Source organism: Schistocerca serialis, chromosome 2 (assembly GCF_023864345.2).
Source record: "Schistocerca serialis cubense isolate TAMUIC-IGC-003099 chromosome 2, iqSchSeri2.2, whole genome shotgun sequence".
Lineage (NCBI taxonomy): Eukaryota > Metazoa > Arthropoda > Insecta > Orthoptera > Acrididae > Schistocerca > Schistocerca serialis.
The window spans coordinates 1,080,014,287-1,080,086,375 of NC_064639.1; positions in this window are offsets into that span (position 1 = coordinate 1,080,014,287).

A 72,089-nucleotide genomic window follows, 5' to 3' on the forward strand; every position below is an offset into this window, starting at 1 on the left:
GCTGTTTGAAAAGCAAATAATTTAAGAGATTTATCAACACAGTCATTCATAATTTTTCTAAGGGGACGTTTCAATGCTAGAGAAGTAGTATGAAAATTATTCAATGAACCTTCTGCCAGGCACTTAAGTGTGAACTGCAGAGTAACCATGTAGATGTAGATGTAGATGTATGGGCAGACACACATAAGGACAGCTGACGTTACTGCGTGTAGAATAGCTTACTTACTCATCATCACTCATCAGTCATCATAACAAAGCTCCGGTATGTGAACACAGCCATGGGTAACAAAAATGGCTCTCAGCACTATGGGACTAAACGTCTATGGTCATCAGTCCCCTAGAACTTAGAACTACTTAAACCTAACTAACCTAAGGACATCACACAACACCCAGTCATCACGAGGCAGAGAAAATCCCGCCAGGAATCGAACCCGGGAACCCGGGCGTGGGAAGCAAGAACGCTACCGCACGACCACGAGCTGCGGACCCATTGGTAACAGTTAGTAGTTAATAAGTATATTAGTGTATTATATTTCAAATTGTGCACATTCTGGAACTGTATTCCTACAGCACGAAGCTCACGATGACAGCTGCGACGATATAGGAGTCTTATCATTGAGTGCAAGAAATATACAACGGATGTTGAGATATTATTTTCAATGTAGATCCATAAATACCAGCATCGTCCGTCATGATTCCGTGCTCTCCAGCAACGTGCTGTGTTACAGCAAAATGAGAGATTTTGAAAAAGCCTGCTGCAAAAAAAGTCAGGCTCTCAATTGCAAAATTTATGTAGTATTTGTTTTCCATTAAAATTAAATATTGGTCCAGTTGTAATTTGCCTATCTGCGACAACATTATCGTTGCAACAGCGACATAAGCTCCGTCCACAGGCGCTGATGGGTGATCTCTTCATGTCATTGTCTGCCAGTGGCAACACTGGATTCGGCATGGAGGAGAGTGGGTTCAGCATACCGCTCTTCCTGCCATTTTCAGTTTTCGTGACTGGAACCGCTACTACTTACTCAAATATCTTCTCAACAGGCATTACGAGGCTGACTGCAGCCCGTTCCAGTCAAGCTCTCCAGTAAAAATTCGTGGCAGTACCGGTACTGGAACCCAGATCACTGCAACATTAACACACTTAAATCCAGTGTTTGCTCCTTATCTGTTCCTGTAATTTTTCTAGTATTTGCTAAAATAATAGCCGCACATACTCCCATTCATTCAGCCATCAATCCATTTTTGCAGATTCTGATTTCTCACACAGTAAATAAATATTTTTTTGAAGCGAGCAGATTTGCCATCTGCTACCGTACGGCGTGCGCGAGAAACTCTCATAAATATGTTTTGTTGTGATTGGTTGAGAACCACTTTGCGCGTGGTATTTGAAACTGACAAGTCATGTGCACGTGTTTGGGGTTGGTTTGTTTACAATATTAGACGAGTTGCGTGGGTTTGGAGCGTCACTGTATTTTGAGTAACTGAGTACTTTTCTGGAAGCATGGATACTTATAATTGGGTAACATTATTACTGCACGTTTGAGGAAAATATATTTAATTCCAGAGAATGATGTTTATTCAGTTTTGTTGTCCAAGTTTTTGCACGTTTGAGTGAAGTTAGAGAGTGAGTACAGCTTAATTGTTTTAGAGCTTTAGGTTAATTTAAACCCTTTTTTTCACCTAAGATGCCATACAAGGAATTAATCACTGTTTAATAACATACTGAAGTCCATTCAGTGTAAGATAAAGAGATTAGTTCACCAGTTAATGTCACTATGTTTTACATTATTTGAATTTATGCCGACTATTCCCGTTGTGTTTTAAGTTGGGTTGGGTTGTTTTGGAGGAAGAGACCAAACAGCGAGGTCATCGGTCCCATCGGATTAGGGAAGGATGGGGAAGGAAGTCGGCCGTGCCCTTTCAAAGGAACCATCTCGGCATTTGTCTGGAGCGATTTAGGGAAATCATGGAAAACCTAAATCAGGATGGCTGGACGCGGGATTGAACCGTCGTCCTCCCGAATGCGTGTGTTTTAAGTCTGCATACTTCATATCCTGCACTTCACTTAAATAAATAATTGTGTATTTTTTGTGAACCTATTGGTACAGTTTTATACCAATGCAGTGTGGTATGCATAAAATGAAATATGTACAATACACGCTGTTTTGTGGCTTTACTTATAGATAACAAATTTCAGTATCTGTAGTCTTGGCATGTTAAGTAGTACATAGGTTCGCCACAAGGTGGCATCAGCGTATCCTACGCAATATGAAGGTCTCTACTGCAAAATTTAGTCCGTTAGGGAAGACGAATTTCCACTACAATGTAACTGACCCATACACTACATCTCCGTTACAATATGTTCGCCTTAGAAGCACTTACAACGGAAAGAATGTGTATTCTTTTATGCAAATTAGAGTCCGAAGTTATTGCATACGTTGAGTAATATCACGTAGCATTTTGGTAATTCCCAGAAACGTATGAACCTCCGTATCAAATTGAGCTTCATGTAATTTCTTCGAACTTGTTCCAAAACAAATTCGTACTCCTGAAGACAAAGAACTACACGCGATGCTTTATTGATGCACTTGTCGACGCGCTCGCGAGCACACGTCAGGAGCGGCTTACAAGCCCTGTCGTGTGAATGTCGACCTGCCGTCTGCGGTAAGCAGCTTAAGAGACAACACTGGTTCTCTAGCAGCTCCCGGCACCTGAGCCGTCTCCGGGAATATTCTCCAGACACCTGTAAACGACACAGCTTAATGCGAGGCAGCTCCGCGATGCATGGCACACCGCCGGTATGGCTACCTGTACAATCGGCAGTACAATCGGCAGTGCTAGCGAAGAAGTAGAGACCTAATGTAATATGGCTAAATGGACATCATTTTCATATTGGAAGGATTTACATCTATAGATTTAATATTTGTTTACTTCTGTAGATTTAATTTTTATATATAAGAAAGAAAAATATTACAGGACAGGAAACATTTTATTATTTTTTTCAGCCTAAGGTCTTCATAACCGATTTCGACGTCTTATCATCAGATTATCTGTCCAAAAAGATAAAGAACAATAAAATAGTAGGGAACTAAATTCAAAATCAAACTAACTTCTACACACAATTACGCCATTTGAATTCATTACACAGAAATTTGTGAAAGTAAACTGAACAAGCCATGAGAGGTACTCACACGAAAAGACATCAGGGCTCTGATTGTTGGAATTGAGGGCTATAGTAACTAAATAACAAAGTAAATCTGGTGATACATAAAGCATAAACTTAAGACCAAAATATTCGGCCATGGTGAAAGAACTGTTAAATCAAGATAGTATTAAACTAGAACGAGCTGACAGGAACAACGCGACCCTCGCCCTCACCCCCCTCCAAAAACAAAAAACAAAAATAAAGAAACAATAAAGAAAAAAGCTCAAGTAGAGATTTCGAGAGCGGTTTGAAATTTAGTGACAACGGGTGAATGCATTGGACAAAGTGAATGAAACCTCAGTGCTGGAAGAGTAGCTATCGAACTCGTAACAGTACAGGCATGGTACCGACAGATTCATTAAAGAATTTCAGTCCAATTTTATGGTTTCCAGTAGATAGAGAACTTGCCAGTCAATCTGTGCATACGATATTTTGATAAATAACGTTGGTTGATACTTCGTAACGGCTGTATTCAAGTGCATTAAGAGTTAAACAAAATTTTAACGATTATCGAAAACTGACATTGATGTCTGCTTGCACCAAATATGCACAAAGGCAGTTACTTAGAAAACATAAATTATGAAACACGCAAAGAACATATTATATGTAACAAAATCTCTGAGTGTTAACAACGTGGAACAGACAGAGACAATGAAACACTAACTATTTTGTGTCAAATCTAACGCAAATAGAAAATACAAAAATCTGAAATGTGAAAGGTGTTTCGTAATTATTGAATTCAGAAACTTATTCAATTCACGGAAGTATTCACATAAAAACTTCTTTTCTAATTAATAACACGAAACTGGGAAACGCCTGTTTGACGAACATATTGAAAAACATGTCCTAAGCATACCATTGTCAACACTACACCTACATCTACACCTACATCTACATGGTTACTCTGCAAGTACCTGGCAGAGGGTTCATCGAACCATTTTCATACTACTTCTCTACCATTCCACTCTCGAATGGCGCGTGGGAAAAAGGAACACCTAAATCTTTCCGCTCGAGCTCTGATTTCTCTTATTTTATTATGATGATCATTTCTCCCTACGTAGGTGGGTGCCAACAAAATATTTACCCATTCTAAAGAGAAAGTTGGTGATTGAAATTTCGTAAATAGATCTCGCCGCAAATGAAAACCACCTTTGTTTCAGTGACTGCCGTCCCAACTCGCGTATCATATCACTGACACTCTCACCCCTATTGCCCGATAACACGAAACGAGCTGCCCTTCTTTGCACTTTCTCCATGTCCTCCATCAATCCTACCTGGTAAGGATCCCATACCGCGCAGCAATATTTCAGCAGAGGACGGACAAGTGTATTGTAGGCTGTCTCTTTAATGGATTTGTTGCATCTTCTAATTATTCTGCCAACAAAGCGCAGTCTTCGTTTCGCCTTCTCCACAACATTACTATGTGGTCTTTCCAATTTAAGTTGCTCGTAATTGTAATTCCTAGGTATTTAGTCGGACTGACAGCCCTTAGATTTGTGCGACTTATCGTATAACCAAAATTTATCGGATTTCTTTTAGTACCCGTGTGGATGACCTCGCACTTTTCTTTGTTTAGTGGTAATTGCCACTTTTCGCACCAAACAGAAATTCTCTCTAGATCATTTTGTAATTGGAATTGATCGTCTGAAGGTTTTACTAGACGGTAAATTACAGCGTCATCTGCAAACAATCTAAGGGGGCTGCTCAGATTATCACCTAGATCATTTATATAAATCAGGAACAGCAGAGGTCCTATGACACTACCTTGCAGAACGCCAGATACCACTTCTGTTCTACTCGATGATTTACCGTCTATCACTACGAACTGTGACATCTCTGAGTGGAAATCACGAAACCAGTCATACAACTGAGACGATACTCCATATGCACGCAATTTTATTAATAGTCGCTTGTGAGGGACGGTGTCAAAAGCCTTCTGTAAATCTAGTAATATGGAATCGATCTGAGATCCCTTTTCGACAGCACTCATTACGTCATGGGAATGTGTGTTGCACAAGAACGATATTTTCTGAATTCGTGTTGGTTATGTATCACTAAGTCATTTTCTTCAAGGTGATTCATAATGTTCGAGTGCAGTATATGCTCCAAAACCCTACCGCAAATTGAGGGCAATAATATGGGTCCGTAATTCAGTAGGTTACTTCTATTTCCTTTCTTGAATATTGGTGTGACCTGTGATGCTTTCCAGTCTTTAGGAACAGACCTTTTGTCAAGTGAGCGGTTGTATGTGACTGCTAAGAAAGGCGCTATTGTGTCTCCATACTCTGAAAGGAACCTGATTGGTATACCATCTGGACTGGAAGGTTGTCCTTTGTTAAGTGATTTGTGTTGTTTCGTAACACCTAAGATATCTACTTTTATGTCACTCATGCTAACAGCTGTTCTGGTTTCGAATTCTGAAATATTTACGTCATCTTCTTTCGTGAAAGAATTACGGATAACTGTATTTAGTAACTGCGCTTTAGTGGCACCATCTTCGGTAACATTTCCATTGCTATTGTGCAGTGACAGTAACTGTTTTTTGCCACTGGTGTACTTCACATACGACCAGAATCTCTTTGGGTTTTCTACCATATTTTGAGACAATATTTCATTGTGGAAGTTACTAAAAGCATCTCGTATTGACGTCCGCACTAAATTTCGAGCTTCCGTGAAACTTAGCCAGTCTTGGAGATTTTGCGTTCTTCTGAATTTGGAATGCTTTTTTCGTTGCTTCTGCAACCGTGTTCTGACGCGTTTTGTGTACCATGGTGGATCAGTCCCGTCTCTTATTAACTTACGCGGTATGAATCTATCTATTGTTGTAGATACTGTATCTTTGAAATTGATCCACATAAGAATTCATATTCTCGTAAATGAGTATCAGTGACGACTGGCAATCGCAGTGAGAGCTGAAAGAGGCACGGTGGAACTAGAACGAGGAATGAGTGACTGACCAAACAAGACGGATGCAGGAAAGAGGAACAGTGAACTGGATCAAGGTAAGAATGACCCCCAAAGAAACAAAACTCAGGGGAAGCGAGACAGACAGAGATGCACTGTGAACGACCATTCCACGGTTCTTCAATTCACTTTAGTGGACCGGTCCTTTGAATCAGTTTCATCACGAACAACTCACCTCTAATCAAAACAAAACAAAAATTACTTAAGAAAGACTTTGTTAGAAAATTATTTTTTTTTATTTAACAAACGATTTTTTAACTAGTAAAAAATTCAAGCTTTTCAAATGCATCCTAATGTCATCCTTTAGCAACATAATGATAAATATCAAGATTTTCGTCAATGTTTCTTGTTTTATGAGTGCAGCTTATAAAACGAGAAACAAAACCTGTTTTATTAGTAATATCAAGATGGTCACTATATTCCTCTAAGGCAATAAGTATTACAGCAAAACGTAGTAACACAAATATTAAACCATTAATAGGACTGCGATTATTGTTTGATTGCAACTCTGTGTCTATATGCCAGAGCTACAAAGCATCATGTGTGGGAAGACTAGTGGCATCCTTAGTGGAATCGGGTACATTGTGGGCCGTGATTCAGCATGATTTAGCGGCACACAGCGCAGTTAGCCCTTGTACAATTGCCAATTGGCGCAAGGGCAGAGCGTGCGCGAGTCAGCAAAGTAGCCGACCACAGCGCCACCACGAGTCGAAGGGCGGGGCAGAGCAATGGGGTCTGGGCTTGATTGTGGGAAAGCCACAACCCGAAGACAGCTTTAGGGCCGTAGGCTATAGTCCACAGACGACATTTCAGGACCAGTGACGGACGCCTGAAGGCTCCTGGAGGTATCAGCGAGTAGTGGCATCGCCTGGTTTCAGATGCTCCGCTTTGGGAGACAAGTTGCGGTTGACAAGCTGGCAACACAAGTGAGCGGCCACGTAAGCAAGGAGCACACATCCGGTGGTGCCTTGCTGTCTGCCAATATGTTGAGCACCAACAGAAAGGCGCAGTCTCGGAATGTGAGCGTTGCGAGACGAGTGGTGATTGTCTGCTGGTAACACGTGACAGGGGCTCTGTATTTGTGGTGGACCGGGCACCCACTGTCATCTTGGAGTCTAAAGAGTGTGTTGATTTGGAGAGCACTGGTGGTTGGAGGATGGCAAAACGAGTGTGCAGTCCTGAAGGCTACAAGTATGGGATGTCTGGTGTTGTCTTCGTCTCTGGAAATCTGTCCATTGTTGTTCCTGCTTCCCCAATATCCGGGAACGACTGAAGCTGAAGCATACGGATCCAAGCCGTGGCATGGTTCACTTTTTGGCCAGCTACCGCCTGTACCCAGCACATGTGAACCGCGTTGGCCTAAGTCAGAGGGTCTCCTGAACATGTAGTATTACACTGCAACACCCTTACACATGTAAGACCCATAACACAATATAATGACATTACATAAAGTTATGAGACCCAGAAAAATGGTGTGCTCTAAGCAACATCGCTAATAAGGATGCAAGAAGACTGTATTACGTCTACAGACTGGAAAATCCATACGCATATCTCGAACAGACACACAAAAACACCACAACAGGGTCTTTGGGAGGACACAAACTCAGACACAGACACTGATGTAGATGCAGACACAGAAAATAGACAAACTCAACAACAACATCAGTCTCATACCATAAGGAGTAGAACACCTAAAATAGATGAATAAGATAATTATAAGAGAAATATAGACATGGCACATGATTGACCCATGTACCTAAATTGCACTTTAAATGTAACTAAAAAAATGTAAAGGAAAATGACTAATGTAAACAACGAATTGTTTTTTAATTAACACAACGCTAATTGACCGTATTGTTGTTGATTTAATTACGACCCAGGTTTCGGCCTTACATGCCAATTTCAAGTGACTGAGTTTATATCATTAACATATGTTGCAGGACATCAAGCTCAAAATTGTTCATAAAATTAGGAAAAATTTTCGCTCCCCGCCAAATGCCAGATGTAAAATCATCATCCTGTAAAAAGGATCAGCAAAAAATAGGACAGGCTAGATGTTTCCGCCAAGGCACTCCCACCTGGACTAACAACACTACGAACCACAATTCATATATTTCACTTTAACAATAAAAGAAAATCTGCAGATCGTCCCTTTCCTATCTTTATAGCCGTTTCTTCTAAATTTTCAACATTTATTATTTTAATACTCTGTTTCCCAGAGTTAATTTAATTTTCTTTAACTCATTGTTGTTGCTCTTTCTTTATTGCTCAAAACAAGTTTTGTTTGTAGTTTGTAACAGTGTACTACAACATGTTTTTAAAAAAAAAAATACCAGGCAGCAGGTCTTTAAATACGCAATAAATGAAATTAAAGGTTCCTGAGGAACACGGCCTGGGATGGCATCTTGAGCTGCTTGTGTCTCTTGCATGCTGCGCTTTACAAACTCCAGTAAATGGTGTTGTGAAGTCTGCCCGCAATACAGGAATGATTACGGGCACCTATAGTACGTAGTGAATATTGGTAGCGTGTCTGGGAAAAGTTGACGCTGTTCTTATACTGCCTTAAACGTAATTTGTCCGTGATTGGATATGCCTGGTTGTGACTATGATGCAGCTTTTGCAACAGTATGGATGAAACCAATTTTGCATATGTGCTTTAATGATACATTTGCACCTAGAAGATAAAACTATTTTGGGACAAAATTAGTAGTGATTATTATGTTGTTAATTCTGATGCTCATTTTCGTGTGGCATTTTGTGAGGCTTGTCAGCACGGCAAAGTAGTCGGTGCATTTCGTCACTTGAGTCTAGCGTAATTAAATTTCTGTTGTCGTACCACGAGGATTTATCTTGTACTATAAGGTTTTATTTGGTTACTGTTAGTTGTAATTTTTTGGCATGGGAAAGTGTAAATTAATTCTGTAGTTTTTAGTTTTATTCTTATTGTCAACGTAACTCTGGCTCTTGACTTTTACTTTGAATTTTAATTGTTTAAGGATTGTTGCATGTCATTCTGCATTATTTCGGAAGCCTTTTTCCTGTTATGTGTATCTGAGTAGAAGTTTGCTTTTCTAGTTTGGGTTATGGATTTCTTTTGATGTTCTATATTGATTGTGAACATTATCACTTGTGACAAATTGTTTTTGTTGCACTACTATGAATAAATTATATATTCTGATAAGAAAGAAATGCGGTCCACAACCTCATTCACTTTCACTCTGCAGCCTCTGTGCTGCTAATCCTATCGTACCAAGTGATTACACAATAACTATTAACACCTTTGGCAAAACTGGTAGCATGAATGACTGAAATTAATACCGCTCACATGAGTCGTGTAAATGAACTTCACCATCAGTCATTTCACATCTATTGCTGCGTAAAAGCCCCCTCTAAACTTTTTCATGCATTATGATCTTGAGCTATCTGTGACCATCATGTTTTCAGTTGTCATCTCTCACCTTGCATAGAACGTCGTCTCGGCCTTTTCTCGTCTCTGTGAATCTAACAAATAACTTCTTTCACCTATATACCATCCATTCGCCTGGTTAGATGATCCATGCACCTGCATTTCATTTTCATTAGTCTTCCATTCTAGGCTGCTCCTTTACCCATTTGTTTGGTTTCCAGCCTCTCCTAGAACTTCGCCAACATGCAACTATCCACTGCCCGCTCGACAACCATTACTTTTCAAAGGTTTCAGTTTAAATTTATATCCCATCGGCCATGCATCGGTATAAGTCAAAATAGCTTAGACACACTTATTGTAAACTTCCCGTTTCGACACATCGGAATCTTTGTTTTGACAACCCTACTTAGTTTACGAAAGACATTTTACACCATTATTATTCTTTTACTGGGATCTTTTCATGTATATATAGTCATTTACAGCTGCTCTAAATTAAAAAAAAAAAAACTGATTATCTCATTTCATTGGTGGCTTGTATTATTTTCTTTGCGTTATGTACATTGCGTACACATGAACAGTACTGTATCTTTCGCGAAACGAAAGGATAAATGAAAACGTAGCCATTCTTCTTTTTCACGGTTTAAGGATCTGTAAACTTACCTAAGATTGTTTGACCGGCCGTACGGTTTGTACGAAAGAACGTATACCTTTTTGCAACTACATTAACTGTTTCCTTGAAATAGGCATCTAAAGCAGAGAGAATTTCTTCGTAGGACAGAGTTGCTACGTCGCGTCGGGGAAATAATTTCACTATCACACGGTACGTTTGCACCCCTACACACGACAATAAGTGAGGCTGCCGCTCGTTACCTTGAATTCTGTAGGCGGCGAGATGAAATCCAAATTGGCGTGACCACTCCGTCCATGTTTCCATCGCCGCATCATACGGTCGAAATGGGGGTGCAACTGCATGTTGTGGCTGCGGTAGCGGTGAAGCGGCGGCTGCCGCATCGCTTTGCATTGCACGTTGACCCTGGACGAGCTGTTCAAGGGCATCCAATAACGCCTGCGTCTGCTGATTCTGCAAGCGATAAAATTCGGGCAGTACATCTGGAGATTGTGGCGAAGCCATGACAAGTAAATTAGGGTAATACGAACGCTAATTCCTCTTTTAAGCCTCGTCGCCAATTATGTGTAGTGTCGGCAGACTTGCCAACACTACGTACACTAATAGAAAGAGGCGGCCAAGATGCATGCACTAACTGCCGCAGGCGGGCGTTAGGTCTGAAACAGGATACGTAATGAGTGCTATAAAGAAAAGTACGTAGCTGCTGGAATACTTAACTTTAATCCATCATTTGTATACAGCGTTCTTGATGATACAAGTGAGACTCCCTCTAGATAAATGCAATGTAATGCTAATGGCGCCTTGCTAGGTCGTAGCCATTGACTTAGCTGAAGGCTATGCTAATTAGCTGCTCGGCTAATGAGCGTTGCTTCGTCCGTGTAGTCGCTAGCAAAGTCATCCGTACAACTGGGGCGAGTGCTAGTCCGTATCTCGAGACCTGATTTGTGGTGGCGCTCGGTCTGCGATCACTGACAGTGGCGACACGCGGGTCCGACATGTACTAATGGATCGCGGCCGATTTAAAGCTACCACCTAGCAAGTGTGGTGTCTGGCGGTGACACCACAGTATCAATACGTGATACCACACTTACTTTGAATTGTATCACACAGCACATATCAACCAAGATAAGCATTTTCACAAATGTGATAGAGATCAAAAATTAAATATTAAACATCTTTCTCAAATATTAAATATTTTTCCAAGCCCAGTTATCACAATTTCGCCTAGAATGAGGCTCACTGTACTACGCATGAACTGTGGTGTTGTAACGATTAGGCTGCAGATGCAAGTGGGCGATTAGCTTTAATGAGCCATCCTACATCACAGCAGCCAATTGCGCTCGTAGTCCAGAGCCATTGGGGGTGTGCCTCAGAGGACATGTACCATTGGTTCTGCCGGATCCTGCATGACAGCTATCAGTGTCAGCCATAAACTTGCCATTCTGTTGTCAGCTTTGACAGGCTGTCTCAGTAGTATCAATATGTGATACCACACTTACTTTGAATTGTGTCACACAGCACATATCAACCAAGAAGAGAATTTTCATAACTATGACAAAGATAAAAAATTAAAGAGTAAACATCTTTTTCAAAAAGTAAATATTTTTCCCAAGCCCAGTTATCAGAAAGTTGCCTAGGATGAGGCTCACTGTACTAAGCATAAACTGTGCTGTTATAACGATTAGGCTCCAGATGCAAGCGGGTAATTAGCTGCAACGGGCCATCATACATCACAGCAGCCGATGGTGCTCGTAGTCCAGAGCCAATGGAGGTGTGGCTCAGAGGACATGTACCATTGGTTCTGCCGGATCCTGCATGACAGCTATCAGTGTCAGCCATAAACTTGCCATTCTGTTGTCATCTTTGACAGGCTGTCTCAGTAGTATCAATATGTGATTTCACACTTGCTTTGAATTGTGTCACACAGTACATATCAACCAAGAAAAGCATTTTCTCAACTATGACAAAGATCAAAAATTAAAGAGTAAACATCTTTTTCAAATAGTAAATATTTTTCGCAAGCCCAGTTATCAGAATGTCGCCTAGGATGAGGCTCAATGTACTATGCAAGAACTGTGGTGTTATAAAGATTAGGCTCCAGATGGAAGTGGGTGATTAGCTTCAACGAGCCATCCTACATCACAGCTGCCTAGGGTGCTCATAGTCCAGAGCCAATGGAGGCGTGGCTTAGAGGACATGCACCATTGGTTCCGCCGGAACCCGCATGACAGCTCAATTCTGCTGTCAGCTTTGACAGGCTGTCTCAGTAGTATCAATATGTGATACCACACTTACTTTGAATTGTATCACACAGCACGTATCAACCAAGATAAGCATTTTCACAAATGTGACAAAGATCAAAAATCAAAGAGTAAACATCTTTTTCAAATAGTAAATATTTTTCCCAAGTCCGTTATCACAATGTCGCCTAGGATGAGCCTCTCTGTACTATGTATGAACTGTGGTGTTATAACGATTAGGCTCCAGATGCAAGCGGGTGATTGGCTGCAACGAGCCATCCTACATCACAGCAGCCGAGGGTGCCCGTAGTCCAGAGCCTATGGGGGTGTGGCTCAGAGGACATGAACCATTGGTTCTGCCAGATCCCTCATGACAGCTATCAGTGTCAGCCATAAACTTGCAATTCTGTTGTCAGCTTTGACAGGCTGTCTCTGTAGTATCAATATGTGATACCACACTTACTTTGAATTACGTCACACAGCACATATCAACCAAGAAAATCATTTTCACAACTATGACAAAGATCAAAAGTTAAAGAGTAAACATCTTTTTCAAATAGTAAATATTTTTCCCAAGCCCAGTTATCAGAATGTCACCTAGGATGAGGCTCACTGTACTAAGCATGAACTGTGGTGTTATAATGATTAGGCTCCAGGTGCAAGCGGGTGATTGGCTGCAACGAGCCATCCTGCATCACAGCAGCCGAGGGTGTCCGTACTCCAGAGCCAATGGGGGTGTGACTCAGAGGACATGAACCATTGGTTCTGCCAGATCCCTCATGACAGCTATCAGTGCCAGCCATAAACTTGCAATTTTGTTATTACTTTTGACAGGCTGTCTCAGTAGTATCAATATGTGATACCACAATTACTTTGAATTGTATCACACATCACAAATCAACCAAGATAAGCATTTTCACAAATGTGACAAGGATCAAGGATCAAAGAGTATACATCTTTTTCGAAGGGTGAATATTTTTCCCTAGTTAGTGTAATATTCTTCCAAGAAATAAGTATCCTGTACTGCACACTTTCTAAAGCAGCATATGTTCTTCCTCTCGGTTCAAGCTGTCTCCATAACAACTTTCATCGAAATCGGTTCAGCATAATCATAACTGACAGTAACCATCGCTTTTGTAATATTGCTATGGATAAAAAGGTGCCCCAAGCTATGCTTAAATTACATGTGAAAACCCTATGAAAGAGATGTTCTGGTTCAAATAGACAGATACGGCTGACCGTTTTAGATGAAACATTAAATCACATGTTCACCCTTGGGCGTGGGTCTGTGTGTTTTTCCTTAGGATAATTTAGTTTAAGTAGTGTGTGAACCTAGGGACTGATGACCTTAGCAGATAAGTCCCATAAGATTTCACACACATTTGAATATTTTTTTATACTGAAGTTACCTGCGAAAACCTCATGAAAATTCGCCTAGTAGCTTTTGAGATTAGCTTATTCAAACAAACGGGTTTTAGTAACACTTTACATCACAATACCTTGTTTTCATCCGATTTTAATGAGATAAAGCCTATACAGTACTCCAAGGTATGCTCAAGTGACCTGCGAAAACCCCATGAAAATTCGACTAGTATTGGGCAAGCATGTTCAAACAGTCGAACATTCCGACACAACAGTTTTGTGCGCAAACCTTCCTCATGAATCATTCTATTAGTGAAAACGGTACTATAAACTCTACAGCAGTTCCTGATATTGGTCTGAACATACACTACTGGTCATTAAAATTGCTACACCAAGATGAAATGCAGATGATAAACGGGTATTCATTGGACAGATATATTATACTAGAACTGACATGTGATTACATTTTCACGCAATTTAGATTCATAGATCCTGAGAAATCAGTACCCAGAACAATCACCTCTGGCCGTAATAACGGCCTTGATACGCCTAGGCATTGAGTCAAACAGAGCTTGGATGGTGTGTACAGGTACAGCTGCCCATGCAGCTTCAACACGATACCAGTTGCTCGGCCACCACTGACCAGACGTTTTCAATTGGTGAGAGATCTGGAGAATGTGCTGGCCAGGGCAGCAGTCGAACATTTTCTGTATCCAGAAAGGCTCGTACAGGACGTGCATCATGCGGTCGTGAATTATCCTGCTGAAATGTAGGGTTTCGCAGGGGTCGAATGAAGGGTAGAGCCACGAGTCGTAACACATCTGAAATGTAACATCACTGTTCAAAGTGACCGAGGCGTGTAACCAGTGGCACCCCATACCATCACGCCGGGTGATACGTCAGTATCGCGATGACGAATGCATGCTTCCAATGTGCGTTCACCGCGATGTCGGCAAACACGGATGCGACCATCATAATGCTGTTAAACAGAACCTGGATTCATCCGAAAAAATGACTGCTTGCCACTCGTGCACCCAGCTTCGTCGTTGAGTACACCATCGCAGGCGCTCCTGTCTGTGATGCAGCGTCAACGGTAACCGCAGCCATCGTCTCCAAGCTGATATTACATGCAGCTGCAAACGTCGTCGAACTGTTCGTACAGATGGTTGTTGTCTCGCAAACGTCCCCATCTGTTGACTTAGGGATCGAGACGTGGCTGCACGATCCGTTACATCCATGCAGATAAGATGCCTGTCATCTCGACTACTAGTGATACGAGGCCGTTGCGATCCAGCACGGTGTTCCGTATTACCCTCCTGAACGCACCGATTCCATATTCTGCTAACAGTCATTGGATCTCGACCAACGCGAGCAGCAATGTCGCGATACGATAAACCTCCGTCGCGACAGGCGACAACCCGACCTTTATCAAAGTCGGAAACGTGATGGTACGCATTTCTCCTTCTTACAAGAGGCATCACAACAACGTTTCACCAGGCAACGCCGATCAGCTGCTGTTTGTGTATGAGAAATCGGATGGAAACTTTTCTCATGTCAGCACGTTGTAGGTGTCGCCACCGGCGCCAACCTTGCGTGAATGCTCTGAAAAGCTAATCATGTGCATATCACAGCATCTTCTTCCTGTCGGTTAAATTTCGCGTCTGTAGCACGTCATCTTCGTGGTGTAGCAATTTTAATGGCCAGTAATGTATATATAAGGGTAGACAGATAGATAGGTAGAGACTAGAAGAAGAAGATGGGTAGAATATCAGATAAGGAAACATACATTAAATTTGTAGGTTGGAATAAATTTTTAGTGTACTGTTCTATCAAGCACTTGGATAAGAAGGCAATCCACTGCACCTGCACTGGAGTAGTTAGTAGTGACAGAACGTTACAGGGCAGCAAAATCTGGTTAAGTTTATTAAGGCAAAATTGTCATCAATGGTATTTAATATTTTATTTGCTGAAGTTTCAATGTTAAAATTAAAGGGCTGTTTCGATATGTTAGTTGTTTGTGATGGACAGAAATTCAACATGATATGGTTTGCTGGTAACGCAGTACTAATTTATGAAAGCAAAACGGAATTTTCGGGTACTTGATGAAATGGAACGTGTGATAGCTGATGATCGTAACTAGTAACTGAATAAAAAGAAAGCCCAGGAAAAATTGTGTGATGCAGGTCGTCATGCTGCAGGACTGATTGTGAAACTAGGCGGACGAATCTCGAAAACAGAATAGATGAACAAGAAGATAAAAGTAAGCCATAGTAGCATGCACCGTACAAGGTGAAAGGGATGTCAATAAAAATAAACAGCAACTAACGACCAAAAATATAAAGCTTGAAAGCGGGAAAAGAGCCATGGAAAGCTTCGTTCGGTCGCGATACATGGACAGTCAGGAAGACAGAAATGAAACGATTACAAGCATTTGACATGTGGTACTACAGAAGACTGTTGATTCTCGGATGGGTTGATCGAGTAAGGAATGAGAAACGATCTCTAACGAGTCAATGACAGAAAAATATGTCTAATGAATAATATAAGAAAATCAACAGACACGCACTCCATCTAGCGTTCTTTTACCAAGAAAAAGTTCACTTAAGTTTCTCACTAGCGTATTTCACATTTCAGAGAAAGCATGCACGCATCTATTTCTGGATACACAGTTAGCTTCTTTTCCAGTTTTCTTTGTCTAGATAGAGCGGGTTGTTCAACTAATAATCCATTGCAGATTCAGTGATTTTGCACCACAATACCACAAATACCATGCAAGCTGGTACTAGGGTGTAGGAAATCCAATAGGGGGTATTTGGGAGGGGCCTTCCAATTCCGGTACTTACCTTACAACCTAGAGGAACCTCCTGAAAACTTTGGTCAGAACCGGTGCTTGGGACTTATTTAATTCTAGGACACGAAGTCCCAGACAATAATTAAACTTAGTGCGAGTGAACATGTTTGTCTTATAAATAAAGCCATCTAGATCCCTTAATATATTGTCTTTCTTTACATCAATTCGGCTTCTGTCGTCATCAGAGCAAAACCTATACCTTGTAAAAAAAGATCAGTGTCAGTGACAGCAATATTTTTATTCATATTGACTCTGAACCTCGTTTTACAACATTTAAGTTTTGACCTGATGATGGTAGACGCCTAACTGACGTTATAAATAAAGACAATATATTAAGCGATCTAGACGGTTTTAATCACAATATATTCGCAATGATAACGGACTCATTCAGGGAATTTATTTCGTTTGTTAATAAGATATTTGTTTGTTTGAGTACATAGTGAAATTGATACCTTGCTCGATACGTTCAGCGTTATTTAAAATAAATAGAAAAAGGCTTTCACTCCATCTATGGAGGAGATGGGGAGCTGTGGTAGGGTGGAGCCCTTTATATTTAGTTGTTCGTAATCGCAACTGCGAATACATCTCAAGTCGTTGTTTATCCTGTTGTGGCAATTTTATTTTTAATCTGAGTTTTTCTTTGGTTTGGACATAAATGTCATGCTGGTGTATGGGAGGTAGATGTTCATATACTTGTACAAAAAATTCGGCATTCCCCTTATGGTTGAAGAAAAACATCAGCTCGGATACTTTATCTTTGTCAAGGCATTTTTGTCCTGCTGCTCTGACTGATGTATTAATAACTCCTATAGTCGTGGAGTCTTACCTTTTCTAGGTTACCTGAGGCATTGATGCTAGTTCTTTCCTTCTATGACAGATCATCCCTTGTCCCAGTTAGTGTAGCTTATACATAAAGGATAGCATTTATTTCTTCATTACTTCCACGTGAATGGTGAAACATGTCTGATGTAGCTTCGAGAATGACGTTACGATTGCACATGTATTTGAAGGTTCTGGCTTTCTTTTCTTCAGAAGGAGAGATTTCGTGGATCCAAGGTATTTTAAACTATTGAGCCCACATGTAGCACATCGCTCCTTGAGCGTATCCCATATTTTCTTTATACTGAGAGTTGCATGTCGCGAGGCAGTAGTAAAGTCATACGCTAGGTCTCCAGTTATTCATTACATCCGCCAGTGGGTAGACATGATCTTCTTAATATGACTGGTTCCGTTAGCCATTCCTGTATTCCATATTCAAATGCTGGACGAACGAATACTTTGTATGCAACATATAAGATTAGTGGGCCTGTATCACTTCTTCTGTGTTTCACTAGTCGCACTACCTTTATTCTATTTTGTCTTTTTTACTTTTATTTTTTAGTCAGTTTAAACTTCGTCTAAGTAAATTTCAAAGCATTTTAAGAGTGCTTGTGGGGCGATGTCTTGTGCCAAGAGACTAATATTTAGTTTGTGTAGTTTCTGTCATTACAGAGATATCTGTATTGAAACAATATTAATTGGCTTTTTGTGGGATTAGGTCTTATACCCAATTTACTTAGCCAACAATCTAGACTATTTACGCAGTCGTTGACCTGCTCGTCAATGCTGCCGCATATGCGAATGTGATACCAGTAAGCACTATCAGACAGTCCCTTCAATCCACCATCGAGGCTTGGCAATGTGAGCTTTGCATATCGTGTAGAGCAGTGGAGATGTACTGCTCCCTGTGGTAGCCTTGCGACTGACGTGAAACACGTCGACAGTTGATCATATACTTGAACTTTCCTGTAACAAATAAGGTTTTCTACAAAATGCACTATTTCGCATGGGAAGTCCAAGAAGAATGCTGCTGCTACGTCTGCTGTGTTGCATGCCTCTGTCGCTCTGCTAGTTAATCTAGAACTGGGTCGGTTGTGCTGTGGTTGCCCAAGAATCTGGCTTCTTCTTATGAAATTATATTGTTGTCTTCGGTGAATTTTTTTCGTCTGTGAGTTATGACTGTCTCGAAACTCTTCCCCGTAATTGGAAACAACGGGACAGGTCTGTGTGAGCTGTGATAGTCTTTTGGTCTATCATATTTCAGAATCACCCTGATTTTAGCTTGCTTCCATTGAATGGATACTGTTTTTAGTTTTAAGGCCTCCATGAGTAATAGGTTTATGTTATCTTCCAATGCCGTCATTCCCTGGCACCGTGTTTCTTCCATTTTGTATGGCACAGGCGATCTCAGAGTCCTTTGTTTAATGATGCAGTGAATGTTCAGGTGTTGCGTTCATATTCTGGAGTAGCAGAAGTAATTTCCGTGCAATCATTTCTTCGTGGGATTTGCTGAATTTTGGAGCTTGTGGACGATCGTGAATTTTTTCTAGAATGTTGCGGAACGCATCCGCTTTCTCAAGGTCGTCAGATAGGAAGTTTTCATCTACTATTAAAGCCGATTCTTCTCGAAAGGCGTGCCGCATGATGCAATTGATTTAAAAAAGAAAAAGATAATGTATAGAGAGAGATCGTGAGTCTGTTCCTTGTCATTCTATTGCCCGTCTGTTAACACTAAATTGACAGTCTTTTCTGATTTTGAGCCTGTTCCATTCGGCTTAGTGCGTTCCTTTGTTTATGCTTTGACTGTCTACAGTGTTTTATTTTGTCTTTAATTTTCTTTATGTTGAGTTTTGGGACCCTTCCCCTCTCTTTTATTATTTTCTTCTTAGGTGCGTTTTCGTCAATAGGACATCGTTTGGTTTGAATTGTTTAGTTCATCTGTGGTTTCAGTAGTTGCTGTGATGAGTTTTCTTCTGACGATCAGTGTCGTTGCGGTAAAAGCCTTTATGAAACTTCTTCTACATGTGGTCAACAGAGAGAGAGATGTACTTTATCTATGTATACTAACGGAAGAAATCGCAACACCGACAAATAATTAATGTAGAGTAATGAAGTTTCTGGAATATATTCGTATAGGTAACATATTTAAGAGATTAACGCTGCAAGATCACAGGTTAATGTAAGCAGGAGATAATGAAAGGTGGCTACACTGAGCCACTGCGCCAGAGATTGCGCCAAAGAGTATTATTAAGCCGCCTCCACAGTGCTTGTCGAGAGCTCGTAGAAGTCAGTGCCTGTTAAGAACTCGTAGCAGTCAGTGCCTGTTAAGAACTCGTGGAAGTCAGTGCCTGTCGAGGTCTCGTGGTAGTCTGTGCTGAGATGTTGTAGCAGAGAGTGTTTGTTGAGATGTGCTGTTAGGCAGTGCTTGCTGAGATGTGATATTGGAGAGTTCTGGTTGAGATATAATGTAAGGATTAGAATGACTTTCATCAATATAAATGAGGTAATTAACTCCGTTTGTTTTTAATTTCAGTATCCTAAATAATGCGTCATTACAGGTTCAGTCAACAAAGCATCTGGCGTGTGTTCTTGTATTAGAGTGTAATTCTGCTTTCCTTACGCAATTATCGTATTTCTAATTTTCTTTTATCACGTCAGTATAATTGGTATTTGAAATTTCTTGTCTTGTTGAAGAAGAACCGTGCCAGATGTGTGCGTTGAGTCACACTCCCACACACAGAACAATTACATTTGTGCTTTGGTTTTGTAGGTTTTATAGTTGCTGGGGACTTAATTAATTAATTGTGTTAACGAAAATTTTCATTTCATTCTTTGTTGTTGTTCTTTGCAGTCAGATAGCGTAATAATACTAGTCAGGGCCAACCGTTTACGAAACAGCGTAATCGGACTTACAGCTACTAAAAACTAAAAAAGTATTTTCAATCATATTTAATTAAGCCCCCATGCAATAAGCCATTGCGAATGTGAAATTCTGGTATTTTGATAACCAGTATTGAAGGCAATCTTACAAATGTGCGTGCATTGCGTTGTACAGGTGGCGGATGTCGGTTTGTCGGATAGCGTTCCAAGACTGTTGCAGTTCGTCGCTACAGGGACGGTTAACGCTTGGAGTTGTCGTCCGATGATGTCCCATAGAGCTCGATTGTAGACGGAGCTGGTGATCGAGAAGTCTAAGGCAACATGCCGACACTTTGTGGAGCATGTCGTGTTAGAACAGCTGTACGTGGGCGAGCGTTGGAAACCATCGCATGGAATGCTGTTCATGAAAGGCAGCACAACAGGTCGAATCACGAGATCTGCAGTCGGGGGGCGTATGACAAACATCAGAGTGCTGCTGCTGGGGCGCGAGATGGCACCCCAGACCATAACTCCATGTGTAAGTCCAGTGTGTCCAGCACACATGCAGGTTGGCTGCAGGCCTTCAGTTGGAGTCCTTCTAACCAACACAAAGCCATCACTGGCACTGAGGCAGAACCAGCTTTTATCAGGAAACACACCAAACCTTCCACTCTGCTTTCCAATGACCTCTCGTTTGACACCACTGAAGTCGCAATCGACGGTGGTCTGGGCCAGTTCGTTGTGTCACTGTGGTGCCTATTGCTACTCAAATTGCTGCAGCAGATGCAATACGATGCGCCGAAGCCATACGCCGAATATGACGGTCTTCCCTCTCGGTAGTGCCACGTGTCTGTCCAGAGCCCGGTCTTTTTGCGACCACACGTTCTCGTGAGCACCACTGCCAGCAGTCACATATACTGGCTACGTTCCTGCGAAGTCTTTCTGCAGTGTGACAGAAGGAACATGCAACTTCTCGTAGCCCTATCACGTGACCTCGTTCAAACTCATTGTGGTGTTGATAATGGCGACTTTGTGAACCCAAAGTCATTTCTCACTAACATCATCTCACCACGTCCAATCTCAAAGGTAACTAAGGCTGCTGTCGTAGTGGAGCGGCATGGCACGATCAGAGCAGCGTGGCATGTCGAGCAGATCAGTCCTGACGGAACAAATCAGTATTGTATTGTATTGTATATTAACCGGGGGCCTAGAAACGACAGAGAGGATCCGTCCCCGTCGCAACCGCAGTGGTCCACAACCCCACGACGACTACCGCAGTCCACTTCACCCCTCTGCCGCCCCACACTGAACCACTCTTGGAGGGTTATTGTGGACCTTCCCCCCCCCCCCCCCCCCCCCGCCCCCGGAGAACGCCTCACACCAGACGAGTGTAACCCCTATCTTTGCGTGGTAGAGTAATGGTGGTGTACGCGCAGCAATCGCCGACATAGTGTAGCTGAGGCAGAATAAGGGGAACCATCCCGCATTCGCCGAGGCAGATGGAAAACCGCCTAAAAACCGTCCACAGACCGGCCGGCTCACCGGAACTCGACACAAGTGCCGGGGACCAAGCATTCCTTCCCAATCCGAAAGCCGTGCGTTAGACCGAACGGCTAACCGGGCGGGAAAACAAATCAGTACTGCTCAATGTGTGTGATTATAGTGAAGCAGAAACCAGAGTGCCGCGGAGCAGAGCGGCGCTGAGCAAAATATTTATTTTATTTTATTTTTTCAAAGAGCCACGACCAGAATGGCTTGGTTCAAATGGCTCTGAGCACTATGGGACTCAACTGCTGAGATCATTAGTCCCCTAGAACTTAGAACTAGTTAAACCTAACTAACCTAAGGACATCACACACATCCATGCCCGAGGCAGGATTCGAACCTGCGACCGGAGCGGTCTCGCGGTTCCAGACTGCAGCGCCAGAACCGCGCGGCCACGACCAGAATGTTGCAGCGACTGCGGCAGCGTTCGGCCAACGCCGGCAGCACTCACCTGTTGCTGTGGATAGCAGAGTCGGAACTGTTGCTGGCGTTTACGTATCTGTTGTTGTGCTGTTGAGAAAATGGCTTCAGCAGAAACCTTGATGGCAGTTGTTTGTATCCTACTTCTTTTATGGAACAAGCGAAATAAGTATCGTTACAACTGATTCATTTTGGGCAAGTTATTTTATGAGTTGGCAGCAGTATTACAGACTACAAATACAGAATACAGTTCCTTAATCTTCCAGTTTTTTCATTGTCTAAAAACGATAGACGATAATATAGTTGAAGTAGCATTTCTGATAAACACTTGAGAGTCATGTTTCAAAACCGTGTCGTTTGGACAGCTTCATTTGAAGCACAGTTAAAGTTTCGTCCTGTCTGATAAGTGCCATGTATAGCACACTCGATTCCACGTGTATGTTGCTCATCGGCACTCAGGGATCCATCTAGGTTGATGACAGTACTCTGGACAACATATACATTTCATAAAATCTGATGAAGTTTGCGTTGAATTCCAACATATGATCTGTTTACCGCTCATTATTCATTACATTCAGTTAATCGTCCTGGTCTGGGAAAGGGTCTGTAGTAATATTCATTCCTTGGATCTACAATCTTTCGACTGCAAGAGTTGATAAAATGTCTCAACAATGAATGCGTCTCATCTCCAATGAACGCAACAGGCAACAAACCTGATGTCTTTGGTAGAGGAGAGCCTGGCTGTATATGAGGCTCCCCTTCTTGCATCATGCGAAATACACTAGAAGTATGTAATCTACAACCTTCTCTTTCCTTCCCATATCACCTAACATTAATTACAATCAATTTCTTGTGAGGATCTGCAATCGCTTGTAGATAATTGAATGCAAATGTTTTATGGTTATCAACATTGTACAAGAATTTTATGGGCGTTTTAGACGAACGTGTTTTCTGTCGAAATCACCGACTCTTTCGAAAGTTCTGTATGTTGAATAAATTAGTTACAGTATTTAGATAATCATCTTCTCAAGACACTCAGGTCTTGTGGCTGGAGGCAATCCCACAACACTTTGGTACTTGGCTCACAATTCCTACAATGGTTATGAACCTCGTTGTGAAGTCTGAGCCATGTCTCGAGAACTTCTTCTGGTTTCTAGGAACCTGTAACAATTCTTGTTTCACCAGCTGTCGATGACCCTTTAACAGTCACCTTATTCCATTGAACAAATCTGTAGCTACTTATACATCGCGATATATAAGGAAGTTACACACAATAGCCATACAGTTACCTAAGCCATCATTTGCCAAAACCTTGTATCCATGTCCAAAACAGTTTATACATACACCAAAAAAAGTTTTTCATGACCCCAGTTCCCAGAACTCCTGAAGATAGACATTGACTGTGGGTACTGTATCACAGACACAGTCCCTTTGGCTGTTCAGAGATGTAACTAAACCCACCCAAACATGTAAACAACCATGCATGAGCAGCGCCTATTAGACGGAGCGGGTCCGACAGCCGATCAGTTCCAGTCATTCCACCAGGAAGGAGGTAAGCGGCTCGTCCTGTCTGTAGTCCAACCATGCCTAGACATACAATACCGTGGTTCGATCGCGTCCGCATTGTTACTTTGTGCCACGAAGGACTCCAAACAAGGTAAGTGTCCAGGCGTCTCGGAGTCAACCAAAGCGATGTTGTTCGGACATGGAGGAGATACAGAGAGACAGGAAGTGTCGATGACGTACCTTGCTCAGGCCGCCCAAGGGCAACTACTGCAGTGCATGACCGCTGCCTACGGATTATGGCTCGGAGGTACCCTGACAGCAACGCCACCGTATTGAATAATGCTTTTCGTGCAGCCACAGGACGTCGTGTTACGACTCAGACTCGTGTCGTATATGTCTTCAACCAGACAATCGTCGGAGACGTGTTTGGAGGCAACCCGGTCAGGCTGAACGCCTTAGACACACTGTCCAGCGAGTGCAACAAGGTGGAGGTTCCATGCTGTTTTGGGCTGACATTATGTGGGGCCGACGTACGCCGCTGGTGTTCATGGAAGGGTGTATGTTACGTGTATGCCATTCTCCGACCGATAGTGCAACCATATCGGCAGCGTATTGACGAGGCATTCGTCTTCATGGACGACAGTTCGCGCCCCCATCATGCACATTTTGTGAATGACTTCTTTCAGGATAACGACATCTCTCGACTAAAGTGGCCAGCATTTTCTCCAGACATGAACCCTATCGAACATGCCTGGGGTAGATTGAAAAGGGCTGTTTATGGACGACGTGACCCACCAAACACTCTGAGGGATCTACGCCAAATCGCCGTTGAGGGGTGGGACAAGCTGGACCTGGACAGTGCCTTGATGAACTTGTGCATAGTATGCCACGACGAGTACAGGCATGCATCAGTGCAAGAGGGCGTGCTACTGGGTATTAGAGGTACCAGTGTGTACAGACATCTGGACCACCACCTCTGAAGGTTTCACTGTATGGTGGTACAACATGCAATGTGTGGTTTTCATGAGCAATAAAAAGCGCGGAAATTACGTTAATTTCTGTACAGGTTCCGGAACTCTCGGAAGCGAGGTGATGCAAAGCTTTTTTTGATGTATGTAGATACAAGCGTGTTACGAAAATTCCATTCTCGCTTTATCGTCTGGGTACGTGAGCGAAACAGGGTGCGCTATATACGATCCATTTTCTCGAGAATAGATGTCTTATAGATCCCAATAAAGTCTGAAGAATAGTTCAGTAAATTAACCACATTTGGTATGCAGCAACGTCTACCAAACGCATATTCATATCGACCTTTAATTTCAATTGCAAACTATTCGATTTTCTTGCATTAGCTTGCTTAATTCTGAAATATAACAAGAACTATGACGATTAACGAAATGATAAACAATTCATCATGGAGCTGACGAATAAAACTATGAGACATATGAGAATCAGTTTTTTTAATCATGCAATTCCTTTAAAATCGATTGAGAAAGATTACTTATCGCCCGGCTTGTGCGTTTGAAGCAAATTTTTTGTCACGTAGTTTCTTTAAGATCGTTTGAGAAAGACTGCAGATCGGCTGACTTAGCTTTTGCCGTCGACACAGACAAGCGAGCCTGCCTGCTGCCGCCCCGCTTCCTGGCCCCACTATGGTGTACCTCAGAGCGAAGCAGGGCTGCCGCAACTGCCCGCCGCGCAACTCCACTCTGCTCTGTTGCGCCGCTCCATTCTAATCCGACGCTAACGCCCTCGACCGTTACAGCGTGTATTCAAAACAGACCTGATTTCAGATTGAGATTTTCACTCTCCAGCGGAGTGTGTGCTAATATGAAACTTCCTGCCAGCTTAAAACTGTGTGCCGGACCGAGACTCGAACTCGGGGCCTTCCTTACCCAAGCAAGACTCACGCTCCGTCCTCAAAGCTTTACTTCTGCCAGTATCTCGTCTCCTACCCTCAAAACTTCACAGAAGCTCTCCTGCGAACCTTGCAGAACTAGCACTCCTGGAGGAAAGGATATTGCGGAGACATAGCTTAGCCACAGCCTGGGGGACGTTTCCAGAATGAGATTTGTTGTGGTTGGCAGGAGAGAAAACACCGTGTTACTAGAGGAGGCCGAAAGGCACGCGTTTTAGCTCACGCAGGCTGGCGTGAGGTCTGGAACAGGACAAGGAAATTAGAATTTAGAAAAACGGACGTAGCTGGTGGAATACTGAAATTTAATCCATTAATGATGAACGTCGCTCTTGACGGTACATGATTCACAATATCAATAGTAACTGGTAATGGCGCCTTGCTAGGTCGTAGCAAATGACGTAGCTGAAGGTTATGCTAAACTATCGTCTCGGCAAATGAGAGCGTATTTAGTCAGTGAACCATCGCTAGCAAAGTCGGCTGTACAACTGGGGCGAGTGCTAGGAAGTCTCTCTAGATCTGCCGTGTGGTGGCGCTCGGTCTGCAGTCACTGATAGTGGCGACACGTGGATCCGACGTATACTAACGGACCGCGGCCGATTTAAAGGCTACCACCTAGCAAGTGTGGTGTCTGGCAAGTGTGGTGTCTGCCTCCCCCGCAAATCGGCGTACGGTTGTGGCATAAGGCTTCCGCCCGCCGTGGGGAGGACCCCATGTTGACGTATGCGACGAGGTGGGGAGGCTGTGCCACCCGCACCCTGCCATTCGGACCGCGGGGAGCTAGGAAACGCCTGAAAACCTGCTCCAGGGTGCACGCCAACATGCGGTGCATGCGCCCGTAGAGAGACAGGAGGGGCCGAAGGGTCGACCTCCATCGGGCCGGGGCACCCGACGGGCGAAGACGACATATGGTCCGGAGCGGGCAAGAGTTCCATGTCGGAGGACAATTGGTCACGGGAAGCGATCGGCGGCGCGTGACCGAGGGAGGCGCCCGGCGGTTGCAGCGACGCGTCCACTGCGGGCGGCGCCAGCGGGAGAACAGGCGGCGGTGGCGGCGGCGGCGCGTCGCCATGGGGCAAAATGGAAGGCAGCGTCGGAAACACCTGGGGCTGAGGCGAGCCAGTAGATGGGTCCCCGGGGCGCTGACCTGACGGCACCGTCGCTGAAAGCAGACGGCGAGCGGCAGATTCCGTGCGACGACAGCGGCGCAGCTGATTGAGATGCCGACGCACCTCACCAGAGGCCCCCAAAACCAGATACATAGCGCGTCCGAGGCAGCGAAGAATGCGCCCTTCGAGCCAACGCCGTGAACCTCGATAGTGGCGGTAGTAGACAATGTCGCCTGGGAGAAAAGCAGGCGTCTGCCGCTGCACAGGAACCAGATCCAGCGGATGTAGCAAAGACATCAAGGTCCGATGAGGGTGACCGTTGAGCACCTCAGCCGGCGAGCGACCATCTCGGGGCTGAGAGCGATATGAGGACAAAAAGAGCAATAACGCGTCCTCCCGAGAATGCGACTCTTTCAACTTCAACATCTGCGACTTGAAAGTCCTGACCAATCGTTCAGAGGCACCGTTTGACAGTGGCGAAAACGGCGCGGACGTCAGATGTTGAACACCGTTGGCCTTGCAGAATGACTGAAATTCTGCGGACATGAATTGCGGGCCATTGTCGGAAACAATTGTCTGTGGAAGACCTTCAATGCAAAAGATAGCGGATAACGCTTGGATGGTGGCAGATGACGTCGTGGAGGACATCCGGACAACAAAAGGAAAATTACTGAATGAATCTACCACAACCAACCATCGAGCATTCCAGAATGGACCAGCAAAATCGATGTGTAAGCGTTGCCAAGGGGAAGTGGCTTTTGGCCATGCAAAGAATTTCCGCGGTGGTGCTGATTGTTGTTCGGCACACACCATGCAAGAAGAGCACATATTCGTAATCGCGGCATCGATTCCGAACCAAGTGCAGTGCTGACGAGCAAGTTGTTTCGTTCTCACAATACCCCAATGTCCTTGGTGGAGAAGCTGTAAGAGAGAGGACTGTAACGAACGAGGGACCACAACCCTGGACTGATCATTATCAGAACGCAACAGCAAAACACCACGTCGAACAAAAAGTCTCTCCTTGTGAGCAAAAAATCGGCGAACCAACGGGTCCCCGATCCGTGACATTGACAAGGGCCATTGCATAGCAACAAAACGCAGAACGGTAGCAAGGACAGGGTCGGCAGCTGTGACTGCAGCTAGAAGACGAAAATCAATCGGAAACGATTCTACCACGCCATCGGTTTCCGCATCAATGAACATGTAAGCAAGTTCGGAGGAATCGAATGCCCTATCCTCAGCAACAGGCAAGCGGGACAACGCATCGGCGTTTCCGTGCTTAGCAGTGGACCGATACAAGATATCGTAGCGGTACTGCGAGAGGAAAATAGACCAGCGAATGAATTTCTGCGCTGTACTTGGAGGTACAGGCTTGGTCGGATGAAAAAGCGATGTCAAAGGTTTGTGGTCTGTGATTATGGTAAAGTGACGACCGTACAAGAAATCATGAAACTTTGTAACACCAAATACGAAAGCCAATGCTTCTTTCTCGATCTGTGAATAATTCCTTTGCGCAGACGAGAGCAATTTGGACGCAAAGGCAATAGGGCGATCGTGCGATCCATCTTTGTGCGCAAGCACAGCACCGATCCCGAAATCCGATGCATCCACCATCAACAAAAGGGGCTTCTGGGGATCGAATGGCGTAAGGCAAGTATTGGAAAGCAACGCCGATTTCAACTGGCGAAAGGCGCGTTCGCATTCCGTCGTCCAGACGAACGGAACACCTTTACGGCGTAAGCGATGAAGCGGAGCTGAAATGGAAGAGGCACGTGGCACATATCTGTTACAGTAATTTATTTTTCCCAGCACACTCTGTGGCTGCTTCAAATTCTGCGGCGAAGGCAAGTCTTGTATGGCACGGAGGTGCTCGGGACTGGGATGTATGCCTTGGGCATTGAGTACATGTCCCAGGTATGGCAAGTCACGAGCAAAAAACACACATTTGTCCTTCCGCAAGTGAAGACCATTTTGTCGCAAGACCTGAAATAATGTTCTGAGATTGGCTAAATGTTCTTCTTCCGTCTTTCCAGAGATCACAATATCGTCCAGATAGTTTGCTGCAGTAGGGACCGACGCACAAACAGTTTGTAGATATTGCTTAAACAATGCAGGGGCAGATGCACACCCGAATGGCAGTCGTTTGAATTGATACAACCCAAGATGAGTGTTAACCACCAAAACGCGCTGGGGTTCTTCAAAAAATGGTTCAAATGGCTCTGAGCACTATGGGACTCAACTGCTGTGGTCATTAGTCCCCTAGAACTTAGAACTAGTTAAACCTAACTAACCTAAGGACATCACAAACATCCATGCCCGAGGCAGGATTCGAACCTGCGACCGTAGCGGTCTTGCGGTTCCAGACTGCAGCGCCTTTAACCGCATGGCCACTTCGGCCGGCTGGGGTTCTTCGTCCACCGATATTTGCAAGTACGCATCTGTGAGGTCCAACTTCGAAAAATATTTACCCGGGCACAGTTTGACAAAAAGATCTTCCGGGCGGGGTAAAGGAAAAGTTGCAATCACCAGTTGTGGATTCACTGTTGCCTTGAAGTCCACACAAAGTCTCAATTTTCTCAAAGGTTTTGGTAAAATTACTAAGGGTGATGCCCAGAGAGAAGCCTGCACATGTTCAATTACACCTTGTGATTCCAAATCGTGTAATGTTTTTGCGACCTCATCACGCAATGCGTGGGGAACATTGCGCGCTCTGAAAAATTTCAGTTGCTCGTTTACTTTCAGTTCCAAATGTGCTTTATAGTTCTTAGTGCAACCCAGACCTGGTGCAAAAATGTCTGCAAATTCTTCACATAGACGAGAAACACTGTCAGAAGGCACAGTCTGGTTCACTGATAAGACCTGATTTACTATAGACAAGTTAAACAACTGAAATAAATCGAAACCAAACAAGTTCACTGCAGAAGAAGAACAAAGGACGTAAAATGACACAAGTTTTGTTTGTCCTTTGTATCTTGCAAGAAGGCTGCACTGTCCTAACACAGGGATATCTTGACCTGAATAACTAGTTAACTTAACATTTGTGGCACGTAACGGAGGTGTGCCCAGCTGTTTGTACGTGTCTTGATTGATCAGTGAAACTGCAGCTCCAGTATCGAGCTGGAATGGTATCACTTTGCCGTTAATGTCCAAGTCCACTAAAAGTTTATTGCCCTGCTGACAACAAGAGTGACTGTCGCGAGCAACGTGAACTGACTCTGATACAAAATCACTTGCGACTTGACGGGAGTTCCGGCGATGTCGACGCACACTATTTGTGGGACGAACACAGTCACTGTTAGAGAGAGTGGCACTGGGCGGAGTGGAATGAACTACATGAATTTCCATGGGCAAAGTTTCGTGAGCCTGAGTATCCTTGGTTCAATTCCGATTCTGGCGCGAAGCAAAGAGCCTGGAATGGTTTGGAGCTTCCGATCTGAGCTTTTTCTGCAAACACTCTGAACATGTCCTTTTTTTATTACAATAAAAGCAAATAGCTTGGCATGACTGGCAATTCTCACGTGAATGTCTAGTAGCGCACCGCGGGAATGATTTGAGCACTGCATTTGCTTGCCGGCATGGCACACGCGGCTGAGATCCTGGCGCGAGGGCTGTTTACTGCTCCGTGCAGCTCGCCCGGCGGGCCGGTTAACCTGACACACTGATGGTGAAGTTTCAAAAGATTCCTGAGCAAAGTCAAGTGTGTCCTGCCGATCCAATATGTCCATCACTTGTTGAAGGGAGGGATTGACTAGTTTCAAAATCTGTTCCCTTATACGAACATCAGAAACGTTCTGTCCAATTGCATCATGTACCATAGTATCTGAATAAGGGAGTCCACATTGACACTCAAAAGCACAATCCCTAGTAAGGCCTTGCAAGGTTGCAACCCACTCCTGATTAGTCTGACCTGCCATACATTTTGTACGAAAGAAGGTATACCGTTTCGCAACGACATTGACTGATTCTTTGAAATATCTAATGCAGACAAAATTTCTTCGTAGGACAGAGTTGCTACGTCGCGTCGGGGAAATAATTTGACTATCACACGGTACATGTTCACCCCGACTGATGATAACAAAAAAGGCTGCCGCTCGTTACCTTGAATTCTGTAGGTGGCGAGATGGAATCCAAATTGGCGTGAACGCTCCGTCAAGCTTTCCAGTGCAGCATCAAAAGGTCGAAAAGTTGGTGCAACTGCGTGTTGTGGCTGTGTTAGCGATGGAGCGGCTTCTGCCACATCGTTTTGCATCGTGCGTTGACCCTGGATGAGCTGTCCAAGGGCATCCAGTAAGGCCTGTGTCTGCTGATTCTGTAAGCGATGAAATTCGGATGTGGCGAAGCCATTAAACAAGTAAATCAGGGCAATATCGATAAGAACGCGGTTTTGCCTCGTCGCCAACGTTGTGGTTGGCAGGAGAGCCAACACCGTGTTACTAGAGGAGGCCGAAAGGCATGCGTTTTAGCTCACGCAGGCTGGCGTGAGGTCTGGAACAGGACAAGGAAATTAGAATCTAGAAAAACGGATGTAGCTGGTGGAATACTTAACCTCAATCCATTAATGATGAACGTGGCTCCTGACGGTACATGATTCACAATATCAATAGTAACTGAACATGGCGCCTTGCTAGGTCATAGCAAATGACGTAGCTGAAGGCTATGCTAAACTATCGTCTCGGCAAATGAGAGCGTATTTAGTCAGTGAACCATCGCTAGCAAAGTCGGCTGTACAACTGGGGCGAGTGCTAGGAAGTCTCTCTAGACCTGCTGTGTGGCGGCGCTCGGTCTGCAATCACTGATAGTGGCGACACGCGGGTTCGACGTATACTAACGGACCATGGCCGATTTAAAGGCTACCACCAAGCAAGTGTGGTGTCTAGCGGTGACACCACAAGATTTTGACTCTGCAGTGGAGTGTTCGCTGATATGAAACTTCCTGGCAGATTAAAACTGGTTCGCAGGAGAGCTTCTGTGAAGTCTGGAAGGTAGGAGACGAGATACTGGCAGAAGTAAAGCTGTGAGGAGGGGCCGTGAGTCTTGCTTGGGTACAGTCAAACAAATTACAATTCCAGAAAACTGAGTGATTTATTAAAAACAAAAAAGCTTTACAAATTGAGCATGTCAATAACAAGTTAGTTCACCTCTGGTCCTTATACAGGCAGTTCTTCGGCTTGGCACAGATCTATAGGTTACTAGATATCCTCCTGAAGGATCCTGTGCCGGATTCTGTCCAATTGGCGCGTTAGATTTTGGAATCCCGAGATATATGGTGCAATTACTGAAATATATGAACGTAAATCAGCTACAAACCACGGCGTGCACACACTTTATTCAACATGTAAACGTCACTACAGATATTCAGACTTAGATTATGACATGATCGATATCCTTGCCATCATTGGCGATAATGTGGCGCAGACGAATAGCGAAATTTTGCATGGCTCGCAGAAGTGTTGGAACATCGATACTGTCGATGACCTCCTGAATGGCTGTTTCCAGCTCAGCAATGGTTTTGCTGTACACCTTGACTTTAATATAGCCGCACAAAAAGGAGTCACATGTGTTCAGATCTGGAGAATACGGGGCCTAATCGAGGCCCAGGTCAGTGGCTTCTGTGTACCCCAGAGCCAGATCGCGGTCCCCAAAGTACTCCTCCGGGACAGCAAACACTCTCCTGTTTCCATGGGATCACGCTCCGTCTTGTATGAACCACATCTTGTCGAAATCACGGTCACTGTGGATAATGGGGATGAAAGCATCTTCCAAAACCTTCCTGTGTCGTTCGCTAGTCACCGTGCGATCAAGCGATGTATCACCGATTATACCGTGACTGCACATTGTATAAAATGACTTTTATCTTAATAACATGAATACTTATATATGTGTTTGGAGAGAGAGAGATTGACTTTTGATTGAGATTTTTACTTTAACTCGTAACTGGTACCTGAATTTTGGTTGCTGCCTCCTTGAATGATCAGCTTCTGCACCAGTTGATGATGTATTATAATTGGGAGGAAGTTATTGTTCTTTAAGGTTTAAAAATACGACTCTGTTAGTCACTTGGTCGTATTGGGGATAGCTTTGAGCCCAGGTTTTCGTAGCTTTTCATACCTAAGGGACCACTGTTGTAAGTAAATAATATCAAACAGCAATCTGCTTTTCGTGCTTGGCACACAAACTTCCTTCAAACTACACGTCCTGCTGCATCAACATTGGTCAGTGGAGTTCAGCAACATACTATTACACAAGAACATAATCCAACTACTGCAATTAAGAAATTATGTATTGAATGAAAACTGTAGAGAATGCATTTCCTTTCCTGTATTTTAGTGAACTTTGTACACTTACAGTTCTGTCAACTAATAGCCGGCGACGACAATGAAGTTCACCTCCTTTTCCCAAAAAAACAAGATATTTCTGTTCCTCACTTCCAGAAAATTTGTATACAAATATGTTTAGCAACTATTACAAATACTTTACTCGGTTTTATCACTGAAATAGCAATTTCCATTAAATGTAACAAAACGTTCGGAGCGACGGCCTAGCAACACGTCCTCTTTTCTTTAAATAAATAAATTGACTTTTTTTTTTGAGTCCATACTCAAAGATTCACAACTACTATCGTTGCGGGGATTGCGCGCTAAAGAGTTTCTTGCTGCCCAGCTGCGCTTTACTTCACTTCAAGTACTTTTTGAATCAAATTTACATTTACTGTATTTACATACATTACTGAGCTTCTCAGAATAAAATCAGGTACAAATTAGTTAAAAAAAGGGCAATGAGGCTCACATAACATTACAATTGCTCGCCACACAGTCACTTGTTGAAGATGAAGAGACTTCTACATCGCGAAATGCGGATTCTCAGTCCCCCAAATGTGCTAATTTTGCTTAATGACGAACCCATCCAAATGAAAGTGGGTTTCGTCGCTAAACCAAACCATGCAGTGTGTACTAATTCCCATCATGCCCCGCAGCCAACAGTGCACTTTGAACTTCCTAGTGCAAACCGTTCAGCAGCTATGATGATTTTATTTCATATTGTTCAATATTTGTCACCCTGTGGTTGGAGGGCCAATGATGCTCCAAACTTTCTCAATTGGGGAGTGATCCAGCGACCTTTCTGGTCAAGGTAGGGTTTGCCAAGCACAAAGACAAACTGTAGGAACTCTCACCGTGTGCGGATGGCTCATTATCTTGCTGAAATGTAAGCCCAGGATTGCTTTGCATGAAGAGAAATAAAACGACGCGTAGAACATCGTCGACGTATTATTGTGCTGCAAGGTTACCGCAGATGACAACGAAAGGATTCCTGCTATGAAATGAAGTGGTGCGTCAGACCATTACCCATGGTTGTCGAGAAGTATGCCTGGCGACAGTCAGGTTAGTGCTCGCCACTGTGAAAGGTCTCTGTTGGATTCCTTTCATGTTAATTTCTTAAATATGTTGTCATTTACGGCATAAATTCCTCTTCTAAATTTACCTTGGTGTTTCTGACTATCTGGGAGGAGACTGAGCAGTGGAACGTGTTACTTTTACACATAAACAAGAACGATCTGTCACACTACTACACTTTAAAACACAGTTTATATGTAATTCATGTCACACAGTCTCATACGGAACCTACATCCGCTTTCTTTTATATACTGTATATGATAAGATACTGTCATCCCCCTTCCCTTCTGTGTGAGAGGATGAATGAGCAAATGTATTTCTAGTTGCATGCTTGATGGTAGCAGACAAGCCTGTCTGCTAGAGAACAGTAGGACCAACGTCGGAACAGGTAGCTACGCTTTCTAAAAGCAGAGAGGTTTCTATTCTTAGTATGGTCCTGTCCGTCCCTTGTCATGTTGGTATAGGAAGCTGCCTCTCTGGTCACTTCCGTTTGTATCTGTTCAGCACGCTCGGTAGCGGCCCAGGTCAGTCTGTCCGCGGCGAGCGTCTGAAGTGGTAAGATCTCCGGCTAAGCGCGTGTCGGCTAAGTCCGTAGGACAATGGATTTCTTAAGTTCAGCCTAACTGAAAATTTAATCACCTTTTCAGGTTTAGCTCTAAAATATCTAATGTTATCTTAAACTGCAACGCAGTGTATTTCGGTGTGAAGTTCAGAAAATCTTCCAGTAGTTGCTTTGTCACTACTTTGTGACGAATGGGCTCACAGCAGAGCCAGAAATTAATTTGTCTCCTACTAACCAAATTGATTTGGCAGAACTCATGAAAGCCTTGTAACCTCCCCACAAAAAATTGTAATTCACATTACCCTCCACACAAAATTCGTTCACATTTAGCCTCCCCACAAAATTCTTTCACATTTAACCTCCCTACAAAATTCTTTCCCATTTAACCTCCCTACAAAATTCATTCACATTTAGCGTAGCCTCAAAACAGAAAAATTCCTAAATCTCTCAACAGTAAAAAATTATAATTATGTCGTTCACATTCAGTGCAACGTCGCAACAAAAAAAAAAAAAATTCAGTAACCTGGTAATAATACAATATAACTAACCTCTCAATTCAATTGTCGCTCACTTATAACTTTTAATAATTGGCTGTGAATTTAACCTGGTAAATTTTGGACATCAGCAGTGCTGCGTCATGGCCCTGTAAGATCATTCTCAATAAAAAAAAGAAAAATTCTTACCTCGATGAAGTCGCTGGATAACGCATATATATCTGCTCTTAAAATAATGTTTTCTGGCACAGCCCTGTGCAATGTTGGCCGATACATTTGTCATTTATGAAAGGAAGCAACTGATTTTTCTTTTGCAACAATCGGGATGATCATGGATGGGAGAAATTAGTAAATTCTTTAAATTGAAATGAATGGTTGTTAAAAGTTACTTTTTATGAGAAAGATTATTATTATGAGATTTTTAAAACATTTACATGGGACTTGATATGACATTACTACATATGCGCGAGGCTGCTTTTTGCCTTATACAATAATACTCAGGCTCTGGCATCGTTGCACCGCGACCGGGCACCCAACACGATACACCAGACCAGACCAGAGCAGACTGCAGACTAGCAACAACTTACTGCTACAGCTACACAGTTCATACTGCAGTCAACACAGCTCTCTGGTCAGAGATTCTCTTCTACCTTGCATATCACAGGCAGCACATGAGCAATACATCGAAATTACATCTGCTCGGACCTCTTACATAACCCTCCACTGGGGGGACAAAAATTTGGCAGCGATGGTGATTCAATTGGACTTGCCATGAGCAACAATTTTTTTTATAATCTACTTAATTAACTAAGTCTACAGTCACAGAGTATATACATATATATGTATATAAGTGCAGAACATATCAAGAAATGACGAAATGTATACGCAATGAGAACAAAACATATTTACAAATGACATAAAGTGCACACGCACTGTATATATTTTTTACCATTTTACAAGAACTAGGATAGGAAAGGGAAGGATTGCATCATGGTTGTAGCACAGTAGGTTGCATGTAGCTGCACTGAAAGTCCATATCTTTCTACAGAAGCACAACACCAAGTGAGACAATCCGAAGCTCTCTTCCCTGAAGTATTAATCAGTGTAGCCAAGATACTTATATGTCTTATTAATATTCAATGTTATCATTTTGGTGGTACGTTAGGTACACCAAACAGTGGGACCATAATAACATCTCCATCGTTCAAGGTGGTGGGCAGCATGATGTGTCAACACCACATTCTTGTAGAATCCATACTCTTTCACCAACGTAGAATTAGTGCAAAAACCAAATATAGTGCTCCATGATCATGAGGATGGACAGGACAAACGGATATTGCAGTAATTTCTGGTAATAAGGTCAGAAGGTGAAGGATATTAAGGTTTATGCTAGTCATCGTTGAGAATTACAGTAGTCTATTAACCGATTTGAGTAATTGTTGGCACTCATTGCCTAGTTACTAAACATTTCTGTACTATGTATGGAGTATTACAGAACATTATTCATAAGTCATCTAATTATAGTAAACATTGGCACTCATTGGCCAGCTACAAACCGTTTTTATGCATTATTCAGAAGTGATCATTCAAAACAAGAGTTAATTAATGGGATAGCATTTACATAATTCATCTAATTATAGTAATCAATGGCATTCATTGGACAGTTTCAAACCATTTTTATGCATTGTTCAGAAGGTATCATTCAAAACAAGAGTTAATTGGTGTAGCATGAGGCTACTGGTATTCATATATAATATCATGTAAGTGACATAAGACAAATTTAAGATATCAGTATTACTCAGAACTTATTCAGAAGTCATCATTCAAAACAACAGTTAATTAGTGGCATAGCATTTACATAATTCATCTAATTATAGTAATCATTGGCATTCATTGGCCAGTTACAAACCATTTTTATGCATTGTTCAGAAGTCATCATTCAAAACAAGAGTTAATTCAAAAAATGTTCAAATGTGTGTGAAATCTTATGGGACTTAACTGCTAAGGTCATCAGTCCCTAAGCTTACACACTAATTAACCTAAATCATCCTAAGAACAAACACACACATCCATGCCCGAGGGAGGACTCGAACCTCCACCGGAACCAGCCGCACAGTCCATGACTGCAACGCCTTAGACCGCTCAGCTAATCCCACGTGGCAAGAGATAATTAATGGCATAGCATTTACATAATTCATCTAATTATAGTAATCATTGGCATTCATTGGCCAGTTACAAACCATTTTTATGCATTGTTCAGAAGTCATCATTCAAAACAAGAGTTAATTAATGGCATAGCATTTACATAGTTATAGTAATCATTGGCATTCATTGGCCAGTTACAAACCATTTTTATGCATAATTCAGAAGTCATCATTCAAAACAGGAGCTAATGAGTGTAGCATCAAGCTACTGGTATTCATATATGATATCATGTGAGTGACATAAGACAAATTTAAAATATAAGAAACAGTGGCATTCATTGGCCAGTTACTAAACATATAGCAAGTATTGAATATTACAAAACATTTTTCATCATTCAAGTGACATACGACATATTTAAAATAATTATTGGCACTTATTGGCCAGTTACAAAGTATTCATATCGTTTTATAAAACATTATTCAGTATTATTCAGAAGTCATCATTCAAGTGACATAACAAAAATATTATTTACAGAAATTATTGGCATAGCATTTATGCATTATTACAAAACATCATTCAGTATTACTCAGAACTCATCATTCAAGTGACAAAGGACATATTTAAAATGTAACACACTGTAACTATTACTCAAGGTCTGTGGTCCAATAATACATAGATATAATGGATTCAACACATCTGGGAAATTTGCATTATATTTAGACCTAGAAATATCTCTTAAACTAGTAGCATTATTTGGTTGTATACTAGTAATAGCTGGGACTGGTAATTTTTTTTTTTTAGTGGTAGCAATGCATTGCGTTGGGATCGATAATTAATTGCTGGGGCATGAAAATATTTGCTTTTGACTTATTGCTGGATATAAGGATTAGTAACGTCATTTGTCATGAGTCAGCTGTAGCAAGGTTATGAAACAAGTAGAGGACATGTGATCACATTCATGAATGAGACACACAAATGGGTAAAAAAAATGCAAGTACTAGAACAGGTTTAATGACTAACTGCTTATAGCACATTAATTTCATGAATAGCTTCTCCTAGAAAAATACAAAATGGATTATTGAGCTGAAAGAAGAAACACATATTATGCTGAAAAGTAGTGAACTTCAAATTAACAGGTAATGAAACGTGTACTCAATATGTATGTACTCTAGCTGTCCTTTCCAAAACATTCAGTCATTATGCCATGCGACATAAGACATACTGTCAAAACGAACTGCAACAAATACTTAAATAACTACATAGCATTTTTTAACTAATAGTGAATATATAAACTTCATCATTATCCTCATCTGCAAAGAAAAACTTCATTATTCATATTACCATAACTTCATTACTATCATCACCTGCAAAGAAAAACTTCATTATTCATACTAGCATATTCTTCATATAATTATTCATCATCATTTATTATCATCTTTAAAAAAGACATTTCATTATTCATTATTCATATTACCATTTACTTCATACAACAATTCATAGTATAGAGTTTCTTATTTCTAGCATATTTCATCACTAAAACTAAGATGTGTAGTTCTGTCTGAGAGCCTGCATCAATCGCCTCGTATTCTGAAAGAAAAATAATTAGTTAAGACTGCTATCATACGATGTGTATAGTATATTCTTGTTAATGCTTGTTAATTCTGATCCATTTACTCTTCATGACATGGTATTGCATTTTCTTTCGTTCATTCCGAAGGTGAAATTCCCATTTCATAGTAATCCACTATGGTTTGTTTAATTTATTTCTTTTAAACGTTATTGCTTTCTGAAAATGATGAATAAGGATTAATATCTGGCATTTAAATCATATACTCATTAAATAAAAACTTGTTTCTAGTGATATAATTAAGCATACAGCATAGCATGACAGAAAACGTATTGTCAAAAACATAGACAGTTTTAAAGTGCAAAAAATGTACACACAGTATCATAATGTAGTGGCAAAAACTGTAGAATAGTCAAGATATTGAGATATCATAAGGAAAAATGTCAAAGTCAACTGGTGTTTGTTATATCTTAAATATTTTGTAGTGCATACAGACAAAAATTCTACTTTCGATAGGAAAACAATCGTACATACACAAAAAATGGAAAATGTGCACGGTCTGATGTCTAACGACAAGAAAAGCGACCTGCTAACCATACCTTGCCGGGCACTTGCCCAGAAAAAATATGATAATCATCAGTAAGTAGTCACATAGATAGAATTGCATAATTGGTCATAAAATATGTAAGTTTATCTGGAAAAATGTGCACGGTCTGATGTGTAACGACAAGAAAAGCGACCTGCTAACCTTACCTTGCCGGGCACTTGCCAAGGAAAAATATGAGTCGGCCGGAGTGGCCGAGCGGTTAAAGGCGCTACAGTCTGGAACCGCACGACTGCTACGGTCGCAGGTTCGAATCCTGCCTCGGGCATGGGTGTGTGTGATGTCCTTAGGTTAGTTAGGTTTAAGTAGTTCTAAGTTCTCGGGGACTTATGATCACAGCAGTTGAGTCCCATAGTGCTCAGAGCCATTTGAACCATTTTTGAAAAATATGATAATCATCAGTAAGTGTTCATATAAATATAATTACATAAGTGGTCATATAAAAATCAGGAAATGGCATTACAGTGTGATAAATCATAAAGTATGTTCATTCAATAAAGGGTTTAATATTGGAGACATGGTGATTGCCCTTGCTTTTTCTGGTTCTCAAAGTTACGACGTGTACTACATTGGGGTGAGTAATGCTGCGAATTCGATATGGACCTGCGTATAGAAGCTCAAATTTACTACATCTACTCTTTCCACTGTTGGATAAATAATGTGTGCTTACTAATATCTTCTGTCCAATGTGAAAGTCACGGCGTGTACAAACCTGTTTTTGCTGTCTTCTTCGGCGCTCTGCGGCACGTTTGATGCTGTTGAGTGCAATGTCAATTATTTCATGGTGTCGTAGTCGACGAGAGGTAGGAAAGGATACTAATTCTTTAATTTTGTTAGGTGGTTCAACATTTTTCAGTATAACAGTCGGAGATAGCATAGTAGATTCATTTGGTATGGAGTTAATTACATCCTGAAATGAGAGTATGTGTGTGTCCCAATCAATATGTTTTTTATGGCAGTATATTCTACATAATTTACCAATTTCTTTCATTAGACGTTCACAAGGGTTCGAAGAAGCGTGGTAGCTGGATATATAGATCGGAGAAATGTTTCTTGCTCGTAACATACGTGTCCATATAGCAGACCGAAACTGTGGTCCATTGTCGGAAATTACTTTCAATACATGCCCTACATGAAATAAAAAATGTTTTACAAATGCATTCGAAATCGATTTAGCAGTAGCTTTGCGTAAGGGAATGAAGGTCACAAATTTTGAAGTGAGTTCAACAGCGACAAAGATGTAGAAAAAACCTCTATTAGTTCTGGAAATCGGACCAAAATTGTCCACAGCGGCCATGTGTCTCAATTTAACAGGTACAATGGTATGTAACGGAGGAATATGTGAAGTCGTGTCTGACTTAGCTTTCTGGCAGATTTTACATGACGCTAAAACTCGTCGTATACGTTTCTCCATGTTGGCAAAATAACAGTTCTGTCTCAGTATAAGAAAACATTTTCTGGCTCCGTAATGTGCGTAACTTAAATGAGTATACCAAATTAATTTGTTAACAAGTTTGTCAGGAGTGCTTAGTAACCAGTTGTTGCTGTCAGGGTGAGAGCGGTGCAACAGAATGTTATTGCGTACAGTGTAATGGTTTCTGGTGGTAACATTATTCCTATCTTGCCAAGGGTGCTTAATTTCTTTCCACACTTTGTCTTTACTCTGCTCTTGTGCTATATCTCGTAATGATGCCGAAATAAAATTTTCGAATGCAACTTGTTGAATATACATGACGCTAGAATTTGCTTGGCAGAAGTTGGTTGCGATGTCTTGCTGATTGTTGCTGAGAGAACGGGATAGTGCGTCTGCTACAATATTTTGTGTACCGGGAATGTGAACAATTGTAAAATTAAATTCCTGTATATAAAGTTTCCATCTGCTTAACCTGTCATGTGTAAATTTTGCTGAAAGAAAAAACTGTATCGCTCTATGATCTGTGTAAAAGGTCGTATGTCTTCCATAAAGAAAATGCCTAAATCTCGTAAATGCCCATACAACACATAATGTTTCAAGTTCTGTAACAGAATAATTGCGTTCAGCAGGTGACAGAATGCGACTCGCAAAGGCGATATTTTTAATTACTGTCTTCTTCAATTTCCTGAAAAATGCATACGCCTAAAGCTGTGTTAGAACTGTCGGTGGCAATGGAAAAATTTCTAGTAAGATCTGGATGTGATAAAAGTGGTGCATTCAACAAAGCTTGTTTCAGATTGACAAATTCAGAATATTGGTTTTTCATGTAATAGTGTGTCTCGGATGTCGTCAAAAGTAATAATATTTTCGTGAACATGATTCTCTGTGACAAAAGTATTGCTTGCGTTGCTGGAAGATGCAACCTGTACTGTATCTAGTCAAATTCTTTCTGACGTGCTGTTATTTGCGGGAGGATGCTGTGGCATTTCGACTACTTGTACTGTTCTGTTATTTCTTCCTGACGTATTACGTTCGGGATGGTATCTACTGTCTGGTTCATTCATGATAATCTGTTGTTGCGGATGATTCTGTTGCTTGTAAGACCGACTGTTATTAAACGTACGCTGAAAATTGTGCTCATTACTTGTACGTCTGTTATGATAGTCATTTCTAAACGATGCATTGCGATATGAGTTGAAATAGTGTGTTTTCTGTACGTACTGATTTCCTTGTTGTTGTGCGTTACTATTTGGTGGAGCCGACGCTATACGTGTAGGCGGCGAAACATTAAAGCTTTGTTGACCTTGCAGACTACAATGTTGGTTAGGTATGCTAACCAGCTGGTTTTGTTGCTGTTGTTGGGAAAAACCTCTGTTGTTACCAAAATGTGTTTGCTCTTACTGATAATTTTGACAATACTGATGATTACACTTCTGTCTTTCATTAAAATTACGCTGGTAGTTCTGGAGTGTCTAATGAAAATTGTCACTTTCGATAAAACTTGTCATACCGGGATTTCTTTACACGTTTCTGATCCTAGATAGATCGATAGTTGAAGAGCTGTTTTGATAGATATAAAGGATAGTAGAAGAGAAGGCAGCAATGCAGAAAACTAAAGATGAAACAGCACTACTACGGCCCGGGGCCCTGTGCACGCTACGGCACATATTCATCAAAGTGTAATGAATCCCCTGAGGTCAATTACGCGCTACAAATAAGTTTTAGTTTCTGCGTTACAGGCAATGCCCATGAAAATTCAAAAGCAAGTTGTTGTATCCAATCCAATTCTAGTTTCTGCGTTACGGGCCAAGCTGATGAAAATACAAAAGCAAATTGTCGTATCCAGTCCAAAGCGTGAATCTGTGTTCTCTCATTATTAAGCACTTTAAATTTCCTAACAGATAGAAAGTGTTTGTAATAAAAATTATCGTCTCTGTATGTCTGAGCAGGTTCAGGATTGCATGATAATCTGTTTGTCTGTGACTGTTCGGAATCTAACTCACGTACTCTCTGTAAATTACCTAGATTAAACTGGCTGTGTGAGTCTGACAAATGTTCGGAAAGTGGCGTATGCTGTGTGGTGTTAAAGGCTGAAATATTTTTCATCTCCGTCACTTCTTGCTGTAAAGATGACAATTTTCTACGTAATGTATTACTGGAAGAACCTATCTCACTGATCGTCTGCTGTAAATTTTGGAATTCGGGTCTTTGAGAAAACGAAACAGGTGATGTATCGTCTGATTTGGTGTCATTAATACTTTCGATAACGTCAATACGACTGGCCAATTCATCGTATTTTTCAGGCAGTACTTTTACCTGATCATCGTTTTTAGTATCACAAGCATTAATTTGTTTTTGTATTTTACGTGTGTTCTTGTTCAATTTTTGAACGTCTGCTTTGATGGCACCGGTATCCTGTATTAGTTACAACTTTTCATGTCTGTTGGTCATTGTCTGAAAGTCTAATGTGTGTGTGTCTGTTTTTGTTTTAAGATCGGAGATTTCATCATGCAATTCGGTGTTCAATTGTTTGATTTCGTCCGATACTGTAGCAATATTGTTGCCTACGTATGTTTTTGCTTTCGTAAATAATTTACGCTTAATTTCCTGTCTCTGTGCAGTAATTGTTTCCATGACATGTTGCTTTACTTTATTCTGTTCCTGTATAAATTTACTGTAACGCGTTTCACTGTTTTGTAGGTGGTGATTAAAACGTTCGTCAATTTGGCCGTTCTGTTGGTCAAATTTCGCGTCTACTTTCGCATCCAGTGTGCATGAAAGTTCTGCTGACATTAATTTAAACTCGTAGCGTACCTGTGTTCCGTTTTCAGAGCATTGTTTAGCGACTGCACTAATTTCATCTCTAAGTAATTTAGTTGTGGCTGCATGTGTATTACTTAATTCTTGAGCAACAGATCTAACTTCTTCACTACTGTTCCTAGCACAAGCCTTAATTTCCTCACATAATTGTTCTTTAGTATCATAACATTGCACGGCAATGGCTGCAATCTGTTCACTAAGTTGTTTGTTCTGTTCATTTAGGTTGTCGTGTTTTTCATTCAATTGTTTGAAATTTTCATTAAGGTTGTCTTGTTTTTCATTAAGTTGTTTGTTCGATTCATTAAGTCATTTGAAATTGTCATCTCGTTCTTTCTTAGACTTTTTGACATTTTCATTGATTTGTTTGTAATTGCTATCTTGTTTTTCATTGAAATGTAGTAATAATGCTACAACTTGATCGAACCCAAAATTAGCGACTCTATTTTCTATGTTGTGTGTTGGTGTATCTACATTTGTCACGTTTTGTGTAATCATTTGGTCATTTTCTGATTCTTGAAAAGGTTCGCCAATTGGATGTGCACTGTTGGTCACTACACCAGAATCAAATAAATCTGACATATTTTGTGTATATTGTTCACCTTCGTTAGAAACAATTATCTGTTCGCTACGTAAACTTTGCAAATCAGGCGTGTCAAACTGGACAGCGTTCATTGTAACAGAATGTGCCACGTCATCAATTGTTACATTTACTGAGGACATAATTGAATTTGTTTGTTCATCATTAGGAACAAAATCATTACTAGTGGTCGGTACACACTGATTATCAGTAATTAGAGGATTATCGCTATTACACTGAGAGTCGCAAGTATTATCGGTCAAATTATTCGAGTCGGCTATTTCACTCATTGCACATAGCGATGTACTGTTAACAGTTTTTCGCGGCATTTTTCACAAATCAAAATTAAGCACAAAATGAAACAAAGACGAAGCAAAAATGGAACAAAAACAATTACAACAAAGAGCAATAAATTGCCGATGATCTGTGAAAGATAGAGTGACAAATTAGTAAATGGGTTGCGCCAGATGCAAACTACATTTAAGTAAATAACCTTTCAATTCAATTTCAGAAATTCACAAAGAAAATACGATCCTGGCAGGGTCGCCAAGTGTAACCTCCCCACAAAAATTGTAATTCACATTAACCTCCACACAAAATTCGTTCACATTTAGCCTCCCCACAAAATTCTTTCACATTTAACCTCCCTACAAAATTCTTTCCCATTTAACCTCCCTACAAAATTCATTCACATTTAGCGTAGCCTCAAAACAGAAAAATTCCTAAATCTCTCAACAGTAAAAAATTATAATTATGTCGTTCACATTCAGTGTAATGTCGCAACAAAAAATTATAAATTCAGTAACCTGGTAATAATACAATATAACTAACCTTTCAATTCAATTGTCGCTCACTTATAACTTTTCAATAATTGACTATTAATTTAACCTGGTAAATTTTGGACATCAGCAGTGCTGCTTCATAGCCCTGAAAGATCATTCTCAATAAAAAAAAAAGAAAAATTCTTAACTCAATGAAGTCGCTGGATAACGCATATATATCTGCTCTTAAAATATTGTTTTCTGGCACAGCCCTGTGCAATGCTGGCTGATAGATTTGTCATTTATGAAAGGAAGCAACTGATTTTTCTTTTGCAACAATCGGGATGATCATGAATGGGAGAAATTAGCAAATTCTTTAAATTGAAATGAATGGTTGTTAAAAGTTACTTTTTATGAGAAAGATTATTATTACGAGATTTTTAAAACATTTACATGGGACTTGAGATGACATTACTACATATGCGCGAGGCTGCTTTTTACCTTATACAATAATACTCAGGCTCCGGCACTGCTGCACCGCGACTGGCCACCCAACGCGATACACCAGACCAGACCAGAGCAGACTGCAGACTAGCAACAACTTACTGCTACAGCTACACAGTTCGTACTGCAGTCAACACAGCTCTCTGGTCAGAGATTCTCTTCTACCTTGCATATCACAGGCAGCGCATTAGCAATACATCGAAATTACATCTGCTCGGACCTCTTACAGCCTTATTGCAACAAAATAAGAAAATGCAGAGAAATCAGAAAAGTCGATCCGAGAGCTAGGCGAACAAATGACACAGAAATCTGAAAAATCGATTCGAGAGCAGGGCGAACAAATGACGCAGAAATCTGAAAAATCGATCCGAGAGCTAGGCGAACAAATGACAGAGAAATCTGAAAAATCGATCTGCGAGCTAGGCGAACAAATAGACGAAAAACTAATCCAGCAGACAAATAAAGTCGAGAGGTCGATGCAGAGAGTGTCCGATGATATCTCACGAAGAATAAACAATCTGGCAAGTGAAATAAAAAGTAATATTATGAAAGAATTAGGCCGTACATTTGAACAAATCGATGACCGTCTGCAAGCCTTAGAACAGGGCAAGCGGAGTCGCGATGCGGAATCGAAAGAGAGCGAAGAACAGCTACGTACTTAGGAATTTCCAAGCGCTGAGAGAAGAATGCCAAAGGGAACACCAGCAGGTACTCTCGATGGTCCAGGAGGCAGAAACGCATTGTCCCGCGTCCGTTAGCAACATAGTAGCGGACAACAGTCAAGCGATTCACGCACTCGAACAGCAAGTAGAACAATTGAAGCAGAATGATGTCTGCTGATACATGATAAGATTGCGGCATTAGCGGACATCGTAGGCACGATGAAGGTGACAGACAGCAATAACAATACTACACCGGTAGTGGTCATAGAGATCGAAGAAGTGCGTTCGCTTCTTAGATTTCAGAAGGGACAGTTCGAAGTGAACAAGCGGCACAAAGCTGTAACAGGCGAATTACAAGAACGCGTGGCGCATCTGGAAAGCCGCATTGGGTGTGATTCCGAACTCGTCAATAGCACTAAAAATAGCCGCAGGCACAGTGCAGAGAGGGACTCCGGCCACGAGGGAGATTTTGACGACAGGGAAGAACGTATTTTGGGGGGCAGACATGAGAAAAATAGAAAAATTCAAGGGCCTCGCCGGGAGGAAATGCGAGGATTTGATTTCAAACATTTCCTTACGGTAAGAAAGTTTGAGATATTTCGAAATTCGCAAAAAGGAATACATCCACGAGCATGGCTCGAGCAATTTGAATTCTGTCTTCCCCGCGACTGGGCAGATTCACATAAGATAGAATATATGTGTGGCTATTTGGAAAGCGAACCGGCGATTCACATGAGGTCGGCAGCGCGTCACTGCAACTCCACTCGGGAGTTTCGACAAGCCTTTCTGTCCACCTATTGGTCGGAAGCGGCACAAGATAGGGTCAACCATGGCATAATTATGCTGCCAAATTTGAACCAGTCTGGTTTCGGCAGCCCAGCACGCCTATTCGACGACATGTTGCAGGCAAATCAATGTTTATACGACCCGTACGGGCCTGCGGAACTAATTAGGATATGCATCACCAAATTTCCGATGCACTTGCGCCACGTCATTCTTGCGGGACGATGCAAAGAGGACGTGGAAACGTTTAAGACACTTCTCCAAGAGTTGGAATACAATACAGGAGAATGCCCGCCTAATCAGGCACAAAGTTATTACGGGGCACAGCAGTGCGATCGCAGTCGTGGCCGTAGTACTAATCAACGGCGTGACTGGTCGTCGCAACGCGAATGGAACAATAATCGGGACCGGCCGTATAGAAACTGGGGTGACAGTCGCGAACACAGGAGGAACAACGGAAATGATCGAGGACGTGGACAGGATCGTGAACGCAACAGTTACGGCAACCAGAATCGATACTACGGTGAACACGGTGGGAATTGGCCTGTAGGCGGAGCACCTCATGATGTTGAAATTCGGCCGGCTAACCCTAGACATAATCCAGCAAATGGAAATGAACAAAACTGGCAATGACAAACGATCAGCGCAGAAGGCGCCCAATCGGAACAAATGAGCGACATGGCAAAGGAGTGCATACGGTATATAGAGAGGGAAGATATTAGAGAGGATTTGTTGCAAGAAACTACGAGTGCTAAAATTTCGGGAATAAATACAGTCGTGACAGTTGCAGTAAACGAAATATGTTTTAAGTGTGTCATTGACACTGGAAGCCCTTTCTCGATAGTGAGCGAGGCAGCATTTCAAAAATGCGAAGGGACTGGGACTTGGCCCGTTTTTCAAGTGCGAGGAATAAAGGTGAAGGGCGCAATCTACGGTAAGAGCGTAGAAATCCGAAGGCAGACTCGGCTTAATTTTACCTGCCAGGGAAGAGAGTTTGAGTACAACTTCTTTGTGCTCCCAATGCTGAATGTGGCAATGATTTGAGGAAATGACTTCATGAATGCCCACCATGCAGTAATTGACATGGGTGGAGGAGTAATGACAGTTCAAGTTGGGGATCTGCCAATTAATTTAGTATTTGATGAATGCATATTACGTGCCGAGTCAGAAATTAGTTGCCTAAAATTTCAAGCTCAAATCGAGTCGCAACCCAGACTGGAGCTTCTCGTGAACTATGTAAGTGAGTCGTGCTCTACGTCTGGTGAGCAGGGGAAAGATGTTGTTTTTGCTGATGCACTGAGAAAGAGCATCGCGGGTTTCAGAACCACGGACAAGGAAAAGGAGAAATTGTATTGCCTACTTAGGAATCATGAACGGGTATTTTCTGAGACTCCGGGGGCGATTAAGGGTTTTACTTACCAATTCAGAGTACGTGACCATCAGAAGTTTTATGTTAGACCATACCCTATTCCTGTGGCGTATAAAGGCCAGGTGGAAAAGCAAATAAACAAGATGTTAGAACAAGGAATAATTGAGCGGGCAGTAAGCTCGTACAACTCACCCTTGCTTGTCGTACCAAAGCGCGACAACTCAGTTCGTTTGGTGCTAGACTCGAGACAATTATTTTGTCGGAAACGGACAGGCCTGAGAGCCTTGAGGAACTCTTACAAAGTTTCCACGGGGTAAAGGTACTATCATCTGTCGATCTCCGTTCGAGTTTTTGGCAAATCGTGCTACACCCATCTTGCAGATTACATACAGCATTCCTGTGTTATGGAAATTGTTTCCAATTCCGGCGTCTCCCGTTCGGACTAAATGTCTCATCAGCTGCTTTTATAAGAGGATTAAATAGCATTGTGCCTGATGATTTGAAACAGCGAGTGACAATTTACGTGGATGACATATTAATTGCGGAAAAGTCGTGGGAGGACCATAATGACGTTCTGAACAGACTACTGGATGTTTTTGAGAAGGCAGGTGTAACAGTCAGCTTAGATAAGTCACAGTTCGGACGAGAGAACATAAAATTCTTAGGCCATATTGTCTCAGCAAATGGAATACAACCTGACCCGGAGAAAATTGCGGCGATAGCGGAGTGTGCAATGCCGACAAATAAAAAACAGTTGCAAGCATTCTTAGGCCTGTGTAATTTTTACAAGCGATTTATAAATTTTAGTGTACTTGATACACCCCGTCTATGTGGACAAACAGGGAAGAACGCTTTGTGGGTCTGGGATCAAGAGGCACAGGATGAATTTTATAAATTGAAAAAGGCATTGGTAGAGGCTCCCATCCTCGTGCATCCCGACCTGACATAAGAATTCTGTTTAATGACGGACAGTTCCTTGTCAGGATTAGTTGCGGTACTGTTTCAAACGGAAGGAAATGATGATATTACAACTTGGAAAACAATCTTGTTTGGGAGCAGGGTGCTCTCTCGATGTGAAAAAAATTATTCCGTGACGGAACACGAAGCACTCGCGATAGTTTGGGCATTCTCAAAATTTAGATATTTCTTATTTGGGGGACCACTAGGGTGTACACTGACCATCGTGCACTCCAATTTCTTATGAGCACAAAAATCACGCATGGGAGACTAGGACGCTGGGCACTATACCTACAGGAATGTAATTTCACTGTAGAATACATTCCTGGACAGAAAAATGTAATTGCTGACGCTTTATAGCGCATTCCTATAGGTTTGGTTCACACAGAAGGGGAACTCGGTGAAAATAATTCTAGCATGCTATACTTACAGAATGTAGCGTTCGAGAATTTTGTTACCACCTCTTTAGGGAGTATAGCGGACGAACAGGATAAGGACGCAGTATTGAAAGATATGAAGAAGAAGTGGGAGGACAAGGAAAATGTAGGAATACGCCAGTACTACTTAGTGCGCAATAGAATACTATTCAAGAAACGAGCCCCGGACGACTCCAGATGGGTGTTGGTGATTCCGGAGGAACTCGTAAACAAAATTATATGGTACATACATTTGAGTTATGGTCACTTCGGAGCACAGAGATGTTGTGAAAAACTGAAAGAGACATGCTATTTTAATAACATGTTACAGCGTATTCGTTGTGTACTTAGAGTGTGCCGACCTTGTCAGCGAGCAAAGGCGGCCTAAGTGACTTATGCTGCATCATTGCACCCGATAATACCAAGCATGCTTTGTGACTTCGCGGCCGTGGATCTATTTGGGCCGCTAATACGATCTAAAGCAGGTTTTGCATATGTTTTCGTAGCGGTGGAGCTAACCTCCAAGTTTGCGTGTCTGACTCCGTTGAAGCGAGCCACAGGAAGGGCAGTGGCAACTGCATTTGCAAAGCAGTTTCTGCATGAAGTTGGGAGCGTGAAAAGTGTTATCTCGGATAATGGACCACAATTTAGATCGCAATACTGGCAGCGGATGCTTCGAAGGAGAAGAATTAAACCTATATATATATATATATATATATATATATATATATATATATATATATATATATATATATATCACCCCAGCTCGAACCCCAGTGAGCGTATTATGCGTGAATTAGGAAAATTATGTAGGTTATACTGCAGTCGTGATCACCGATCGTGGGACATACACCTAAAAGGATTTCAGAACATAATTAATGAGTTGCCTAATACGTCAACAAAGCTTCCGCCAATCACTGTGCTAAAAAACAAGGAGCCCCCAAGCAAAATCAAAGAGGTGGTGCCTTGGCCACTAGAGCCGAGACTACGCCGGAACGCAATTGTTGACTTAGCTTTACGCAACATCAAGCGTGCAACGGAAGCCAGAGTCAAGGCGTATAAGAAAAACGTGAGAAAAACAGTGTTTCATGTAGGGAAAAAAGTTCTTATCAGATCACACAAGCTGTCTAACAAACGGTCAGGTGTCTGCAAGAAATTTTTTACTCTCTTTAACGGCCCGTATCGGATAAGGAAGATTCCCCATGAAAACGCCATAGAAGTGGAAACTCTTCGATTGAAGAAATCAAACGTAAAACCATACATTGAGAAGGACAGTGAGGAGTAGAGAGGACGGTGAAGAGAAACAATTGATTAGTTTACATTTGTGATAAATGTATTTTGAATAGTATGTTGGTAAAAATAGTGATAAAGATGTTTCTATGTGATTGATTGATGTGATGTTTTTAGTTTTTTTTCTTTCCTTGTGCAATTAGGATTTAGGTTGGTTCAAATGTGAAGATAAAAGGTTTGTTTGTGAACGAGTGAAATGCTGTTTATGGTTTTTTTGTGTAAATTGAAAAGAGTCGCTCCTGAGAGAAGCAAGATCTGTGTTGAATTAATGCAAAACTCAGGGGAATATCCGATCTGTGGGTATTATGGGTCTGGCAAACCCAGGTCCCCAGCTCTTAGTAGCCTTGTTTCTGATTTTCTGCTTCCAGTGCTACTATCTGTCTATTACTATTCTATATCTGTCAGTATAAATGAGGATCTCTTACTATAGTATGCGTGCTGTATGAATATTTGAAGATAGGAGAACTCTGAGAAAGGTATGAGTAAATTTGGAATCTTGAAAACAGCATGCGATAATACGATTGTTTAACCAATGGTTTCTCAATATGCGCTAATATGTTAATATTGATGATACATGTCTTTTTGTTCTTTATAGCTGAGCACGTAAAGTGCTGTCTGTGGATTTCGTCAGTATATTGATTCCCTTCAAGGTGAAAGAAGAATTGTGGTTTGTGTAATTTACGTGGCCCTGAAATATTATTTTGGTAGTCAAATACGAGCAGTTTTTCAGCAAATGGAGAATGGAACAGAAATATGGATCCTTTTTGTAGTCTTGATTGATGTTGAGCCAGAGACTAAAAAAAATTATTCTGTGTTAATACTTGTCCTAAAAAAGGGACGTTTATGTGTTTTGTTGATGCTGTGAGCATTACAGCTTACTGTTTTCGCTGGTGCTGGATGCACTGCAGCCTATATGAGTTGAACTGAAGAAATTTCCCTCTTGAAGGTAGAGGAAGATTAAATAATTTTGATTATGGGACCGAAGGAAAGCTTGGTTTAATATAATAGGGATGAAGCAAAACATTTGTCATTTAAACTACAGGAGGATTCGGATCTTTTGTGTCAGTTGTAATTCAATAGGATGTTAAGATGAAACTGTTTTACAGAATAGAGGTGACCACAATTTTGCCATTCATGAGAAATGAATCCAGAATGACCACCACAGGCGAAATAACTAATTTGGAAGTGAAAGCTAACTTAAAGAAGGAACGAAATGGGTAAGAAAATGTAGTATAACCTGTATAATGAAAATATTTTTACCCTTCTCAGAGTCATCTGTGTGATTAATTCTTGTGATAACGTAATTTTAGATGAAATTGTCTTACTGTTTTATGTAAAAGCATATGAGTATGATAAATGTATAATTGAGAGTCTTTTATCAGGTGTGTCAACTGGTGTAAATGTTTTGGCGTGCAAATAACCATTGTTCTTTTTACTATGTATGTTTAAGGGAAGTTTCTCCATATTTATCATGTGACAAGACATATGCCACAAGCGTCAAGAAGAGGACGAATTAGAACAATGTTGTAGTGGTATAAACACGGTGTTTAAGTAGCATTGAAGTAGCCTGTTGGATTAACTAGTAGTGGATTGAAGTAGAATTTTGAGTAATTCATGTTTATGGGTAGTTAGTTTGTAGAATAGTCAACAGGTGTGCATGTGTGTGTGTAAATAACATTTGAACCCTATGCTGTCCTGACCTATACTTACACAAGGCATAATCCTATTCATTTTAGTGGATTAATAAGTAGCATTGGATTTATTAAAACGCAAGTGAACCACGTTAGTGATGTGAATTTAGATATTATATTGTCAGTTAATTTTTATTTTTATACTGTCAAGTCATTTCACTTTTACTTTTTGTATTGTCAAGTCATTTAACTTTTATTTTTATATTGTCAATTCATCTAACTTTTTTATTTAAAAAAAATTAAGTCTCACTTTTGTTCTTAAAATTGTGAAAGACAATACTAAGTGGTATTATGTATGACATTGTGTAATCACATAACTATGATGAACAATTTCTGTGAATGCAGATGAGAACGTGAAAGCGAACCGGCTCAACTCTTATGAGACAGCGGGAGCAGCGAGAAGGAGGACTAGTTGTAAACAGGCGGGTTTCCCAGCAGGACACACTGTCAACCGGGCCACTTCGGGAGCGCAGTCACAATAAAAGAAGGGTAAGGGACAAACACTTTCCCTTGCACCCAGAGCTAATGCCCGGCCGCACCAGTGCGACCCTTCGTGGAGGCGATGACCTGAGATGGCCGAGCGGCCCACCGCGCAGAAATCCATCTACTGGCACTACACGCACGCGACCGTGACGAGACGGCCGCGGTGAAACGACAGAAGACAGGGGATAAAGGGGCGTGGAGCCTTTTGACAGGTACTGTCCAGAGAAACTTGCAGACGTCAACAACGACTATCAACATTTCTTGGCAGAAGCCCATTGTCAAGCGACAGTAAATCATGATTCGGTGTTCTCTGGTTGCTAAGGGTGCCACAAAGAAGAGCCACTAAGTGTCATCCTTGCCCAGGAATATCAAACCGGCGAGCCAGTTGAGGATAACTCAAGAATTTAACAACACAAGGGGCGTGGAGCCTTTTGACATGCACTGTCCAGAGAAACTGGCAGACTTCAACGACGCCTATCAACATTTCCTGATGGATGCCCACTGTCAAGCGACAGTAAATCATGGTTCTATGTTCTCTGGTAGCTAAGGGTGGCATAAAGAAGAGCCATCAAGTGTCATCCTTGCCCAGGAATATCAACCTGGCGTGTCAAACGAGGATACCGCACGAATTTGACAACACAAACATGGAACCAAATCGAGATGTACGTGACACGGGCCACCAATAGAAACTTCATGAGAGGGCAGAGACAGCGGGATTGCATGCAACAGATGGACAAATATCCCTACTGACCGCTGCAGCGACGAACCCCCCCTCCCCTTATATTGTGCCTCGGAACAGTGGAACTAATGAGTGTGTCAGTGAACAGTGATTATATGGTTCTTAGTCCAATGCATATATGTGTGTTTCTGTCAGAGAAACATTGACTCGTGTGTTTTGCAGGGGTTCGATTTATTGGTGTTTATTAGACTGACTCTTGTATTTTGCAGGTGTTCTATTTATTGTTTTTTTTTTTGAGACTTTGACTCTTGTATTTTGCAAGTGTTTTATTTATTGGTGTCTTTTTTTTTCGACGTTGACTATTGTACTTTCAGAGCTGTTTTATTGATCAATGTTTGTTCTTGTGTGATGTATTAAATTTGTGATATTTTGTTTCATAAATTCATTCCTCTGGCATTGCTTCGTTTATCAGTCAGATAGCTATTCATTCTCATTGGACTGTGATCGATTAGCCTTTGCATGGGGCATATTTATAGTGATGAACCCCATAAGGGTAGTTTCAGTATTATGACACATTGATCATTGTTTGCTAACTAACTGAAAGATAGTAGAGTGATTAAATTAGTGCCACAGAGTTATTTTCATTCTACAAATTATTAGTTTTATAAGATATCGAGTTTTTTTTGCGATAACCACTTTGTAAAACATGTTTTTTTCTCTTATCATTTTTTTTGCTTTTGCGGATTGTGTATTGTAATGTTCTGCTTTATAATACTGATGTTATTTTCATTTTTTTTAATTGCTGTGGCACTTTTGCTACTTTCATAAATTTTACTTGTTAATAAACAGTCATAAATTTTCCTGTGATCAGTTTGGCTCTTGCAATGAGCAAATACTGGTGAACTCCATAAGGGTAACAACCAGAAATTGTTTTCATATTAATGACACAGGAACCATTGTTTTTACTTGCTGACCGAATTAGGTCTACACTATCTTTTAAATAAGTGTCACAGATTGTTTTTTTCCCTTTGAAATTGGTAGATTCTAAAGATGTGCTGAAATTATTGTGTTTTAGCAAGTAGCTGGTGACCTTTTGCCTTTTCTTTACATTTTTGGTTTAAGTTGGGTGTGAGAAGCCTGCTTGGGAATGTCCTAGCATGCCCAGAAAATTCCCTGCACAGTCTTTTCCCGGAGCGTTGGGGTTATGAAAGGTCTCTGTTGGATTCCTTTCATGTTAATTTCTTCAATATGTTGTCATCTACAGCATAAATTCCTCTTCTAAATTTACCTTGGTGTTTCTGACTATCTGGGAGGAGACTGAGCAGTGGAACGTGTTACTTTTACACATAAACAAGAACGATCTGTCACGCTACTACACTTTAAAACACAGTTTATATGTAATTCATGTCACACAGTCTCATACGGAACCTACATCCGCTTTCTTTTATATACTGTATATGATAAGATACTGTCATCCCCCTTCCTTTCTGTGTGAGAGGATGAATGAGCAAATGTATTTCTAGTTGCATGCTTGATGGTAGCAGACAAGCCTGTCTGCTAGAGAACAGTAGGACCAACGTCGGAACAGGTAGCTACGCTTTCCAAAAGCAGAGAGGTTTCTATTCTTAGTATGGTCATGTCCGTCCCTTGTCATGTTGGTATAGGAAGCTGCCTCTCTGGTCACTTCCGTTTGTATCTGTTCAGCACGCTCGGTAGCGGCCCAGGTCAGTCTGTCCGCGGCGAGCATCTGAAGTGGTAAGATTTCTGGCTAAGCGCGTGTCTGCCAAGTGTGTAGGACAATGAATTTCTTAAGTTCAGCCTAACTGAAAATTTAATCACCTTTTCAGGTTTAGCTCTAAAATATCTAATGTTGTCTTAAACTGCAACGCAGTGTATTTCGAGTGTGAAGTTCAGAAAATCTACCAGTAGTTGCTTTGTCACTACTTTGTGAGTAAAGTGGAACCACGTGTTGATCAGTAACTCTAACTAAGATCATCAATCTTAAATGCGAATGTGCGTGAGATTATAACATCTCGTCTTGACAATATTTTTCAATATGGCAACTTTTCTTTATATTCAACCCACATGGGATGTACTTTGTGAGACCAGTACCACGTGCTTATACAATAGTTTGACCCATCAGGTTAATAGTAAGACGATAGTAACCGGTTCGAGGTTTTTCTTTTGTAAATTGCTTTTCGATCTAATTTATTTTAATCATCAAAATTATTGTGGAGTTACACTTTTTGTGTAAACCAAGTTGACCACGTGAAGCATGTGGTGTAATCATCAAAGTAGACCTCAGCTATTCTTTTCGGGAAGATTTCACAGAGAGTTAGTATGAATTTAGTATACCAGTGTGTGGCAATTACATGACGGACAGGATTGCGCTACGAACGTAACTTCTTTGGGTGAAAATTGAATCGGTTGGTTATGGTTAATTTCCTCTGGCATATGTTTCAACGTTCTTCGTGTGTTACTTCATAAATGCAGTGTTGTATGCAGTCTCCCAATCTTGGCTCCATATTTGATGTGTTCCGTAAGATTACTAACTCACATTTTCACAATCCTAAATAAGGCACCAGTTTAGTTATGAATCAAGTTTAATATGCTGAAATTTCAATGATCAATGTTAAAATAAATTTCCAAATATAAACTGATTTATTTCTTTTTATTTAAATTCTCTTATATATATATATATATATATATATATATATATATATATATATATATATATATATATATATATATATATATATATATCACCAGTTGTCGTATGACTATTAAAAGATTATAATTGATGTTAGTCTGGTTGGGAATTTGGTAAGCTAGACTGGATAGCTGGTGAAACAGTTGTGCAGTAATGCAAGGTTAACTTCCCCAGGCAGCTCACAGCTTTTAAACTGCTTTTATTGTCTATCAGCACCACTTTCATAACAAATTAATGCAACAACATTACAACTGTCCCTGATGCGTCCAGAGATGTCTTGGGCCTGGGATCTCGTTGGCTGGGGTAAAACTGTCTTCAGTGATGACTCCTTCTTCGAAATGAGCCCCGATCACGAGAAAAGATATGCCAGAGACGCTCCGGCCAGCAATGGCATACCAATATGTCGCCCGCCGTACAGCTCGATAACCAGAAGTGATGGACCTTTCACTCTTCTAAGAGATCATCCTCAGATCGTACATTCCTTGATGACAGTAGGAGCCGCTGGGGTGAAGCAGGTCCATCTGTGCAGGCGTGGAGAACGAGAATGTATGATCTTAGGATGATCTCTGAAACAGGTCATCTAAAAATAAAAATATTGTAACCAAATTAAGTGCTATTACGACTGTGATTATTAAATAAGTTACAATATTAATGCAGCATTGTTTTTCCTAGAATAGAGTTCCAAAAACTCTTAATCAGTACTGTTGTAGCTGGAATGTGACAATGGTAATAAAAAACATTGCGACTTAGCTTAGTCTATTCTGGGCTGAGAATCCGGCGGCGATCTTGGCGTTTATATTCGCTGTGGCCGCGCGGGGTAGCCGCGAGGTCTAGGGCACGCCTTCTCACTGTCCGTGCAGCTTCCCCCGTCGGAGGTTCGAGTCCTCCCTCGGGCATGGGGCTGTGTGTTGTCCTTAGCGTAAGTTAGTTTAAGTTAGATTAAGTAGTGTAAGACCTTACCACAAATTTCCAATATTCGCTGTGTGAAAGCGCACAGAAGTGAACGTATATTTATTTATTTATTTATTTATTTAACCTGGCAAGATTACGGCCATCAGGCCCTCCCTTACATCTAACCAGGCATTCTACTTATTTTACATTCATATGTTTTAGTAGGCATGTTAAACTACATCTAGTACAAAAAGTGAAATAAACAATTTGAAAGGTACACCTGGAAAAATACATACATATAGAGTTTATATTCTTAGGTCACAAGTACTGTTATAATTAGACATTATTGAAGAGACAGATTTTAGATAGGAGTGCTGGCAGCAGGGAGTATGAGGGAGACTCATGGTGAAGGGAGGAGAAGAATAGAGACATGATGAAACATAATTAAGGAAATATAAAGGAAAAGAAGATTGCGTGGCTAATAGAGATAGATGAAGAGGAAGGCATCTCAGGAGCAAGATAGGAGACGCTAGCTTTGCTATTTGACAGATGATTGTCCTTGTTCATTAATTTTGTGGAGAACTTTATGAGGATGATAGTAGGAAATGCTTCAACTTCTTCTTAAAAGCAGCAGGAGATCGAACTTTGCGCAAGGTAAGGGGCAGTTTGATCCAGAGGCGGACAGCGGCAACTGAGAAGGAGTTTGCAAAAGTTTTTGTTTTGTGAGTGGGCACAGTTAGGATACCAAATAAGAGTGACCTCGTGTTTCGATTATGATGACATGACAGGTTTTTAATCTCTGAAGCAAGGTACTGGGGTGCTTGCGCGACGAGGAGTCGGTGGAGTAGACATAGAGTGTGGTAGTCACGCAATTTGTCCGGCCGCAGCCACCCTAGCTCGGAGTATGAAGCACTAACATGATGATATCGGCGAATGTTGCAGGTGTAACGCACACAGGCATTCATGGTTAGTTCTAGCCGTCTTTTGTTTTCACTACTCATGCCTTGCTGAATCACATCACAATAGTGGAGGTTCGGTAGAACGAGTGCTTGCACGAGCTGGCGTTTCAAGTCCTGTGGAAATATGGCGTTTTAGCAATGGAAAACAGATTTCGGTCTGTTAATTTCCGTAGGTTACGGCATCCGCACGCGCCAGCACTATACAAGAACACTTTAAATGCCGAATGCACACGCTTTATACCATTGTAATGTCTTCCCCTTTCTGTGAGCGCAATGCTGTATCGCCCCAATGTAACCGTTACAGCGCCTTTAAGGCCTTCTGAATAAGCGTTCCATCTTCCCTCTGAACAAGTTTCTACGCAGTGCCATAGATTATCCACGCGGTCACTTTACCCTTAAGAAAGAGTAAAGTTGTCTGGAGAGGAAAAAGTGCCTCGACCGCTATTGCAGCGGTGCTTTAAGAGGGGCTAAAATATCCCCGTAGTTGATTTACAGCGTTATCGGCCAAACAATAGCGATAAGGGCAGGCGGCTGCGTCGCGGGGCGCTAGCTATGCCCACCGCTGCCGGCAGTCCTTAATCCCGAGTTATCGCCTGGGATTTGCCTGATCCGCCTTATTTCCACGCAAAGCCCCATCGCCACAGCTGCTAGGAGCTATTCCCGCTAACGTCTAAATTTTATAACGCCCCTTCAAAAATTTCACATCGGCCTTTGCGTGCTTGTGCGGTAAAGATAAATACCACTATCAACGGCATTCGCAAATGAGAGCGGTGTAGGATTTTTTCAGACAAATGAGTTTCATAAACGTTTCATTTCGTTTCGCGTTACTCGAAGAATTATCTTCATCACGATTCCTAAAGCACAGTAGTTTCTTTCCTGCGTTAAACCGCATACCCTGTTGGGAACAGCGACTCAGTAGAAGTGAATTATGGCAGAACTAAGAAGGAAATCTGCATATTGCATGTAGTTTCACCGGGAGCTCATTGGAAACATAGTTGAAATGCGATGATCATCATGTTCCAATTTCGAGGCTTAAGTCTTTGGCCAGTTCCACTTCATACACTGACGGAGAAAAAAAATCGCAACACCGAAAAGTGATTAATGTAGAGTAATGAAATATCGGGAATACGATTGTCTAGGTGACATATTTAAGTAATAAACATTGCGAGATCACAGGTTAACGTAAGCGCTAGGTACGTCACTGGAAATGTGAAATGCTGGTACATTAATAACCAATGTAACTGCCATAATGTTGAATGCAAGCATGCAGACGTGCATGCATTGTTTTGTACAGGTGTCGGATGTCTGTTTGTGGGATGGGGTTCCACGTCTGTTGCACTTGGTCTGTCAATACCGGGACGGATATTGCGTTTGTGGATGACGCTGGAGTTGCCGTCCGGTGGTGTCCCATGTGTGCTCAATTGGAGACAGATCTGGAGATCGAGCACGCCAAGACAATATGTCGACACTCTCTAGAGCACGTTGGTTTACAACAGCAGAATGTGGGCGAGCATTATCCCGTTGGAAAACGCCACTGGAAATCTGTTCATGAATGGCAGCACAACAGGTTGAGTCGCCAGACTTACATAAAAATTTACAGTCAGGGTGCGCGGGATAGCCGGCCGGAGTGGCCGAGCGGTTCTAGGCGCTACATTCTGGAACCGCGCGACAGCTACGGTCGCAGGTTCGAATCCTGCCACGGGCATGGATGTGTGTGATGTCCTTAGGTTAGTTAGGTTTAAGTGGTTCTACGTTCTAGGTGACTGATGACCTCAGAAGTTAAGTCCCATAGTGCTCAGAGCCATTTGAACCATTTTTTTTGCGCGGGATAAACGCGAGACTGCTGCTTCTGTCATAAGAAATCGCACCCCTGAATATAATTCGAGGTGCATGTCCGGCGCGTCTACCGTGCGGACAGGTTGTTTGTAGGTCCTCAGCTGGGCTTCTTCCAGGCAACACACGGCCCATCACTGGCACAGTCAGAACAAGTTTTCATCAATTTCGGGGCTTAAGTCTTTGGCCAGTTCCACTTCATACACTGACGGAGAAAAAAAAAACAGATCTCCACCCCACCCTCCAGTAACCTCCCGGTTGACACCACTGAGCCGGCCTATGTGGCCGAGCGGTTCTAGGCGCTTCAGTCAGGAACCGCGCTGCTGGTACGATCGCAGGTTCGAATCCTGCCTCGGGCATGGATGTGTGTGATGTCCTTCAGTTAGTTAGGTTTACGTAGTTCTAAGTCTAGGGGACTGATGACCTAAGATGTTAAGTCCCATAGTGCTTAGAGCCATTTGACCATTTGACACCACGGAAGTCTCCAACGGCGGTGGTTTGGGGTCAGTGGAATGCACGCTACAGGGCATCTGGCTCAGAGTTATCCTTGAATTAAGCGATTTATAACAGTTTGTTTTGTCATTGTGGTGCCAACTGCTGCTCAAACGGCTACTGCAGCTGCGGCATGATGCGCCACAGCCAAAGCTGCAAACGATGTTCTTCCCTCTCTGGCCGTTCAGAGTTCGGTCTTCTTGCGACTGTAAATTCTCGTGACAACCGCTGCCAGCAATCATATACACTGGCCACATTCCTGTCACGTCTTTCTGCAGTATCGCAGAAGAAACGTCCAGTTTCTCGTAGCCCTATTACGCTACCTCGTTCAAATTCAGTGAATGGTTGATAACGGCATGTTTGTCACCTTAAAGGCCTTCTCGACTAACACCAACTTCCGAAGTCCAATCTCAAAGGTAACTAACGCACAGGGCTGTTACAGCGTGTACTTCAAGCAAACCTTATTTGCATGCTCATAGTGGCACTGGCCATTCGTATGGAACTGGCGCGGAATCTGAACAGACATCATATTTGAGAAGTAGAAACACTCCTACCAACTGCACTGCAGTTTATGTCGCACTATTCCTTCTTGCTTTTGCGACCTTTTTTTTTTCGTTTGTGTATTCAGTTTTATACTGGGTGCCACGAACGTATCTAATGCATAGGTAATTTTTACACGCACCCCTTTGCACAAATAAGTCATTAGCTGTGGAAGTCATTTATTTTTTTGTCATAGGGAAAAGCGTTGTACTTAGAAATACACTTTTTTGATCGGTACATCCGTCAAGTGACTGGTTTTAGAATTGCATTAAGACACGTGCAACAGTCACCGACATTTTCTGCACTTTGTCTGTCTTTTTTAAAAAACAAAAAAAAAGACATGAGGTTGTGTTTTGTGCAGGATTTGTAAATATTTCGCATTCTATACATGTGTATACCTCACTGTGAAAGGGGTCTTTTCTATTTGCTCTGTGAGTTTTCAATAACTTTTGTCCACAATTGTGAATGAAGTTGCGAATTTGATAAATGTATTCAGCCTCTGTTGTATCGATATAACTATATTCTTTGCAAGTCTGTTCTTCAGTCCACAGATGTTGGTCAGAGAGGTTACGTCTATTGAAGATAGTAGCAGTGAACTAAAGTGCGCGTCATTTATGTTGGCGGCCGAGTTTCGGTTCGTTCTGCGCATCTGACGTCACAAAACACAGTCAGCCAATGAACAGAGAACGACGTTCCCACATCTCGACTGCAGTGCAGAGCATGCACGAGTGTCTTCAGTTTTAGAAACGTTCAGTCATAAATAAAGTAACAGAACAAAAGAAATGTCTTGATAGCAGACATTCTTTTATAGAAAGTTTTGAAAAAGCCTCCTTTATACCAATTGCTTCATATTCTATTAATTAATTAAACCAAACAAGCAATAAGACTCCTAATTCACGCGATAGCAAGGAAAGGTGTTTGTATCACTCTCACGAACCGCTTTTTCGCAATAAAGAACAGCGGTAATTGCTTATTTCCTATTGTAATTCGACGAAGCGTGAGTAAGTCATAGTCATACCAACAGTGTTTGTCAGTATTTTGCGTGAAGTCCTCATGGCGTTATGTAGTCAGACGAGGTGCGTCAGCGTAACGGTTAAGGTGTTGGGCTGCTACGCGAAAGGTTTTAACCCTTTCGCTGCTGCAGACACGCGCTCCCCGCATTCCGCGCTGTGCGCGATTTTGTCATCACTGCACTGCTTGCCTGTGCAGACACATGGTGTTCCCACTGCTTTGACACACTTATCATTCGATTTCACAAAAACTATTTGGCCCAAAAATTTGATTTTTACACGTCTTCTTGACTGATATCTTCCCCCCCATAAATGACAATTTTGTTTCGATGTTCAACGCAGTTATTGTGCAGCATTAAATGTAGTAAACCATTGCACGAAATTTTGAAGAGTTTGCAGAGGTAGAAGTCCATTGCGTATACTTTCCGTATGGTCGGTTTTAGTTGCCACAATGTTGAGAATGAAATGTGGACAAGATACCTAAATTTCATATAAAATTTACTGTATAACAATATCTCATTTAATTTAAGTACGACATAGGTGTCGTATGTCATATTGAGAAATATTCCGTCTTTCGCGACTGTAATAAAAGTATTATTTACACCTGGCACATTTGGCTTTATTTTAAAGCACTTCAATCAAGGAAAGGTATGGCACATACACAATGGTACTCATGTTCTCTTTCGTGTTTTTGTTCCACAGTCGCAGTTTTACCAATGGTACTGAAATATATTCCTCTTCTGCAACTGTAATAAGGGACTTATTTAGACCAGACGCACTTCTTTCTTTTGAAGCATCTTCAGTGGACAGTATTTTGTCTCCTCCATTGCCAAGTCACCTTTCGTAGTTTTGTGCTGCGGTAAGACAATATTCAACGTTTGTGTTGGCAGATCAGTGTTTTAGCAAATAAATGATGTTTGTGTGTGCCACACACAAAAATTATATTTGACATAGCTCAGAGCACTTCACTGATAGACGGTGTATTCAAGTCCTAATGTTTTTGTAAGTCCACAGTTTTGTTTAATGTATTTTGTCTACTTCCTTTTGATTGATTGAAGTGCTTTAAAATAAAGCCAAACGTGCTCAATGTAAATAAAACTTTTGTTACAGTCGCGAAAGACGGAATATTTCTCGATATTACATACGACACCTATGTGGTACTTAAATGAGCTATTGTTATACAGTAAATTTTATATGAAATTTAGGTATCTTGTCCACATTTCATTCTCAACATTGTGGCAACTAAAATCGACCATACGGAAAGTATACTCTATGGACTTTTACCTCTGCAAACTCTTCAAAATTTCGTGCAATGGTTTACTATATTTAATGCTGCATAATAACTGCGTTGAACATCGAAACAAAATTAAGTCATTTATGGGGGGAAGGTATCAGTCAAGAAGATGTGTAAAAATCTAATTTTTGGGCCAAATAGTTTTTGTGGTATCGATTGATAAGAGTGTCAAAGCAGTCGTAACACGATGTGTCTGCACAGGCGAGCAGTGCAGAGACAGTATGACGATATATTACTCGCGCAAACAAAGTTGACACTCGGCGCGGTGGCTGATGGGAGCGACCGTAAAGGCATTTCCCATTTACAGTCGCTCCCATCAGCCACCGCGCCGAGAGTCAGCTTTGTTTGCGCGAGTAATACTTGGTTTGAAAAGGATGGAAGCTGGCCTGCCATGTAGTGGAAGCAGCAGTGTTTAAAAAAGATTTTGTAATAATATGCTTCGATGAAAAATATTGAGCAAGTGAGTCTGTATTAATGGAGGAATTACGGAAGCCAACGCGTAAGATAATTAAAAAAAAAATGTTCAAATGGTTGTGAAATCTTATGGGACTTAACTACTAAGATCACCAGTCCCTAAGCCTACACACTACTTAACCTAAATTAGTCCTAAAGCCGCACAGTCCATGACTGCAGCGCCTAAGACCGCTCGGCTAATCCCGTGCGGCGTAAGATAACCCAGTTTTTTATATTTGCAACTCTGTAGTTCCTTATTGTTAGAACATTGTGTATGGTTAAAGGTTACTGTAGAAATTTTATAGTGAGGCACATGAATTTGTCTTATAATTGAAACAAGTCTTAAGGAAAGTAGTTGTACACGGGAAAATTATTAAGAAATATTTTGCTAACTTGTCTATGTGTGTGAGATTTATGAAATGCGTTTTGTTGTCTTGGTTTAATGAAGTATAGTTCAAATCAGAGTCTTTGTTCTCATTTATCAGTCGTTAGGTTCAGTTGCTCATTTTTAATTTTTATGTTTATGAATGTGTCTCTAGACTGGCATTGTACATCGCGAGTTGTGTGGTGCAAAAGCATTTTGTGAAAATTGGTAATAAACGGTCTTGCATTGCTCATCGCAAGTACGGCAAATGAAATGTGGTTTTGGACAATGAGATCGATATTGCTAGTAATAACAGGTCGCGGAACGGACAAGTGTTTGTGCACACAGATAGGCCAAAAAATTTAATTACCATCAAAATTCATGTCCACTGTAAGGTACAGTGATTGAATATCATATCATTTCAGAAGTTTCATATCAGTAAAAGACTTTTGCAAAGTGCTATCTTGTAAATTTTCAAGCAGTTTATCAGAAAGTCAAATGCGTTAATTTATATGTTCATTTGCTCTGTAATTACAGTAACTGTTATGGCACAGTGATTGTTTGCAACACCAAAGGTAAAAATTAACAGTATTCGGGGCCAACATTTAATGTAAGTCATTTGTTTTGCAGTCAAATGCATATGTAAATTTCATTGAAAACAGATTGCTCTTTCACAGGAGAATTGTTTGATGTACTCGGCAGGCCGGATTTCGCATCGCGTAGCGTGTGCTTCACATGCTTCCGTTCAGAATTTAATTCTAAAACAGTTCTGTTGACCTGCACTGAGATTTACGTATTTCGACATCAAAATAAGTTTTACCAATTTCTCAGATACCAACCAGATCCTTACAAACACGATTGTAGAAGTTTGGCATTAAAATTTTAACTGCTGTACAAAACCCTAGGACGAGATAGATAAAGTACCGTAACATATCTGCTACTCGGTGTAAATGGACGAAAGAGTGGAAGCATTTTGCCCGAATCCCCCCAGTCTTGCACAGAAAGCCGAATGTCACACGGTGCCAGATCATTGTGACTATAGCCCTAAATTGGACTGGCCCCACAGCACGAGGCACGTACCGGAACTGGAACAGAGTGCGTCAATCAATGAGCACCTACGGTGCACTGCTGTGGTGTTCTTCATTAGAAAAATGGCCCAGAGACAACATATGGATGATTTCGCAGTGGAAGATCAATGGGGAACTGGAAGAATAACGAAATGTGAAGAGTGTAGGAATTTGACAATGATCAAACATTGTTTCGCGTTGTCACACAGGCACTGCTGCCCGAAGGAGGGGAGGTGGCCGACCATGGTCAATTACAGCACTGGATGGCCGCTACATTGTGCCATAAACAAGAAGGGAGCCACGTCAAACTGTAGGTGCAGTTGCAACGACATTCAACAGGACTGGCCTGAACCAACGAGGAGTGGGGTCGCGTGCCCTTCTCGGATGAGAGTAGATTCAGTCTGAATAGTGATTCTGGACATACCCTGAAATCGCGAGAGTCGCGAACTCGTAATGCACCGAGGGCGCCCACCGACAAATCTTTGAACATGATACACTCAGGATGCTGTTCAACGCTATTGTGGTACTGTACTTCTTCCTCATGTGCGTCTTTTCAATAGTGCATTTGGCTCTGACTTCAGTTTCATGGACGACGGAGCACGGTCACATATAACAGCCTAAGTGGAGTAGTTCTTTGAACGAGAGGATACTGGGCGAATGGGCTGGTCTGCTACTGCTTCCACTAATGATTGACTGACCTCCCTTTGAGGCAGTCCAGTAATGTTGTGCTGGGTCTGCATGTTGTCGCCTGGATTTTTTTTTTTTTTTTCGCCTGGTTCGTTAGCAAAACCGAGAATGAATTCATGAGGTGCTGAGACCGAACTAGCGGTCTGATGAATGACTGATGATGGATGGATGAAAATGGTGGGATGGACATGTCTGGGCGTCTGACTGGATCAACGACGAGAGTTTGGCTTCTTGGGTAGCAGGCCTGTGTGTCTTAGACTGGCTTGCTGGCTTGGTAACTGTATGTCTTTAGTAAAGTTGTAGAGTACTGACATCACTCTCTGTCTGATGATGAGTTTGACAGTGCGGAGAGCGTCAAGCATTGGATGTCCCCTGTATAGAAGACGGTGCAGCCAAGCTCCCTGAGTGTCTTTATCGCAAGGAAGACGATGTCCGACTGCATTGTTGTCTTTACTGCTATTTCGGCGATGTCCTCAGTGTTCTTCTGTGGCGAGGCCGGTGTGTAGCCGGGGCAGAGGCAAGTCTCTGCAAATGGAAGATATATTGGTTCTTCTCATTTCTGGCTGGGCCCACAAACGGAAGACGGACGGTCTGGTTCTGCTTGATGCCTGGCACAGGTCAACGACGCAGTAGTGGGCAAGTTTCTTCAGCTCTTCTACGACATGACGGACGTCACGATCCAGGGGAGGGCCTGAACGGTAGCCTTCACCGTCTCGTGCCATCTCAGTGGATGGTGCCTCGGCGACAAGGAAGTCTGCCTGGTGCCTCTTAGCTGCGTCGTGGGCCGCTTGAGTGGCGAACGACAACGACAGCAAGCTGCCGTCGTCCCCCACCCTTGCGCTGGGTGGCCTCGGTGATTTCGGCTTTCAGTTCTGCCTATGATTTATCTGCTGTATACTCCAACAGGAGAGGAGGAACCTGGGCATTTGCTGGTGCTGGCGTTGAGGATGCGTTGTTCACAGCTTCTTCTGTGACGCTGGCTGGTATTTGTGCCGCATCTTCGGAACTGCAGCGCTCAGCTGAATGTGGACTGGTCTGCCCGACTTAAATTCCATCGAGCACGGACTGGATGAATTGGGAGGACGTACTGAAGCACGTCCACAAACACCAACGACCATCTAGGAGTTGTCAACCACGCTGGTGGAGGAGTGACCAGCATGGGACCAGGTTGCAGAGCATACACTGCTGTCTGATTTGATTATACACCCTCTAAAAACAATTGTCGCATCCCACCGTGAGTTTCGCCACGGATTTACCGACAGGGTTTCGTGCTACGGGGAATTTAGTCGGTTGACCAAACAGAGATTAAGACTGGGTTGCCTGACATAAATTCCGCGATATGGGTGTTTAATCTCAGCCTATCGTACAAACTAAACCTCTTAGTTGAGGTGGCTTCACGAAGTAGCCGAGCGGTTCTAGGCACTACAGTCTGGAACCGCGCGACCGCTACAGTCGCAGGTTCGAATCCTGCCTCGGGCATTGTGTGATGTCCTTAGGTTAGATAGGTTTAAGTAGCTCTAAGTTCTAGGGTACTGATGACCTCAGAAGTTAAGTCCCATAGTGCTCAGAGCCATTTGAACCATTTTTTTGAGGTGGCTTCATGCTAAAATCAAGTCCTTGTACACAGACAGTGACTACCGATCACTGTTCTGTCACCTAATTGAAACCCTCGTCTGAGTCTAAGATCAGCAGTGCCTTACAACTATCTCGTTCCATTCCGTAACAACTTCTGCTGCCCACCGACTTCTCTGCTCCAAATTCTGCCACAGAACCTCTGCCGAATCTGTCTGCCTGCTGGATCCCCTGGCCTAGCATTTAATTCACCTTTCTGCTTCGACTCCGCAGGTCCCTAACATGACCTAGCGTCTACGGCTTCACATCGTCTATTGCCTATATTGGTTCGTTATTCTTCAGTTATCTTTCAGAGGCAGTGTGGAGGGGTTAGGAAGTCTATCCGTACATAGCTACCGAATTCATCATAAGTCTTTCGTTGGCTTCGCATGCAGTATTGTATCCCTCACCACAAGCCCTTCTCTCTTTCTCTCTTACACCTTGTGTTCTCTGTCCTTTCCTAACGACCTTGCCTCATTAATTCTGCCAACCTATTCATCTTTATTGTCTAAGGCATTTACTTCATTAATTCTGTCAAATAACTTCTCCTTTAACTCTATAGGCCTACCGAGTCGCTTTCTTGTATCCCAGGCACGTGACTTATCTCTGTACACCTACCCAGTTGACTCTTGCAGCCCAGAAAGTATGTCTCTTGCGGCTTCTTCCGCCACACCAAAATTCCGTCCTTAACTAACTTCCAGTTTTGTTCACAGGACTTGTCTTTCAGGTAAGACATGATACCTTTTCCCACCTTTTGTAATGTCCTAGGGACCATCATAAATCGCTGCGATTTCAATGTAATTATTGTATTTGCATAAGAGTGTCATTTCCCTTCGTCTCTTTGCGTATTTTGTACAGTTACTTCCTGTATGCCTGCTTAATTTCATTTCACTTACTGATTATTGGTGTGTAGTAGAGTAATAATGAAGCAGATGTAGCGATTAAATGCATTATTAACAAGGTTTTCTGGCCCGCAGCGCTTTCAAACGTCAATCGAATACTTGTTCCTAAATACACTCCTGGAAATGGAAAAAAGAACACATTGACACCGGTGTGTCAGACCCACCATACTTGCTCCGGACACTGCGAGAGGGCTGTACAAGCAATGATCACACGCACGGCACAGCGGACACACCAGGAACCGCGGTGTTGGCCGTCGAATGGCGCTAGCTGCGCAGCATTTGTGCACCGCCGCCGTCAGTGTCAGCCAGTTTGCCGTGGCATACGGAGCTCCATCGCAGTCTTTAACACTGGTAGCATGCCGCGACAGCGTGGACGTGAACCGTATGTGCAGTTGACGGACTTTGAGCGAGGGCGTATAGTGGGCATGCGGGAGGCCGGGTGGACGTACCGCCGAATTGCTCAACACGTGGGGCGTGAGGTCTCCACAGTACATCGATGTTGTCGCCAGTGGTCGGCGGAAGGTGCACGTGCCCGTCGACCTGGGACCGGACCGCAGCGACGCACGGATGCACGCCAAGAACGTAGGATCCTACGCAGTGCCGTAGGGGACCGCACCGCCACTTCCCAGCAAATTAGGGACACTGTTGCTCCTGGGGTATCGGCGAGGACCATTCGCAACCGTCTCCATGAAGCTGGGCTACGGTCCCGCACACCGTTAGGCCGTCTTCCGCTCACGCCCCAACATCGTGCAGCCCGCCTCCAGTGGTGTCGCGACAGGCGTGAATGGAGGGACGAATGGAGACGTGTCGTCTTCAGCGATGAGAGTCGCTTCTGCCTTGGTGCCAATGATGGTCGTATGCGTGTTTGGCGCCGTGCAGGTGAGCGCCACAATCAGGACTGCATACGACCGAGGCACACAGGGCCAACACCCGGCATCATGGTGTGGGGAGCGATCTCCTACACTGGCCGTACACCACTGGTGATCGTCGAGGGGACACTGAATAGTGCACGGTACATCCAAACTGTCATCGAACCCATCGTTCTATCATTCCTAGACCGGCAAGGGAACTTGGTGTTCCAACAGGACAATGCACGTCCGCATGTATCCCGTGCCACCCAACGTGCTCTAGAAGGTGTAAGTCAACTACCCTGGCCAGCAAGATCTCCGGATCTGTCCCCCATTGAGCATGTTTGGGACTGGATGAAGCGTCGTCTCACGCGGTCTGCACGTCCAGCACAAACGCTGGTCCAACTGAGGCGCCAGGTGGAAATGGCATGGCAAGCCGTTCCACAGGACTACATCCAGCATCTCTACGATCGTCTCCATGGGAGAATAGCAGCCTGCATTGCTGCGAAAGGTAGATATACACTGTACTAGTGCCGACATTGTGCATGCTCTGTTGCCTGTGTCTATGTGCCTGTGGTTCTGTCAGTGTGATCATGTGATGTATCTGACCCCAGGAATGTGTCAATAAAGTTTCCCCTTCCTGGGACAATGAATTCACGGTGTCCTTATTTCAATTTCCAGGAGTGTATATGAGCATGTTGCCCATTGGAACATGTTTTTCACATCTGCAGTAACCTTAATTTCACGGAGTAATTTTTGTAATTTCAAAAACAGACCGCAGCACTTGAAGGATGAATGCATTCATTTAAAAATGGAATATGAAAACGCTCTCCAGTCACATTAATGCGGCCATCCGTCAAAAGCCTGAATAATCATCTTTTGCAATGTGGACCACTGCAAGATGTGCAAGGAGATGGTCAGTGAGGTTCTGGAAGTTACAGATAGGGATGTGGAGCCAAGCCGACTCCAGCACTGTGGCCAGCTGAGGATCCATGGCACAAACAGCCCGATCTATGTTGTCCCACAGATCCTCGATTGGGTTTAAATCCGGGTAGTTCGGTGACCAGGGTAGTACAGCAAACTACCCTTGTGCTCTTCGAATCACTGCGAGGTGTGTGACATGTGGCACTTATGAGGTTTCGGGCGAGCTGTGGCGATCTGGAAATATTCTATGTTCGGAGTTGAGGCGGCCTTACAGGACGCTCGTCAAAGCCGCGGCTCGTTAGCAAACGCGTGATGCCGCACAATAGCTGGACCACGTGATGCCAAACGTTAACCGGACGAGAGGGATAGCCCCAGGACATAGTCCAGCCGCGTGGCTGGGAATTCCGGTGTGACGAGGACAGCGCTTTACATCGATGAAGGAGACACGCCGGGAGTGCCAAAGATGGCGGACTTTGTGAAACCTTAATGGCAGACATTTCACAGTTCATATAGAAATTATCAGTAGCCAGATGAATCATGATACCTCAAAAAAAAAAATGTACGTTACCATTATTTGCACAACGATTCTGATGGTGTAATCAGATTTTCAATATATTTATTAGTTTAAAGCTTAGTATCTGACGATAAATTATACAAGTAACACCTAGCCATGAAATTCCAAAATCTAAACGGTTCATCCGATTTCGACGATCGGCGTGTCTTTAGAAAGCTATTAGTGTAAACCTAAATTGGTATAAATTACAGGCATGTAACTTGAATAGTACATGAGTTATTGGAGGCCCAAGTGGCTGATTACTATCGATCAGTCCGCAGCTCGTGGTCGTGCTGTAGCGTTCTCGCTTCCCACGCCCAGGTTCCCGGGTTCGATTCCCGGCGGGGTAAGGCATTTTCTCTGCCTCGTGGTGACTGGGTGTTGTGTGATGTCCTTAGGCTAGTTAGGTTTAAGTACTTCTAAGTTCTAGTGGACTGATGTTAAGTCCCATAGTGCTCAGAGCCATTTGAACCATTTGAACTATCGATCACGTCAGACCATAAGTGCTCTACAGTTACACGAAGAAAAGGTAGCGGCATGCTTATAAATATATTTATTCATCTATGTCTTTGTTTGTATCCGATATGTGCAATTCATGTAGAAATTGGTTAAACATTTACTGTGTTTTAGAAAGCACAGAGACATTAGGCTACTGGGCTACCTTTTGTTGTATTCCTTTGATATACGTGGTGCGGCTAGAAAAAAACCGGACTGATGCTGGAAAAAACATTTATTTACAATTATTTACAATTTCATGTCATCTCCTTCAATGTTCTCTCCTCCTCGGTCTCTACACCGCCCCATACGAATTTTCCACTGTTCATAGCAATGCTGCAGATCATTTTTGGTAAGTCCATACATTACTTCCGTCGCTTTTTCTTTTACTGCTTCAACAGTCTCAAGTCTAGTTCCTTTCAAAGCTGACTTGACTTTAGGGAAAAGAAAAAAGT